The 71,179-nt window shown below is 43.3% G+C and overlaps 5 protein-coding genes and 1 long non-coding RNA gene across 16 annotated transcripts in view; 5 read left to right on the top strand and 1 right to left on the bottom strand.

Annotated features, from left to right (window-relative positions):
* Positions 1–9,847, top strand: part of si:dkeyp-84f3.5 (uncharacterized protein LOC334144 homolog) — a 12,091-nt gene extending 2,244 nt beyond the window's left edge. Inside the window, exon 2 of the mRNA XM_052065475.1 lies at positions 7,389–9,847. Within this exon, the coding sequence (XP_051921435.1) occupies positions 7,537–9,372 (1,836 nt within the window). The 5' untranslated portion in view covers positions 7,389–7,536 and the 3' untranslated portion in view covers positions 9,373–9,847. The remainder of the gene's footprint in view (positions 1–7,388) is intronic.
* Positions 9,848–10,501: 654 nt separating this feature from the next.
* LOC127600778 (uncharacterized) lies at positions 10,502–11,256 on the top strand. Its single transcript, XR_007962420.1, has 2 exons — positions 10,502–11,059; positions 11,113–11,256. It is a non-coding gene; the product is annotated as an uncharacterized LOC127600778 (long non-coding RNA).
* An 8,546-nt stretch (positions 11,257–19,802) lies between these two features.
* znf1035 (zinc finger protein 1035) lies at positions 19,803–56,787 on the top strand. Of its 10 annotated transcripts, XM_052065415.1 has the most exons (7): positions 19,803–21,073; positions 26,096–26,156; positions 26,826–26,884; positions 33,693–33,805; positions 36,442–36,502; positions 36,672–37,634; positions 37,797–45,652. In XM_052065415.1, the coding sequence occupies exons 6-7, from the start codon at positions 36,707–36,709 to the stop codon at positions 45,155–45,157; spliced, it is 8,289 nt and encodes a 2,762-aa protein (XP_051921375.1). In that variant the 5' UTR covers positions 19,803–21,073; positions 26,096–26,156; positions 26,826–26,884; positions 33,693–33,805; positions 36,442–36,502; positions 36,672–36,706; the 3' UTR covers positions 45,158–45,652. The 10 variants fall into 10 exon arrangements, with proteins under 10 accessions (XP_051921375.1, XP_051921377.1, XP_051921378.1 ...); XM_052065417.1 differs by lacking the exon at positions 26,096–26,156; XM_052065418.1 differs by lacking the exon at positions 33,693–33,805.
* Positions 56,788–57,794: 1,007 nt separating this feature from the next.
* LOC127600744 (zinc finger protein 84-like) lies at positions 57,795–60,554 on the top strand. Its single transcript, XM_052065495.1, has 2 exons — positions 57,795–58,100; positions 58,629–60,554. Exon 2 carries the CDS (start codon positions 58,667–58,669, stop codon positions 60,080–60,082), a length of 1,416 nt encoding a protein of 471 aa, XP_051921455.1. The 5' UTR covers positions 57,795–58,100; positions 58,629–58,666; the 3' UTR covers positions 60,083–60,554.
* A 1,661-nt stretch (positions 60,555–62,215) lies between these two features.
* On the top strand, positions 62,216–68,499 carry si:dkeyp-84f3.9 (uncharacterized). 2 transcript variants are annotated; one of them, XM_052065441.1, is made up of 4 exons: positions 62,216–62,508; positions 63,885–64,010; positions 64,831–64,906; positions 65,018–68,499. In XM_052065441.1, exons 1-4 carry the CDS (start codon positions 62,467–62,469, stop codon positions 68,284–68,286), a joined length of 3,513 nt encoding a protein of 1,170 aa, XP_051921401.1. In that variant the 5' UTR covers positions 62,216–62,466; the 3' UTR covers positions 68,287–68,499. The 2 variants fall into 2 exon arrangements, with proteins under 2 accessions (XP_051921401.1, XP_051921400.1); XM_052065440.1 differs by having other exon boundaries at positions 62,217–62,508; positions 64,831–68,499.
* Positions 68,500–69,032: 533 nt separating this feature from the next.
* LOC127600764 (trypsin-3) lies at positions 69,033–70,215 on the bottom strand. Its single transcript, XM_052065555.1, has 5 exons — positions 70,161–70,215; positions 69,905–70,067; positions 69,573–69,826; positions 69,349–69,485; positions 69,033–69,265 (listed from the first exon to the last, which is right to left on the bottom strand). The coding sequence occupies exons 1-5, from the start codon at positions 70,198–70,200 to the stop codon at positions 69,116–69,118; spliced, it is 744 nt and encodes a 247-aa protein (XP_051921515.1). The 5' UTR covers positions 70,201–70,215; the 3' UTR covers positions 69,033–69,115.
* Positions 70,216–71,179: the final 964 nt, after the last annotated feature.

The raw sequence follows: 71,179 nt of genomic DNA, 5'->3' as shown, positions 1-71,179 counted from the left end.
TATGCGCACATGTTCATGGTCGGGCGCCCGCGTGCATGCATGTGTGTATATACTTGCACCTGCGCCATCTGGTCGATCACAGGAGGCTTGTCGCTTCAAAGGTCAATCTTCGGTCAAATATGTAGCAAACTGACCCAAGTAGGAAGTAACAACTGCAGCTCGCATGTAGACCGTGCCTGTTTCGAGTAACAACAATGGAATACTAGCCCGATTTGAAGAGGATTGTTCAAGAGAAGGAATGTCAGAATTCGCTGCACTAAGGCGCAAAGCAACATGCATAGTAAGAGAAAAACGTTCTTATATTTCTGTTTGTGGACTTGGTTGAACTGAGAGTTTGTGTGTGTGAGACACTACACACAATATTGACAATGACTGGCCTGTGGTCTTAGGACTGTAGGAGTCATTATGTTGTTGGTGTGTGACATTTACAATAAAAATACAATACATTCATCCATTCATTCATTCATTCATTCATCTTCCTAACCGCTTGATCCTCACTAGGGTCGCGGGGGGTGCTGGAGCCTATCCCAGCCGTCTCCGGGCAGTAGGCGGGGGACACCCTGAATCGGTTGCCAGCCAATCGCAGGGCACACAGAGACGAACAACCATCCACGCTCACACTCACACCTAGGGACAATTTAGAGCGTCCAATCAGCCTGCCATGCATATTTTTGGAATGTGGGAGGAAACCGGAGCACCCGGAGAAAACCCACGCAGGCCCGGGGAGAACATGCAAACTCCACACAGGGAGGCCGGAGCTGGAATCGAACCCGGTACCTCTGTACTGTGAAGCCGACGTGCTAAGCACTGGACTACTGGGCCGCCCTAATACAATTTACAATTAAAAAAGAGACCCCGACACAGATGTAAAATCACAATTGACATCCCAAATGTTTTTAAATAGCATTGTGACAAGTAGCCCCCGCGTTTGTGCAATCTTTTTTAAAAATTTTATTAGCGCTGAAAACGTGCGTGTGTGTGCGTGCGTGTGTGTGTGCGTGCGTGTGTGCGTGCGTGCGTGTGTGTGTGTGTGTGTGTATGTGAATAAGATAAGATATCCTTTATTAGTCCCACACTGGGGAAATTTACAGCCTCCAGCAGCAAGAATGTTGGTAGAAAGAGGAAAAAAAACAACAAACAACGTTCAATTAAGTGCAATATAAACACAAAATGGATAAATCGCAGTGCTATTTACAATTGTCTTTCACATCATTTAATTATTATTATTATTATTGTTATTTTTATTCAGCAGTCGGTAGGAACGAGCGTCGGTATCTCTCCTTCTTGCAGCGCGGGTGTAACAGTCTCTGGCTGAAGGAGCTACCAAGTGCTGTCAGGGCGGGCAGGAGGGGGTGGGAAGGACTGGCCATCATAGCTTTTAGCTTAGTTAGCATCCTTCTGTTGCCCACCTCCTCCAGAGTGTCAAGGGAGCAGCCCAGGACAGAACTGGCCTTCCTGACCAGTCGCTCCAGTCTCTTTCTGTCCCGGGCTGAGATGGTGCCTGACCAGCAGACAATGCCATAATGGATGGCCGAGGCCACCACCGAGTTATAGAAGGTCTTAAGGAGCGACCCCTGAACCCCAAAAGACCTCAGTTTCCTGAGTAGGAAGAGTCGGCTCTGTCCTTTCCTAATCAGGGTGTCCGTGTTTGTAGACCAGTCCAGTTTGTTGTTCAGAAGAACACCTAGGTACTTGTAGGAGGTCACCCTCTCTATGTCCATACCCTGGATGTTCAGCGGTGCTGGTGAGGACTGTTTCCTGCAGAAATCCACAACCAACTCCTTAGTTTTCCTAGGGTTGGTCTGGAGGAGATTCTGGCACCAGTCCACAGAGTCCTTCGTCAGTCCCCTGTACTCCCGATCATCCCCCTCTGTAATGAGGCCAACAATCGCAGAGTCATCGGAGAACTTCTGAAGGTGGCAGTTTGGAGTGGCGTGTCTGAAGTCCGATGTGTAGAGGATGAACAGGAATGGAGCCAGAACAGTCCCATGCGGCGCTCCAGTGCTGCAGAGAAGCCTGTCCGACTCACAGCTCTGCAACCTCACGTACTGCGGCCAATTTGTGAGGTAGTCTATGATCCATGCTGTGAGATGGTGGTCCACTCCGGCGTTCTGCAGTTTGCCTCGCAGTAAGTTGGGCTGGATGGTGTTGAAGGCACTGGAGAAATCAAAACATGATTCTCACAGTGCTCCCAGCCTTCTCCAAGTGTGACAGCACTGAGTGGAGGAGGTAGATAATGGCGTCTTCCACGCCGATGCCAGGCTGATAGGCAAACTGCAGCGGGTCCAGTGCGGGCTCACCAGCGGTCGAAGGTGGGCGAGGACGAGTCTCTCCAGGGTCTTCATCAGGTGAGACGTCAGCGCCACCGGTCTGTAGCTGTTCAGCTCCTTAGGGTGGGGGGTCTTGGTCACTGGGACCAGGCATGAAGTTTTCCACAGCTGTGGAGCTCTGCCCAGCTTCAGGCTCAGGTTGAACATGTACTGGACAATGTCACACAGCTGGTCAGAGCAGGTCCTGAGGAGCCGGGAACTGATCTTGTCCGGACCTGCTGCCTTCCTCACATTCATCTTCCTCAGTTGGTTCCTCACCTGCTCTGTTGTGATGGACAGGCAGGAACCAGGTGACAGAGGAGGGGGAGGAGAAGAAGTCCTCAGTGACAGTGGTTGCAGTTGGTGGTTGGGGGAAGGGACAGACGACTGGTCGAAACAGTTGAAAAAACGGTTCAGTCCATCTGCCCAGTCCTTGTCCTTCTCAGTCAATGTCTTTTGGGCTGTCATGGCCTGAGATGGTTTTCAGGCCGCTTTCTCCTCCTTGTGCGGCGGTCCTTCCCGACTCGACACCCTCTTGTACTCCTTTTCAACTCGCGTGGGATATCCGGTTTGTCACCGGCCGGTAGCCCGCTGTTAGCCCGCCATGCTAACAGCTGGTCCTTACTGTAAACAATGGAGTTGCGTGTGCTATCGGGATCTCCGTTCACGGGATACGTAAAAAGATTAAAGCAAATAAAGGAGATGAGCAGAAATGAAGCTGCCACTCTCCCCCCGTAGGTTTGGGGTACAAAACCACGCAAAACAAAATGGGAAGAAGAAATAAAGTAAAAGGACTAAAAGAAACTCAAACACAGGCAGCCATTCCGGGGGCGCCATCATCCCCAAAAAAATACTGCTATCCCTCGTTTTATCGTGGGGATATGTTCCAAAAAGAATACCATGAGAAGTGAAGTCGGCATCTTTATATATTTTTAAAACATTTTTTTCGTCCCCAAGCATTAAAAATATCAATGTTTTCTTACAAACAACTCTGTTTTTAGCACAGAATATTTTGTCAACATTGTGGGTTTTACATTTACATGCACATGCACACACGCACACAGTGATCCCTCACTTATCAGGGTTAATGGGGACCCTGTCGCAATAAGTGAAAAACTGCGAAGGAGGGTTTGCTCCCCATAGGAGTTTTTGTGTAATTGTGCGGGTACCGGCATGTTTAAAATATGTGAACGGTAGTTATACATATTTGAGCAGCCTTACCTCTCTGAGCTCATCCGCCCCTACACACCTGCCCGACGCCTCAGGTCTGTGGACCAGTCTTTGTTAGAAGTACCAAGAACTAAACTGAGGCTCAGAGGGGATCGAGCCTTTTCTGTTGCTGGTCCCTCTCTCTGGAATGACCTCCCACTGAACATTCGGCAAGCTTCCTCGCTGCCCATCTTTAAAGCCCTCCTCAAAACTCACTTGTATTCTTTGGCGTTCGACTCGGCATGACTTAGATTTGTTCTTGATTTTACTGCTTGATGCTTTCTACCGCCTTTACTACCGATTCGTCTTACTGTTTATTGTGTATGTTAAATCGCTCCATGTACAGCACTTTGTATGCAGCGATGGCTGTTTGAAAGTGCTCTATAAATACTGTTGACCTGACTTGACTTGTATTCACTGAAATCTTTTAATTATAAAACTTTATACAGTAATTAACTTTCATCAGCACTGCCCCTTGAGAGAGGCGAAGAGACTTGTGTTAATGGCGGAGAAGGCTCTCATTTTATGTTCTCAAGGTGTAGCCGCCATTAGCCTCCAGCTAGCACCTGGCCAGCTATCCCAGCGCAGCCGACATGTTTATGATAAGACAATTAATCGGAATTGATGAGGAGGAGGCAAAGAGAGACATGCTGCTGCTGCTACAAGCCCAATCACATCTGTCTCTCTCTCTCTCTAAAAACAAATGATTAAAAATATCACTTACATTAGCTGCACTTCAATGTACTGTCATCGTTTGTATTACAAGTACATAAGGCAAACAAAAAAGATTTGTGTGTGTTTCCGGTATCATGAAATTTCAGCATAGGGTCGGTAGGTCGGACAAATCTATTTATTTTTTAATCTTTTTTTTCATCAAAAATTTAAACAAAATAACCATAAAACCTAAAACAAGAACACATTGAACCTGCCGCTCCGTGGCTGGCGCCGCCGCCGCCTATGTAGTTTTCCCCCTCGCTGCGGACTCGGGGGGCCGAGGCGCACCGCCGCCTCCGCCCTCAGTGTTTACTCGGCCCGTGGTGTTCATCAAATAGTTTGCTGATTTTTTTCGATACATCAATGGATGCTATTTTCTTAACATGACGTTGCGAGCATGCAACTGTAACACAGAAAACGCGGTTTAATCTGTCGCCGCAGATCGCGGACGCCACCATGTTTCAATGTTGTTGACAGACGACAGGACAAACGACGCACGCGATCAACTTGAATATCGCGAGAGTTTGCACTGATGTAAACCCTCTACACAAAAATGTAGAGGGCTGTTTGAAAAAAAATGCCAATCATAAAGTTTTTTTTTTCGACGTAGAAATCCTCGGTCGGTCGCTTTGCACCGCTTTGCTTCACTGTTAGCATTTAGCTGATTCATCTCGCTCAACTCGGCTGACCCGCATTTATTCACGTTACCTCTGCCAACCACCAAAGCCGACAACAATGCAGAGAGGTCTTGCTGGTCAGCCATTTCACCTGGGATGTTGAAAGTGCAGTGAAGCTCTGTTGTCCTGCTTTTGTTTACGTTGCCTGCATCAGCATGTTTGGTGACTGGGCGTGATGTTGGCCGATATCAGCTCCTGACTGAGTGAGTGTGTGTTCTGATACCGCTTGTGGGAATAAAGCAATTGAAGAGCACCGACAACTGTGTCATCCTTGAAACACAAATGGGGGCATTACATTGGTGTTGGAAGAGGGATTGCAGCTGACGACCACACTGAGAGAGTGAGAGTTTTGCAGCACGCTTCACAAAAGAGACTCACCCCGCCCAGATTCAGGTGGCAATGCAGTTTAATGCCTGGTCTCTTGAAGAGACAGTAGTCCAGGTCGCCCTCGCTCTGGAGGGAAAAGTTCTACTGATCCTTATGGACATCCCCCCACATGAGCATCTTGATTGGCAGGCTGCCGAGGGAGCCCTGCAACAGCCTTTCAGTCTTCCCATGTACACCGATGTTGCCAGGTAGAAGTTGTTTAACCACAGGGAGGAGGTGAGAGTTTAGATGCCTGTACTGCAGACCTCCGGCATCACGCCAGGGCTCAAGAGGAATTCGACTTTTAGAGGGGCTCCAACCAGATCGGCTCAAGGAAAACTATACTCGCACAAATTTGGTCCTGCGACATTTGGGGGAAATGGCACATCCAGCTGCAGCCACGCCACCTGCCCCACCTGCCATTCACCAAACACAAAGCGGCTGAACAAAAGATCCAAACAATCCTGGCAACATGAGTCATTGATCCATCAACAAGATGGGACATGGCAGTTCTATGTGAATTACAGTCGCCTCAGCAATGTCACCCAGAAAGACTCATACCGGTCTTGAATCTATTACATCATAGATTACCTCAACTGGTTCTGCTAGTTTAGCTCACTTGATCTGCAGAGCGACTATTGGCAGGTGGAGTTGACACCAGAAGCATGCCAAGACTACATTCTTCATCGGCCAAGGATCATGTCAGTTCAAGGTGATGCCATTTGGAGTTTGTCATGCCTCAGTCACCTTCAAACGGATGATGGAGACGGTCCTGATCAACATTCCATTAGAATGCTGTATGGTTCTACCTTGATGACTTCCTGGTCCATGCCGCCAGCTACCAAAACACTTTGTAACATTTGAAGGAAGTCTTCACCCGGATATATTTGGTTCTGAGCCATTCCATTATAGATTTTGCTTTATGTTTAGGATCCATGTTTTGTTAGAAGCTAAACCCAGTCTCAGGTCTTTTGCAGACTGCAACATTTTTCCCCCCAAAATTGTCTTGTATTTGGCTCCATCCATGTTCCCATCAACTCTTGCTATCTTCTCAGTCCCTGATGAAGAAAGGCAGCCACAGACCATGCACGATGCTTCCACCAGAATGTTTGACAGTGAGAATGTTCTCAGGGTGATATGCTGTGTTACTTTTGCACCAAACATAACATCATGCGTTTTGCCCAAACCGTTAAATTTTGGTTTCATCCGACCAGAGCACCATCTTTCCACGTTTGGTGTGGCAAGCTTCAAACAGGAGTTTTTATGTTTTTCTTTGAAAAAATGGCTTTCTTTTAGCCACTCTTTCATACAGGCCAGATTTGCACAGTGGACAGATTCTCCCACCTTAGCTGTGCATCCTTGTAGCTCACCTCAAATAAACATGGCAGCATCTCTTAGTAATGCTCTTCTTGCTTGGGCTGAAAGTTTAGAGGAATGTCCGGGTCTTAGTTGGTTCGCAGTGGTTTCACCCTCTTTCTATTTGAAAATGATTTATTCAACAGTGTTCCGCAAGATGTTTAAAGCTTGTCAAATATTTTTATATTCTGATCAAGGGTTAAGTTGACTCGCATCCTGTGGGATTCCCTCGAAAATGTCATGTTCTTGTAAACAGCCTTGTGTTGTATTACTGACATGATGTTGCACTTTTTACATAGCTGATGACATCTGGCTGTAATCTGTTTAGAATGTAATCTTGTTTAGCTCTAGTAAACTCGTGGTCTATTTTCAAACTTATGCAGCATTGATTGAGTTTATATGGGGGTGGGTTGTTTTTGTTTTTTGTTTTTTGGGGGGTAGTATCATGGTCCTGACATTACAAGAACATCCACTCTTCTGCCTGGTCTTTAATCTGCTTCACTCCTTCTATTCTTTCCCATCACTATTGTATGATCAGCAAGTAAAAGGGAAAGCAGAATTGGAGAAAACGTCCACCACTTGATGTACAAAAACTACTTTGAGAATTAAGAATAAATATCAGTGTCAATGGAAAGAGTGGTGCCGGAACGTCAGTTTTATCAGTGGTTGATATACAGTAAATTGTGACATAGCAGTAAAGTAAAGAAGTGTTTCTCACATTGTAATAGTGATTTTAATCTTTTGTTTTCCCTTCCAGGTGCTGTTAAAAGATGGAGAACCTATGAGCATTTGGAGCTTTGAAGGACACATTGTTCAATCGCGTTTATTGAGAGACTGAGGACTTTTGTTTCTAACCCCTCATGGAAATTATTTTTGTGACTTTTTCTCTTCATCTCACCTAAGTGATGCCTTCAGCACATGGACCACATCATTTCATTATGGAAAGGCAGAAAGCATTGAATAGTGTCTCTTCAACACAGTTCGGTGGAGATCCATGTACCTTCATCTGTACAGAGTGTGGTGATGGGTTTTCTCACTACACACAAGTGTTGGCCCACATGGCTATTCATGGACCTTTGGAATCATTTTCTTTTGATGGATCATCCAATGGATTTGAAGTCCCTCGAGAATACGTGCTGCAAGAAAATGGCACATTAGCAGTTGTAAACGGCTTTCCGCTGTCGCATTCCTCTGCAAAACCACCTTCTCCTGAAGTCCTGCCACATTTCACACCCTCTGTCAAACCTTTGTCTCCTAATCCAAGGCCACAGTCCGTTCCTGAACCAAATTTACAGACGTCAATGGACTTGAACAATGCAAAGGAAAAGCCTTCCAAGTTCGATTACCGTTGTGAAATATGCAGTAGATCATTCAACAGCTTGCAAAGTTTACGTACCCACCATCAGTACAGGAACGCAGAGCAAAGTTACAGGTGTACATTGTGCTGCAAGATCTTTGAAGGTGGACAAGCACTAGAGTCACACCTCCAAGAACATGCACGAGAACGGTTCCATTCCTGTAGCCATTGTGGAAAGCGATTCGTGAAACCGTATGCCTTGGTTGCGCATCAAAAAGAGAGTCATATTTCTGTAACTGATGAAAATTCAAAGAACAATGAGGGAAACAAGTTTAACAAAATGTACCCATGTCGGAAATGCAAGTTACAGTTCTTTTGGTTGTCAGATTTTCAGACTCACGCACAGCACCATTGCAAAGGTAAAGCGTCAAATGCTACATTTGCATCAGAAATTGACATGAAGTCCAAAAACAACAATGCTAGACCAGTTAAAAATTGTTACAGTAATGGCAATTTTATTGACCTCAATGATGGTAATGACACGAGCCATCAGAATTCAAGCTACAAATTTCACACTACACCATCTATCACACCGTACAGATGTGGTTTATGTGGGGATTGTTTCCCAAATTTAATCAGACTTAAAGAGCATCAGCTAACACATCGGAATAGGGAACCATACCAGCAGAATCAAGAATTGATCAACCCCAAGCAAAAAATAACACTTAAATTCAGACATAGAAGGGGAAAAAGTAAAAATGGCAAACTATTTTCCTGTAAGGTCTGTCAGCGTGTCTTCAATCATTCAAGTAGTTTGTCAAGGCACATGCGATACCATAAGGGTACTATGCACAAATGTACATTTTGTGGTAGACAGTTCCCTCAGCGCTGTGATCTAATAAGGCATCTAACCCTGAATCACAAAGATGACATAGAAAAGAAACCAGGATTGAAACACTTGTTAGTACGACCAGAGGCCCACAATTCAGACAATAAACAGCCCACATCAGAAGTAGATCTGGACAGGATGAGACAGAAGAAAGCAGGCCGGGTCAACTACAAGTGTCAAGAATGCGGGAAGAGATTTCGGCTGGCATATGTTTACCAGCGTCATTTGCGCTCTCACAAAAGATGTCACAATAAGTGTCCCATATGTCCTGCTAAATTCATGAGTGCTTCCACACTTGAGGCTCACCTTAAGAATCACCCAAGCGGTTGGCATAAACCCATTGTGGAACAATCATCTCAGGCCGCTGGTACGAATGGGAAGCCTGTGAAGAGTCATGTCGATGATATAGAGGACGATGACATGGTGGACCACACCCTAAATGACAAAGGACATTCCAGTGTTGTTTATGAATGCACTGAGTGCACAGAGACATTCTTGCACCTGGAGACTTTTCTTCAACACCAGGCTTCTCATGGCTCAGAGAACAATGGGTAACTATGATGTTTGTCCTCCAAGTCATTGTTTTTTTTTTTTTTTCCATTTTATTTATTTTTTTGTTACAAAGTATGGAGCTCTCAAAGAGCCGAACATTTTCTTACATGTCAATGATTAATGGTGGTAAAACGTTTAGACAATTTTCTGAGGCGTGTGGGCAGATTTTTTTTTCTTTTTTTGAGGACATTTTCAAAAGCCCTGACTAATACTAAATACTTGTGCATTGCTAGTAAACGTACAAAGTTAAATACATTAAATCTAATTGTAAGCATTTTCTCTGTCTCACATTGTAGTTAACCAGAAAATTCCATCCAAGAACTGGAGAAATAATTGTTACTTTCCATGGTATCGTCAACGGTAGCCCACATTTGTCACGGTTTACTTTCATTGTTATAGTTTGTTTATCCAATTTTCAATGCAACACAATGGTTATTCATTTGCATTTTTTAAAAATTAAATTTATGAAGAGAAATTATTGGATGTTGTATACTTTTTCCTCTTCCTTCATGACCATGTTTTTGTTTGCCTGTTTATTTTAATGGAAAATGTTCAAGGAAATCTCAGCAGTTGAGGTCCGTAAAATGATTTGTTCATGATGATACTGAAGCACGGAAACGGCAATAATATGTAGTCAACATTTTTGACTGGCAAATACGTTAGAACACATTTGTCCAATACATCCATCAATTAAATTTTCACTGAATTATTACTTCTCTCAGATTATTTTAATCTAATTTAATATAATTATTATAAGTTATTTCTGTGACCACTGTGGGCTTCTCTGCCATTAACAGAATGTTAACAAGAGGCTGCCGCAATTGAATATTTAGCAACACATTTAAGTACCGTATTTTAATTTAAGATATCCTTTATTTGTCCCACACTGTGGAAATTTTTCACAACCATACGGAGGACTGTATTAAAAGGCGTGATGTTAGTTACAGGCGCTATTCAACACATACACAAAATGCATTGTATTATTGGACGCAGGCATGGTAAAATGTATGCTAGCTTCATTAAATACGGTAAAATACATGCTAGCGTATGTTATTAAAAAGGCCCCAGGAGCAAAACTGAGTTCGGTTGAACTTTATTGAAGTATTTAACAATGTACTCATGTTATTTTTTTGGTCAGTCCTCATCCTCAAATCCATCAAAGTCCTCATCTTCTGTATCCCAAATGAACAGTTGGATGGACGACATCATGATGCAAATCGATGTAATTTCCACATTTTACCTTCTACCGTAAACAAAACGCATTTTCATGTCACTGACCACACTAATAAAGCAGTCGGTTTCCTCCTCCCTCCAAAAGTGTGGGTCTGTGCGATTTCTGAATTTTTCTGTTAGTGGATCTCTGCCTGTGTATTTTCAGTGGTTTACGCAACAGACTCCACACGTACCAGTGCTTTCTGTACTCAAACGATCAAGATTCCTTGCAGATAGAGAATGAGCAGAACACAAACCAATATTCTGTTTATGATGGCCACCCAGTCGCCTATGTGGCCAAAATTTTGGTTAGAAACGGGATAACCCAGGGGTCTTATTTGGGTTTTTGCACGTTGTTGAGTTTATTATTGACTGTATGTAAACTTTATTAAAATACTGTGAATGTGAGCAGAGCAGTGCTCTGACTTTTCATACAGTTTTTAGGTAATGTTAAGCTCCTGGGCTCCTAAACCTGGCTGTGGCAGTGCCATGGGTGCTAGCATTGGGCGTGGTCTCTGTGCAACCCATCAGCAGCTCATTAGTCAATCAGCTATATTCCATCATTTTGATTTACTTAGCAAAGAAACCAATTTAGATGTCAGCATCCAAGTGAGATTTACATAAATGTGGTGACATTTACGAATGTGTCATTCTTTTGGAATAAACAATGAGAATAGATTCCCAGCTGTGAGAGGTTTTTTTTTTTTGTTTTTTAAAAGCTATTTTGGTATGGTATTCGGTAAATATCAGGTATAGTTCACGAAAATAACACTTCTCCAAAGCTTGCATGTAGAATTTATTATTGTATGTCTTTAGAAATTGAATTGTACTATAGCAGATGAAAAAAGTCCAGAAAAAGTCTCAGAAAGCTCTGGAAAATAATTTCAAGAAAAGAGTGGGAGCCCTGTCTGGCCGTGGCGATGTCTGACTCTTCCACTGAAGGCTCTGGTGTTTGACCTCAAGGGCTGTAACTCATAGGTCCATGACTCATAACCAGCAATGACTCTCCCTCGCAAGTCTGGTCTCATGGGTGTCATCATCATCCGTTCTGTCCATTGATTGGCAACCTGATGGAGGGTAGGTTAGAAAATCAGTTTCAGACGTTCAATGGTGACAGAGAGCAGATGTTACAGTTATATACTCGAGAGCATTTATATTGAAGTGCAAGTTCGTGTTTGAACTGGATAGTTTGTGACACGAGTCCTGGAACCTTTCTGCCACACCTAGTACGTCACCTTGGGAAGAATCTCTTGTATCGATCTCCTTTAAAACGTTTATTTTGCTGTTTCACTAAATTAAAGATTAGCCTCTCACACTGGCCATGAAAGGCGACATTTTTTTCTCCACTCGCTGTCCCGTGTATATGGCTACTGATAAGAGATGATGGTGCGACCAGTATGATGATTAAACATGCAAGACCAACTGTCCACGCCCCTTTGTGTGAAAACACTTGTTTCCTGTACGCTGTCACCACACATCCAATTATTTTCCTGGGGCAAGGAAAACCCGCAGTATAAATTTGCACTATGTACGCCGCAATGTTCTGCCTCAGTGAGTTCTGTCTGAAAGGCACAGATGCATTAGTACCACCTCTACACACAAGCCTCCAGAAATGCAATGTGAAAATGGCTAATGTTACAACTGCATTTAACCCAGTAGTGAGGAAGTAACAGTATCTAGAACTGTCCTCTGAGCCTCTGCACTCTGCTCAGTACTGTACAAGTTCATATTTTTCCTGATGGAATCAAAGTGAAGCACTTGTTTAGTACAATTGCCCAGGGGGAAGAAAGTAGTAATAATACAGTGAATATCAACATGTTTGAGATGACTATGAAATGTAGCTGCAGTGCTACCTTAAAATGCGTGTTTAATTTCTTCTGTGACCAAGCTCGTATCTTAATGTACAGTGCTATGAAATAGTATTTGCCCCCTTCCTGATTTCTATGTTCTTTGCCTATTTATCACACACAACGGTTTCAGTTCCTCAAACTAATTTTAAAATCACACAGAGACTACCCAAGGAAAAACAAAATGCAGTTTCTAAATTCCAGTTTAATTTATTAAGGTACAAAAAAATCCAGAACTACCTGTCCATATGTGAAAAAGTAATTGCCCTCCCATGTTGAATCACAAAGTAATTGTGATGAATGACAGTTTGGGGAAAGCTGAGCGCAATTTCACAGGCAACACCCTACCACCACATTTGTTGAATCAAGAAGGCACATAAATAGGCAATGTCAGACAAAGTGAAGTAGGTTTAAGATCTCAAGAAACAATACATCATGCCACAATTTGATGATCTTCATGAAGAAATTAAAATGATTTCTTTTAATCATTCAGTCTGGAAACATTTACAAAGCCATTTTCAAGACTATGCGATGACAGCAAACCACTGTCAGAGCCATTATCCACAAAAGGATAAAACTGGGAACAGTGGCAAACATTCCCAGAAGTGGTCGACCAGCTAAAATTACTCCAAGAGTGCGACCACGACTCATCCATGAGGTTGCAAAAGAACCTAAAACAACATCCAAAGAAATCCAGACCCCGCTGGCCTCAGTTCAGGACTGTGTTCACAACTCTACCATAAGAAAGACATTGGCCAAAAATGGAATCCATGGGAGAGTTCCGAGGCGAAAACCACTATTGTCCAAAAAGAACAGTCTCGTCTCACATTTGCCAAAAGACATCTTGATGATCCTCAAGACTTTTGGAAAAATATTCTGTTGACTGATGAGTCAGAAATTGAACTTTTTGGTAGATGTGCATTCCGTTACAGCTGCCAGAAAAGAAATTATGAAAAGAACATGATGCCATCAGTGAAGCATGATGGTAGTAGCTGTTTGATGGTCTGTGGCTGCTTTGCCATCTCAGGACCAGGACAAGGTGCTGTGATTGATGGGACAATGAATTCTGTTGTACAACAGAAAATCCCAAATGAGAACGTCTGACATTCAGTTTGCACCCTCAAGTTCAAACGTTCTTGGATCACGCAGCATGACAATGATCCGAAACACAGCAGCAAGTCCACCTCTGAATGGATAAAAAATAAAATAAAATTAAGGTTTTGGAGTGACCAGCAAAGTCCAGATTTGAATCTAATTGAGACGCTGTGATGTGGCATTAAAGTAGTTCATGCTCGAACACCCTTCAATATGCCGAAGTTAAAGAGTACGAAGAAGAGTGGGCCAAAATTCCTACATACCGCTGTGAAAGATTCATCACCAATTTTCGCAAATGCTTGATTTCAGTTATTGCTGCCAAGGGTGGCACAACTCATTATTTGTTTCAAGAGGCAATTACTTTTTCACATTGGGATTGGCAGGCTTTGGATTTTTTTTTTGGTAAAAAAATTAATTGGCATTTAGAAACTGCATATTGCAAAAGAACCTAAAACAACATCCAAAGAAATCCATTTCCTTAGGTTGTGTCTATGTGGTGTTAAAATTAGTTTGATGAACTGAAATCTTTGTGTGGGGTAAATATGCAATAACAAAAATGAGAAAGGGAAAAATACTTTTTCATGGTACTGTGGTCATCCACCCATTTTCCGATCCGCTTATCCTCACAAGGGCCATGGGAAGTGATAGAGACTCTCCCAGCCGTCTTCGGGCAGTCAGCAGGAGAGACTCTGAGCCGGTTGCCAGCCAATCGCAAGGCTCACAAAGACGAACAACCATCCGCGCTCACACTCACACCTAGGGACAATTTGGAGTGTTCAATCAGCCTGCTATGCATGTTTTTGGAGTGTGGGAGGAAACCGGAGTACCCGGAGAAAACCCATACAAGCCCGGGGAGAACATGCAATCTCCACACAGGGAGGCCAGAGCTGGAATTGAACCTAGTACCTCTGCACTGTGAGGTCGACGCGCTAACCACTGGCCTACCGGGCCGCCCCACTGTGGTCATATCAAATAATTTTTCCCCATTGAAATTAAGTTAAATGCCATTAATCCGTTATTGTCCCGCAATAAACAATATAATTTTTGTTACATGTTTTCAATGAAGACAGCACTATTTAGTAAATACAAAACATTAAAGAATATAAAGAAGTTACCATTTTCTAGTAACAGGACTATGTCGCTGGGATTGTCCTTTTTTTTATTCAAAAAGTATTTTTTGATCAGGAGGATGACGCTTGCATTTCCAATCTGTATGTTTTGGAGAAATTGATATAGAACCAATCTTGGAACATCTCTTTCATCTGCAATCCCTTTACCTCCCCATATACACTTATATCCCTCTCTCTCTTGTGTGGCTGCATGAGGCCTTGTGTCAGAGATTTTCTCGGACAAAGGTAAAGAAATGACTCTGCACACAGGGAAAATTGTCTTCAATATCGGCTGGAGCGGACCTCTGAAAGCAAACTACGGTTTAGTTGCTCTGATGATCACACACTCGAGTTCCCTTCCCACCAATTCAGACTTTTATTGTAACATACAAGGAAAACATTACATACGATATTTGCATACCGCACCCCCGGTCCGGCCCCTCCGTAGTGATTGGTTACCTGTTTTTAAACTTTGAACCACCAGTACGTTGGCACCTTTTCTGTCCGGTCTACATCGAATTAACATGTTGCAGACTTTGCGGATGGCCAATGTCGCCTGGGCGCGACGGGTGTTCTCAACTCATCTTTTGTTGTTCAACCGCTGTTCCTGAATTATTCATTCCCCTTTTGGTGACCGAGTTTCACCATCTGCCCTGTGATCGCCCACCTGCATTGACGTGCTAATTGTGGACTTCAACAGCCCTCGGGCCAGGTGGCCGCCGCCTTTGTGCAAAGGCATTTGGGGGGTTAGATGTGCCCAAATTAAATGAAACTTTAAACATAATACATTTTTGCTCATAGATTTCTCTAACAGAGTTTGTCCTTCGGGTCAGGTCACTATCCGCTGACCGTCTGCCGGGGTCATTCTCGTTGACCACCAGGCTTGATGCCTGAGCTGGCTGCCTAGGGAGTCAAAAGGTCAAGCGTTGTAAAATGAGGGAAATCTCTGACAAAATGTCATCAAAATTTGATTGTTGTATTGATGATTGTTCACAGTTTTGGACCCTAAGTGACCTAAAGTGTTTTTACGCATGCACAGTTAGTGGTGACAGTCCTCTGTAGGATTCCCGTGGGGCGCAGCATGATTGCGAAGTACAAGTCCTCGTACTGAGACGATGTCCGTGGAAGCAGGGAGAAGGCCGTGCCCGGGGAGCTGCACGGATTTTCAGACAGCACCACAATTTAAGCAGGACAGAAGCCATTCTTGCATAGGGGGCACTGCCTTTCAGCTATACTTGATTGAATTTAGCCAATTCCTTCCAAACGCCGACCAAAATACTTTGTTTTTTTTAGTTAGAATGATTTAAATGTGAAGGGTGACCCCTTCGTTTAGCTTGTTGCTACACCCAGAATATTTGCTTAAATGTTCAAAATTCGTTTGAAACCAATTGGACGTAGATGAAGCGGGCAAACTATAATACATTCCTTCCGTGTCCCTTCACTGACATAGTCAGGCTGATGTGTCAATCAAGCAGTCGCCACCCTCGAATTGAGCATTCCAAGATGTGCTTCCAGCAAAAAAAAACCTGAGTTGCCTAGTGGGGGGATTTTTGTGCTGACATTTTTACATATACAGAAGATCGATTACTAATATCAATGTTTAATAAGTGTAATTACTGTACATAATGCACTTTGTTTTGGATGTGGCTTTGTGTCTGACGTTAGGAGCTGGAGTACGTTGATTCAGTGAATGCAAAAGGGTCTGACTGTTTTTCCATTTCCATAAACTGCCGAAAGTCCATCAGCAATTGTGGACTTTATATCATAGTACCTTAATTTCTCCCGACCCCCAAAACCCCCCCAACTAGTTCACTGAAGCGGGGTACATGGGGTTTAGAGAAGCTTCTCAGAACAGATTTTTTTTTCTGCTTGTCCCACAAATTGATCATTTGACTGTCCTTAAAAAGCTAATTTGGGACACTTGCCTGTCACGGTCCCATTGCATTTGGAATCACAATGTTTTAATACGGTGCAGCTGTTAAGGCATTAAGTGTGTTTCTTGGCTCAACAAGCATTGACTTGCACTTGTTCGAATAAAGACTTGGTTAAGGGATCATGAGATTCGTACTACTACAAAATGTGAGACACTGGTTTTCAAGTTATTGGACATGCTAGTGCATTTAAGGGACAGAATCAAATCGTCGTACCGTACAGTCGTCCACTCAAATACTGGCTACTGTCAGACTTTGTACTTGAGTCTGGTATTCAAACTAACTGATGGTACATGACACCAGCACCAGACTGGCCTACTCATTTTACTGGGTCATGTTCTGTCGATAGTGTTTACACAACTCAATCTGTTAATCTGCAAGAGTTTCACTGGTCTTGAAAATGTCATTGCCCAGTAATTTCATGATTATTAGTAAGCCAGTTTTGTCAGTCATACCTGCAAGGTAAAGAACAATCATTATCTGCAACAGTTCATTGAGTTCTGTTATATCATGCATTTTCTATACCAAGGATAGTGATCTCCAGGCAACTAGTCCGGGTGTGGGATTGGGATAAGGTCACATCCCAAAAACAGAATAAAGGGAAAAATGATGTGTACTTTTTTTTCTACATGACTGAATGAGGACACTCCAGTAATCAGCAATGGTTTATGGTCTTCAAGCTACTGAAAAATAGCCAAAATGCTTTTTTGTCCTCAGGGTACACCAGAGGTAATAATGGTTCAGATGATCAATGATTGAAGAACTCGTCATGGTGAGGTACCAACCTCTTGGGTCGACCACATACAAATGGGAAAACAACAGAATTTTGCTGGTCCACATTGACCCGATATCCCTGGATTAGTGCTTTTCATACAGAACTGCGACCTGTGAGAAAGGCAAAACAAATTACTGTGTAACCCCTCATTTAATGCAACGTCTGTTCAGCTATGTACGGCGTTCACCTGCTTACACTCTATACCAGGGTTTGGGAACTCTAGTTCCTCAAGAGCCATCTCCTGCCTGTTTTAGATCCCACCCCCCTCCAACACACCTGATTTTAAAAAAAGGGGGGGAAAAAACTGCTGAATCAGGTATATTTGATTAGGGAGGGATCTAAACGGGAAGGATATGGCTCTCGAGGAACCAGACTTCCCTACCCCTGCTTTATACCCTGGACAACCCCTATAGGAAAATAAGCTTAAGATCTACCAGGCAACTCGAATGTGTGCCCGGCTAATTGACCCGGAAAGGGAGTAAGCAAAAAATAACCATTAGCGATGACCAATAAGGAAATGACCAATTTATTTAACTAGAGAGTAACCTAAAGGCAATAGCACCCCCCTAGTGGAACCACACAGTATGACATCAAACTCAAGAATGGTCAAACCCCATAGACTAACAAAAAAAACCCCAACAACAATATCCAATCCGCTATCCCCGCTCGGTACCAAGTTTTTTACAGGCCTGTTCAATGGAGTTGTGATGTCACCAGCGGGCCGTGGCTAGAAAAGGCGTACTCCATCAAAACACTCGTGGAGTTGGGTACTCCCCGCCACGGGTTACCGTCTGGTTGCAAAGGCCGCTTCCACCTGGTGGGGGAAGCAGGATTTGGGGAGCCAAAACTACTCGAGAAAAACAAGAAAAATCCCACGCCTCAGTGGATACCGGGTTCTTTCCTCCCACCATGTCCTCAGCGACAGGGGGTTGAGATCTGACAAGTTCAGCTCTGTCCTCAATCGTCAGATTGAATAATCAAGAAATGTTCAAACGGGTTCTATGTGACCAGACGTCACAGTCTAATAAGTGCGGGGAAAAAACAAGTTCAACTACACCAAGTCGTAATGGCGAGAGAGCACTCGTGTGGCTAACAAACATTTCCTCTAATACTAATACGTAATACGCCCACTTGCCCACCTCTTTACCAGTAGCAGCCAATTATCACCACCTGTGCTATTTCCCTTGACGGACCGGCGGAACACGAATTACCTAAGAGGCGCACGTGAAAGAACCCAGGGGTTACATCTGTAAGTGGTTATTGTAATTCATTTTGCAGTGAAACCTGAATTTAATAGACTAATTTGGGGAAGGGGTCATCCGTTAGTACACTACACTCTACAGCAGGGGTCACCAAACTTTTTGAGAGTGAGAGCTACTTCATGTGTCCTGATTGTGTGAAGGGCTACCAAATTGATACGCGTCTGAAATAACATTTGTACAAATTACATTTAATAATATTAGAACATTAGCTAGCTAGATATATACTGTAGCTAGCTAGTTAGATAGCTAAATAGGTAGCTATAGAATCTATAATACGGCCCATGTTTGCATTTTTAAATCATAATTTCTACGAGCAAATCACAATCCTAGCACTGGCGGGCTACTGGTGTGGTCCTCACGGGCTACCTGGTGCTCGCGGGCACCACGTTGGAGACCCCTGCTCTACAGTGTTAAATTATTGTAAATAAATACAGAAAAGTTTGAAACTAAAGTTTTAAACTTGTGTCCCTGTTACTTGGGACTGTTAGTCCTCTTCCTTTTTTTTATTTTTTTACCCACATTACAATTGTATTCTATAAGCGCTTAACGATAATAAGATTCTGCCATAAATAACATGTTTGGGAAACTTGTATACGTACCAAATGACGAGAACTCGCTTCAGCGAATGCTTCATGTTTCTGTTGAGCTGTGTGCCCATGGGAATGTAAAGGGAATGTCCATTCTTTCAGTTTCCTTTGACAGGACCGTCAGCCCTTTAACTTGACTGCCACATATGTCCATGGCTTTGATGGAAAAGTCGCCCATCATGGACATGGCCACCACAGGCACCTGAGCCTGCTCCATTGTATATCTGTGACAATGGTGTAACAACCCAGGAACATGTGGACCAGTCTGTCTGATCATTGGAGCCCTGATGCGTGACAATTTGCAATGCACCGGCCGTTTTGGAATCTACCAACATTTCTGATGGCCATCATGCCCCTGGGTTCTTGACATAAGTATTACGCTTTGGGTAAACAACATAAACCTGTGTATCATTTTGAGACCATATATGAGTAACAGCAGGTACTAATGCAGGCACCCTGCCTAAAATGTTTTGCTTCTCAATTTTATCCATCTAGCTTCTTCACTGTTGAGCCTGACATTTAAGTTTTTGTTTTACAGTCTGTGCATTTTTAAATACACTTATTATAATCATTTTAGCTGATCAATTTAACTTCTACTTTGCTGTATATATTTTGTATCGCATACCACACAGAGAGCAAAATCACACACTTGCAGATCTCCGAGTGAAAGGGGCACGGAAGAGTGCTGCATCTCATGAGCTGGGGGTGGGTGTTGCAGTACCTTGATCAAGGGCACCATGTCAGTAACCAGGAAATAAACTACCATCTCTTTAGCAACTAATAGCATTTTTCTTTTTTTCCAAAGCTAGACTTTAACCACCACCTCCCAGTTCTAAAGCTTGAGTCCTGACATAAGTGATACATTAACAAGTGCCTGCTATCTGGCATGTGGTGTACATGACAACCCTTCTCATTTTATTGAGACGACATAGGATTAAAAGCCAATATCCATGCAGACATTGTGCCCCCCACCCCTTTTGTTGTTTCTGTTCCTCGGTCATTGCTTTATTTTAAACTATTCAAGGACACTGCCATATGCATTTTCTGATTTAGACCATCCTTTACCTAATTATCTGCAAAATCAAATAATAAAGTGGTCCTGGTCATTGTAGGAGATCGCCAATCATTTTCACCACTAGAGGTTGTTTCCCTTGGGGACTTCTCGTTCGCGAGTCAGCCTGCGCCATTTTGTAGCGGATCCAGCTCACAAAATGGTGGTAGGCGACCGATTAACCCTGTGAGGACGAGGGAGGCACCAGGGTGCAGAACAGGAGCAGACGCACCAACGGTGATTCTGTCACTAACACAGCAACATTGAAGTATGGAAAGGCACTAGGGGCTCACTTAAACCCCAATGAGGACTTCACCCCGGGACATAAAGGTTGTTTATTCTACAACGCAGAGCCAGAACACCAGGGAGGGAGGACCGACTGCAGCAGCAAGGAACACCAGTGGAGGACCGGAAACAGTATGTGAGACGATTCGCGCCATAGAGAGAAGAGGGGAGGGCTCTCCCTGACTCCCTTGCCCCTTGCTATTGGTCCTACTGAGAACCACGCACACATTTGCGGCACATTGTGTGAAAAGCCCGCACAGAAAGAGAAAATGGAGGATGGTCGTGTTCGAGTTGAGAAACTACAGCCAAGGGATAGCAAGTAGCCGATTTCGTCTCACAGAGAACGACGTCCAGTTGACTTGACGACGACCTCCAACCCCTTCCTACGTACACCGTACCCTACTGTTCTCCTCGAGCCATTATTGACAACAGCAAGGCTATTTTCAAGGAAGAAGTCCGTCTTTGGAAGGGAAGTTGACGCGAAATAAAATGAGAGACAACTGCTGCTTAAAGTGAGAAGAACTCGAGGACCAGACGGTGCAGTTGAACGGTAAGGACCGAACAACAAATTTATGAAAGTCGTCAGCTGGGCTGTGTCAAAGCTGGCTAAGTAGCACGCTTGCTAGCGTGCTAGTTTGTCTTGCTAGCCGTCACTCAGAACCCGAACACGCGGGGGAGGGTATCAGCACTAGGGAATCACTCGACCCATGTCAGATAGTGCCCCCACCACTCTGACGTAAATATATTCTGAGGCGGACAGTTAGTGGATTTTATTCGTGATCCAGTCGGTGAATTTACCGGTTGACCCAAAATCTCTGTCTCTGTGAATAAACACTCGCACATTTTGCAAGAGAATCTTCTCTTTTTTGGTCACTGTCATATAAAATTTGCTTTATCTCCGTTAGTTGTTATTGAATGCCCCCTTACTATATAGAGAAAAAATAGGTTACCATTAGTCTTCATTCTCTTCAAGAAAACAAAGGGGTTGCCAGGAGACTGCCACCAAAGTGTTAGGGGGAGCACTCTACTCTCTATTATAATATTAATCAATGTCTCAAATTCATCAACATACGTTCCGATTTATTTATGTATTTATTCGGTGGAAGTCGGGTGTAAACTTCTCTTAAGCAAATTCAAAGACATTTGATCTGACTTAAATAATTTCATGCATCAATTTGTTTTCCCTTTCATACCACTCTTCCTCATGAAGAATCTGGGTGAGCTGGAGCTCACAGGTGATTTTCGGTGAAAGGTGTGCTAACACCCTGGACTGGTTGCCGTAGGTCACGAGATGTGGTGGGGGTGAGGGTGGATAAACAAACATATATTGGGGATGTGAATCTCAGCACTGAGGACGATTCGATACACATCACGATCCACTGCCAGCGATGCGATACTTAAACGATACATGGAATTTTCTGGCGATACGATGCGATACGTTTCACCGTCGTCACGATGCGATACGATTCGATACACATTAAGTTCAAATCAATGCGATACGATACAATGCAATTTGTTGCGATATTGTGCAATTAAACATGATGCAAATAAGCAAAGAAAAAAAGCGTTTAAAAAGATGGAATTCAGTATGGTATTACAAAAAGGATACCACTTTATTCCTTATAAAGAGTAGAACTTGTAAAACAACTTATTTAAGCCCTTTCACAATTGGGTTTTGTGCAAAGAAAATGTAAACAATTTGGCACCTGAGAGTCACAGCTGTTGCTATAGTGTAAACACAAACAGACTATTCTCACTGAGTGTCTTATGTGAAATATAATAATAATATATATATGTATATGAATCTCTAGCGCAAGATGTCCACCCATCCACTGTAAGTGCAACTGCTTGGTGCTTTCTACCGCCTTATTACTTATTACTTATTACTGATTCGTCTTACTGTTTATTGTATATGTTAAATCGCTCCATGTACAGCACTTTGTATGCAGCGATGGCTGTTTGAAAGTGCTCTATAAATACTGTTGACTTGACTTGACTTGACTTGACTCTTTGCGCACTGTTCAGCGACACCGTAATCTCACTTCTCACTTTGTTGTACACATCGGGAATATGTTTGTAAGTGAACACAGACCTGTCTGGTATTTTATACCTGGGTTCCAAAACGTGCACGAGCTGTCTGAAACCCTCGTTGTCCACCACGCTAAGGCTGGAGGTCTTTGCATATGAAATAAGCAGTGGCCTTAGTTATAGCCATTGCGCGGTCACAGTGAGTTGCAAGGGGACTCCTAAAATAAGAGGCGATTTTTTTCTGATCCTGACCTGGTTTACCAAGAGTTTCTCGGGTGTCCGACGAGGAACTGGGCGGGGAAGCGGGAGGGAAACTTGTCGGTGATCTGGTGCCATCGGTTTAAGTGGGTCTGCATATTTGTGGTGCTGCCGTTGTATGGCTTCTTAGTGCGACATTCCTTGCAAATTACGGAGGTTTTATCAAGCTTTCCGTCTTTCTTTTCGAAGCCGTAGTATTTCCAAACATAAGATTTGAATGTTGCAGCTGCATTAAATATAGTAGTTTCCTTGCTGCTGCGTGCGCTAACTTCCATAATGTTTCGCTCGTTGTGTACTGGACTGTATGTGACGCACGGCTACCGTCCGTATTCAACACAAAACGCAAAGCAATGATGGTGCATTCATTGCGCCTAGGAAAGGGCAGATATGTGACGTTTAACATGAATAAAACGGCGATTGAATCGGATTTTACCGATACCCATCAATGCATCGTGATGAATCGCGATTTCACCGATACCCATCAATGCATCGTGATGAATCGCGATTTCACCCGTCAATCGCGTCGTACCCAGTGAATGAGCCGATGCACTCGGATCGCGGACGTGCGCATCGATGTATCGATTAATATCGATTATTTTCCACACCCTTAACATATATATGTTCACTCCTATAAACAATTTTGAATAAATCCGACATGCATGTTTTTGACACGTGGGAGGAAACTAGAATATCCAGAGAGATGTACAGGGAGAAGATGCAAACTCCGAACAGGAAGGCCTGAGCTGAGGTTCAAACCGGCAACCAAAAGAATGTCACTTTATGGGGAAATGTATTACTTTGTCAGACACGGGTTGACATGCTGCTGTTCTTCCTGGTTTCTGATAACTGGGAAATGAATTGGTGCCATTTATGGCTTTGTTCAAATGCATGTTTGGTTATTAGCTACAAAACAAGAGTAGAGCTCCACATTTTAATTGGAAAAACTCAAATGTACAGTGGAAGCTTGACCAAGTCATTACTGAAGTTGTTTATCTCTTAAGGAAATGTTTTAATCAACATTTCATGTTGATTTTCAGAAAGAAAGAAAAAAAGTTAATCTTATTGTGTCCTTAAACAATAACATTCGTATTTGCCGTTTGATAACTAATTTAAAATGTGGTGATTAGCCATGGATTAGATTCTGACAGTTATGATAAAGACAACAAAAATATCACAGTCTCACATGATTGCAACTACAGCTCTAAAATGTATTGTTTTGAAATTCAAGACAATGTTATAGTAGCCATGTGCGTAAATTCCACTGGTTGGCAGTCAGAAGTGGTCAGACTCTTAATCACACAATTTGAGTAGCTGAGTCGCAATCAACCAGTTTTTTTCAATGTAATTTGAGTGTCAAATGTTCAAACATAACTTCATAATTAATCGTTTAAAAAAACATCGTATGCTGTCCATCCAGCCATCCATTTTACGAACCGCTTGATCCTCACTAGGGTCGCAGGGGGTGCTGGAGCCTATCCCAGCTGTCTTCGGGCAGTAGGTCGGGGGACACCCTGAATCAGTTGCCAGCCAATCGCAGGGCACACAGAGACAAACAACCATCCACACTCACATTCACACCTAGGGACAATTTTAGAGAGTTCAATCGGCCTGCCACGCATGTTTTTGGAATGTGGGAGGAAACCGGAGTACCCGGAGAAAACCCATGCAGGCCCGGGGAGAACATGCAAACTCCACACAGGGAGGCCGGAGCTGGAATTGAACCCGGTACCTCTGCACTGTGAAGTCGACTTGCTAACCACTGGACTACCGGGCTGCCCCTGTATGCTGTCCATTTCTCTTTATTTATCCTTCCAATGATACCAACCTTTTGAAAATAGGTTAATCATCATCTTCCGAACCGCACCATCCTCACTAGTGTCGCAGGGGTGATGAAGCCTATCCCAGCTGTCTTCGGGCAGTAGGCGGGGGACACCCTGAGTTGGTAGCCAGCCAATCGCAGGGCACACGGAGACAAACAACCATGCACGCTCACACTCACACCTAGGGACAATTTAGAGCAGGGGTTCCAAACCTTTTTTGCCCCACGAACCGGTTTATGTTAGACATTATTTTAAGGGGGGGCGGATAAATACTACAAAATAATATGGTAAGAGCTGCATGAACACTCTGGTGTTTTCGAGAGATAATAATAAACACGAGGAGCATCTAATCTGGCCACAACACTGATCGCTATGGTAATGTTTCATGCCTTCAAAATACGATACAACGCAAATTCAAAGTGAATGAAAATGTCTACTCACCACAATGCTGATTCAGTGCGAGCCCCGAGCTTGATTTTCTGCAACCGGGAGGTCCCATCTCGGGGTAATAGGAGACGATGACACCTGAAGTGTGTGCTTTATGTAGAGTCTACTTTGTAATTTTGTTTTAGTCGCCGTTGCTGCACAAAACCCCCGCCTCACACAGGTAGCATGTAGGAAATGGCAACAGTGCTATTGTGGCGATCTCGGAGTATTCAGCCATAACTTGAATCCAGAACACTGACATAGTTGTTGTCTCGAACGTACTTTTAAGGCCGCCGTCGTTTGCGATCGCCAGCAGTTTATTTTACTCATTTAGCAAGCTCCGTGTTTTGTTTTTATGCGTAATCAGTCATGTGACGGAGAAGCGTAGTTTGACGTGCGTCAAGAGTGACAGACGGATGTAACGCAGAATTGGGTAAATTTTCAAAATAAAATATCTTCCATATTCCAAAATAAATACAAGGGAATTAATGTAACTTCTTATTGTGCGGCCTGGCACGAAATGTCCGAGGACTGGCGGTTGGGGAACCCTGATTTAGAGTGTTTTCTATAAGCCTGCCATGCATGTTTTTGGAATGTGGGAGGAAACCGGAGTACCCGGAGAAAACCCACGCAGGAACGGGGAGTAGTCCACACAGGAAGGCCGGAGCGGGATGGAACCCATGACCTCTGCACTGTGAGGTCGACACCAAGTTTACCTACGGCATTCATCACTTTTGCGCTTTTCCTGCTGCGTGAGCATGTTATGTCTCTTTCTCTCCCTCTGTCAGACTGTCTATCGGTCCTGGAAACTTGGAAAGGGCTTTGTGATTAGTTGGCTAGAGCTCTACATGTAACGCAAGCGTGCAAAATCCACAGAATTGACTCAAATATACCGTTTTAAATTCAGATTACTATCTTTAATGTTCCTATCCACTTACAAGACAATACAGCAATGATTTTGGGCTAACTTGTGCATTAATAATTGGACAGATCTCGTCAATCTGTAACTGACGGACGCCTGTTTTGCTGATGAATGACAGGAAACTTTGGAAAACTGACAGACTGTGGGATTTCGTCCATCACTGGAATCGTCACTAACTGGTCAATGCTAATGAACTTTCTCAAACCGTCACTGACAGATTCGTTTTTCTGACAATTGATGGAAATGTGCCGATTAGAGGAGTGCAACCCTTAAAAGACTTTATAAGGCCGCTGTATGGTGGGTTACAATTATTTTTAGTTAAGATTGATTTTTCTGCTGTCTTGCAAAAATATTAAATTCCTTCTTAACTCAACTTCTTCCAGAGGCCTAGATGTCATCGAGCTCTCACCTTTTTCCTCAACCGCTTATGAAGTGTGCTGTAAGAAAGTAATTCAGATAGGAACAAACATTTAAACAGGATATGAACTAATAAATTTCATCTGTGCTGTATGTTACACATACGTACACCACATTTGACAATAAAATTGTATTCAATTCAATTCAATAAATACGTACTCAAACAAAATATGACATTGCAGCGTGTTAATAAAAAATACAAAACAATATACTTAATCCCAAATACACATACAAGAGAAAAGAGACCGTCATAACGATGACAGTGGTGGACAAACACGACAGTTATGGTTTGGTTTGAAATAATGACAGACAGACAATGACTGATGGGTGGCTTGGCTGTTGGCAAATGACAAAAGATCGACAAGTAAAATTTACTGACACACCCAACTCTGGAAACTATTAGTAATATTGTAATTTTCTTCCAATTACAGGGAGAAATAATTCATTCATCTTCCAGACTGAAAGACCCACAAGCATTTGGAGACATCAGGTATGTTTTTAATATCCAATTAATGGTTTTGTGTATAATGTGATCATACCCTCAATGACCTGCCATCTTAACAAGGAAGAAGGGTCTGCATTTCCCATTGATCCTAGGATCCTGGTTGTCTGGGGATTTATGCCCCTGGCTGGTTCATTCATGGCATGTACCCACTATGACGAAATAAATATGAGGACTTTGATTTCCCTCGCCGAGACGCCTCTGGGGGCAGGGCTCATTGGCGAGTGCCTGGAGATCCACGTACCCATGGGGCTTGACCGGACACTGTCCCAACAGGTCTCCTTTTACAATGGGGTCGCTACAGGTTGGAGGGACCAAGGTGCTGCCAGCCAAAGGTGGGGCAGTACCTTGGCTGTACGATCCTCTGATACAGATGCTGCGTTTAGGCACATGGTGTCACTTCTCTAGCCAAGAAGAAGTCCGAACTGGTGTGTGAGATTGATGATCCAACGCGATATAGTCAAGCTCACTTCAATAAATGGGTTGGGATAGACACTCATTCATTCTGGATTTACCCCAAGGAGAGGTGCTGAGCAAGTGCGTTTGCACTTATTCCCCCCACAGCGCGATGCCTGTGGATTGAGGTTCATCCCAGTGGACGAGAGGGGAGCGCCCCTTCTCCATGGTTTGGGGTTAGTGGGGGGGTGTCTGAAAATTCTTTGTGCTTATCTACTAACCAGCAGTTCAGAGTACCTGCCCTTACTGGAATCCTTTTATGGGATTCTGGAGAGGACTTATCCCATTCTGGTGGGGGGACTTCAGTGCTCACATGGGCACTGACAGTGAGACCTTTGAAAGCGCGTGGTTAGGAGGAACATCCCCCCCCCCCTACCAAACCAATGTTCTTTTATTGGACTTATGTGCTTGTCGTGAATTGTTAATAATGAACACCATTTTAAGAAATAAAGATGTCCACATATGCACTGGGAACCAGGAAATCCTTGGCTGCAGTTCAATGCTCGACTTTGTGGTTGTCATTGGACTTGCAGTCACATGTTTTGGACACTCGGATGAAGAGAGAGGCGCAGCTGTCAGCTGACCACCACCTGTAGGTGTGTTGTATCCGATGGTGCGGGGAAGATGCTGGTCCAACCTGGCAGGCCCAAATGTGTTGTGAGGGTCTGCTGGGAACATCTGGAAGAGTCCCCTGTCAGGAGTTTCAACTCAGATTTTCGCCCATGTCCCGGAGGAGGTTGGGGACGTTAAGTCAGAGTATGCCATGTTCCCTACTTCCATTGTAGAGGTGGCCGTAAAGGTGGCAGAAACCCCCAAACTTGTTGGTGGACACCACATGTGAGGGATGCCATCACGCTGAAGATGGCTGAATTTGGGAACTTCTGAATTGGTTCAGAGTATACTTAGAAGACCTCAATTTCACCGGCATGTCTTCCTATGAGGATGCAGAATCTTGGGTCTCTGAGACGGGATTCCAATCTCAGGGGTTGAGGTCACCTAAGTAGTGTAAATGGCTCCTTGGTTGGCAGGGTTCCAGGAGTGGATCTCCCCAGAGTTACCAAAGGCTCTGGATTTTGCCTTTGCAACATCACATAAATATCTGGTACGGTGCCTCTCAATTAGACTGGGTTGGAGGGACCGAAGGATGTGTTCAAACTTTAGTGGGGTCAAACTACTCAGCCTCCTTGGTAAGTTCTATTCAGGTGTCCTGGAAAGGATGGTCTACCGGGAAGCTGAATCTTAGATACAGGAGGAGCATTGTGGTTATCGTCCTGGCGGTCATATAATGGACCAGCTCTACGGCCTCAGCAGGGTAATCAAGGGTACATCGGAGTTTGCTCAACAAGTCTACATGTGCTTTGTGGACTTTGAAAATGTGTTTGTCCGTGTACCCATGGGGATCTTGTATTCGGTACTCAAGGAGTATGGAGTACAACCCGTGTCAGCTTGCGCGCTGCATTGCTGGCAGTAAGTCGGATGAATCTCCAGTAAGCGTTTGACTCTTCCACGGGTGCTATTTTTTACAAATTCTGTTGATAACCTTTATGGGCAGAAAGATAATGTGGTTCTATTTGCTTCTTCAAGCCGCAATTTCAACTCTCGCTGCAGTGGTTCGCAGTCCAGTGAGAAGCGATTTGCAAAAGAATCAACACTGTCAAATCTGAGACCATGGTACTCGGTCGGAAAAGGGTGTTTCACTCTCCTGAGGTTGGGATGAGACTCTCCCCCAAGTGGAGGAGTTCAAATATCTTAGTCTTGTTCACAAGTGAGGGGAGGATGGAACATGAGATCGACAGCTGGATTGGTGCATTATCTGCAGTGTTGCGGACTCTGTATTGTCTGCCGTAGTATCTATTTATAGATGAATCTACGTTACCTCACCTATGGGCCCACGCTCTGAGTTGAAACTGAAAGAATAACATCCTGGATACAAGAAGCCAAAATGATCTACCTTGCAGGCTGTCTGGGCTCTCTTTTTGAGGTCAGGTGTGAAGCTTGATCAACTCTTTTGTCAGTTGAAACACTTTATGCGACACCTACTCAAGACCAGCTGCTGTCACATTGCAGGATTCAGTGCGACTTGTGCTGCATTACTCGCGTCTATCATCTTATCTACTAATGGGGACCAATAGGACCCCACAAACCAAAGTTTTTACTGAGTCTCCTCTTTTGTCACATGACGAGTTGCAGATCATTCTGTATTCTCTCACGAAAAAATTTTGGTCAGCGAGATATAAAGATGAATTGAGAATGGAAAGCTGGTAATGCAAGCCTGCATTGTTTTCAGGAAGGAAATAAGATTCATGGAGTTCCCTCCATTGATGGATTTACCGTATTTTCACGACTATAAGGCGCTATTAAAAGTCTAAAATTTTCTCCAAAATGGACAGTACGCCTTATAATGCGATGCGTCTTTTCTATGAGCCGAGTTCCAAAATCTGGCTGAGACCCGACATGCTGTTTATATAGAGAAAAGGCGGAAGTGAGGTCGGCCAATCAGTGAAGTGCGGGGAATCGGTCGGCCAATCAGTGAAGTGCGTCCGCGCACTTATATTTACATATCTCTCTCTCCATAATTTACATATATGAAGAGAGGTGGACGTGAGGGAGGACAGGCACGCAGGGGGTGGGTCCGGCAATGAGTGAAGGGTGGGCGTGTAAGGCACGCCTCTAGCAGGTACCAGCACATGTATAAAAGGTGAGTGTGTGCATTATTGCAAAACAACTTCGGTTTTGGTTTTCAAGAACCCCCGAAAATGAGTTCCACAAAGAGACACGCCTACGAAGCGCAATTCAAGCTCCAAGCCATCGGTTATGCAGTGAAACACGGGAATCGAGCAGCCGCCAGAGAATTTGATATCAACGAATCCATGGTTCGCAAATGGAGGAAGCAGGAGAACGAGCTTCGCCAAGTCAAAAAGACCAAGCGCAGTTTCCGTGGAAATAAGGCGAGGTGGCCAGAGTTGGAAGACCAACTGGAGCGGTGGATTCTTGATCAAAGAGCAGCCGGCAGAAGCGTCTCCACGGTCACCATTCGACTAAGGGCGAAAACGTTAGCCGAAGAATTGAAAATTGAACATTTTCAAGGAGGTCCGTCTTGGTGCTTTCGCTTTATGAAACGGCGCCATCTATCTATGAGAGTGAAGACGACCGTGGCTCAGCAACTTCCAGCGGACTACAAAGAAAAGCTGGCCGTTTTCCGCACCTACTGCAGTAAAAAGATTGTCGACAAACGCATCCAGCCTAACCACATTACCAACATGGACGAGGTCCCGCTGACTTTCGACATCCCGGTGAACCACACTGTGGAGAAGAAGGGGACCAGCACGGTTGCGATACGCACAACGGGGCACGAGAAGTCAGCTTTCACTGTCGTTCTTGCTTGTCATGCTAACGGACAGAAACTGCCGAAAGAAAAGTTTCCAGCCGGCGTCATCGTGAAAGCAAACCAAAAGGGCTGGATGGACGAGGAGAAAATGAGAGAGTGGCTAAGTGAGGTGTATGTTAAGAGACCGGATGGCTTTTTCCATGCCTCGCCGTCACTCTTGATTTGCGACTCCATGCGTGCCCATCTCACACCAGCGGTGAAAGACAAAGTCAAGCAAATGAACTCCGAGCTTGCCGTCATTCCCGGAGGCTTGACGAAAGAACTCCAACCGCTGGACATCGGCATCAACCGGGCGTTCAAGGTGAAGTTGCGAGCGGCATGGGAAAAATGGATGATCGATGGCGAACACAGCTTCACGAAGAGTGGGAGGCAGCGCCGGGCTAGTTACGCCAAGATCTGTGAATGGATTGTAGCTGCTTGGACGAACGTTGCTCCTAGTACAGTTGTTCGAGCTTTTGGCAAAGCCGGCATCATTTCCGTGGAGCCACATGACGACGAGAGTGACTCTGACAACGAGGGGGAACCCGGCGGTTTGAATGGATTACCGATACTTGCACAATTGTTTAATTCGGACACAGAAGATGACGACTTTGATGGCTTTCTGAGTGATGCTTGAGCAAAAAACGTGAGTACCTTGTAAATAAAATACACCCGAACTCAGTTCTGCTTTCGTTGCCTTTTTAAAAACGTGTTTTAGCTTCGAGCTTCAGTGTGTGCTTCAAGCTAACGTGTTAGCGAACGTGTTAGCATGCATGCATGCCGTATGTTTAAGCGTATGTTTTACCACTTTAAAACTGCGCCTATTCGTGCGGTGCGTCCTGTATATGTGTAAAATACAGAAATGTCACCCATTAATGAGACTGCGGCCATTGGTACGGTGCGCCGAATAGTCGTGAAAATACGGTACAGTTTTTATCTTGTTTCCCTAAAGAAAGTTTGTGTTTAACCCAAAATATGACGTATTTTGTCTTTCAATATTTCAGTTTTTCTTCACCAATTCGTTGTGGAACTTTGTATCTCTACCCATTAGTTCGTTAAACTGAAGATCGACTCGGGCTTCTCCAAATGTTCTCAAAAGCACTGCAGCCCGCAAGTGGCCTGCCATAGCTTTGTGTCATCCCACGGTTTCTAAAGCCAAGCACGCGTCGATCATTTGCAAAAAACAGGCTTTAACAACAGTTCTGTTTTCGTCAAAGATCACATATTTGTTGACTCCCTATTTTATTTTAATGTTGACAATGACTCTTTTATGAAATCATGACGAGATGGATTGCGAGATTTCATTTGAGACTGGACAAAAATGTTATTGGGTGTATTGTCAGACATCCAAAATGCACACTCACTGCACAGCAATTGTTCAAAACAAAGCTGCAGCAATTGAGAGCTCTCAACCCAGTCAGATTGCCTCAACTCACTATTCCTATCCTATTCCACTGCCGTGCAGTGTACAAAGTATGAATGAGAGGAGGCCTGTTGTGGCCAACCGATATTCAGTCGAAAAATCATAACAAATCTATCCATCCATTATACAAACCGCTTATCCTCACAGCCTATCCCAGCTCTCCTTGGACAGGAAGGGGGGGGGGCACCTTGGTTTAGTTGTAGATTGGTTGTCGGGTTCAATCCCCCGGCCATTGTGACCTTGTCGTAGTGTACTTGAGCAAGATGCTGAACCCCCAGTTGCTCCTGATGCTGTGTCATCAGTCGGTAAATGAGGAAACTGTATAAAGCGCTTTGAGTACCAAAGGTAAAAAAGCCCTACATAACTGGCAGCCCATTCACCATTTAGTAGGTGGGGTCACCCATGTACTGGTTGGCCAATTGCAGTGCACTCGTAGTCATTCATTCATAGTCACACCCAGGGTCCTTGTGTGTTCTAGATACTTGGCAAATAAAGTTAATTCAGATTAATTACTGTATTTTCACGACCATTCGGTGCAACGTATTGTTGGGCCCAGTCTCAGTAACGGGTGCTATTTCTGTATTTGATACATACACAAAACGCACTGTATTATTGGGCGCAGCCAGGCATGGTAAAACAGACGCCATATTAAACATACGGCATGTAGGGGCATGCCTTTAGCGTCCTCTTACACTCTCGCCTTCACTCATTGGCGACTGGTACCTGCTCGGAGCGTGCCTTTAGCGTCCTTTTACACGCTCACCCATCACTCATTGGCTACTGGTACCTGCTAAGGGCGTGCCTTTAGCGTCCTCTTACACGCCCATCCTTCACTCATTGGCGACTGGTACCTGCCAGGGACGTGCCTTGATCGTCCTCTTACACGCCCACCCTTCACTCATTGGCGACTGGTACCTGCTAGGGACGTGCCTTGAGCGTCCTCTTACACGCCCACCCTTCACTCATTGGCGACTGGTACCTGCTAGGGATGTGCCTTGAGCGTCCTCGTACACATCCACCCTTCACTCATTGGCGGACTTCCGCATGCCTGTTGCCTTTTCTCTGTATAAACAGCGTGTTTTGCCAGAAGTGCTCTCAGTCAGGCTTAGGAACTCGGTGCATACACTAGACGCTCCGCATTATAAGGCGTCCTGTCCATTATGGTGAAAATATAAGACTTTTAATGTCGTCTTATAGTCGTGAAAATACGGTAACCTGCCATGCATGTTTTTGGGATGTGGAAGGAAACCGGAGTACCCAGAAAAAAAACATGTATGCACAGGGATAACATGCAAATTCCACATAGTAAGGCCAGAGCCCGGATTTGAAACCTTGACCTTTGCATTGTTGGGCAGATGTACTAACTGCTTATCCACCCAAATCGTCTTAATGTAATGTAGTGGAATCTATGGATTACTGAGGTGTAGATAATGATGACATGAAGTTAGATATGACCAGCACATACACTTGACTCTCTCTCTCTACCAGTTGTAATGACTGCTTGCACTTACCGATTTATGAAATCGGAATATGTTATGTCATATCACCAGGCAGAGGTGGGCATTCCGCCAGAAGAGACTGATTCCCGTTTTGATGACAAATTCAGAGAAAAACTGTCGGACTAAGTGCGGACGGAATAGGGTTTTCATCTGTCAATATCCCGGTGAGTATCAAATAACCTCAGTCCGTCACTGTTGTGCTTCCGTTTAATTAATTACTGACAGAACCATCCACTACATGTCTTGCGTGTTTGTTCGCGGCCGTGACAAGACTTCGAGCAGAGCAGAGGAGAGGGTTTTGGTCTTCCGACAGGAACAGAAAACTTAAGCATCGCTAGTCAATCTGGTGACCTGTGGTTGTGTTGGCTGTTAAATGTCCTTTCCCATTCCCTAAGCCTGCTCCTTGTTTTACATCCAAACATATGGTAAAATCTAGGCGTAAATCCTTCAAAACCAATTCCAATGAAGTTGGGACAGTACTTTTTTTTAAAAATTGTGGACATTATGTCCTCTGGGCCAAAGAGGACAAGAACTATCCGAACTGATGGGACGTAAAGTTCAAAAGCCAGCATTGGTGATGCTTTATCCTCACATAGGTCGCGGGACAATAGGGCTGTGTTAGTGCCAATGGCATGGGTATCATTCACATCTGTGAATGTGCCATTAATGCTAAAAGATAGATACAGGTTTTGGAGAAACATGCTACAATCCAAGCAATGTCTTTTTAATGGACGCCTCTTCATATTTCAGCAAGACAATGCCACACCACATTCTGCATGTTACAACAGTGTGCCTTCAAAAGTGAAAGAGTGAGGGTACTAGAATGGCCTGCCTGCAGTCCTGTCTCCCATTGAAAATATGTGCCACTTTATGTAGTATAAAAGACAAGAACGAAGACTCCGGACTGTTGAACAGATGAAGCTGTACATCAAGCAAGAATGGAAAAGAATTCCACCTACAGAGCTTCATCAATTTTTGTCCCCAGTTCGCAACGCTTATTGAATGTTGTGAAAAGAAAAGGTAATGGACAGTTGGCTCAGGTGCTGGTGAACGACGAATGATGGCCCAACAAAATTTACTGACGCGCCCATCTCTCTAAGCAAATATAATCTTACTTTGCCTATATTTGCACGGGTGATGTTAATGACTGGAGATTGGCAAACTCTACTTTTTAATATATGTATACGGTAAACCCCCTACATCACAGGGGTTTTGTTCCAGACCACCACCCACAAAAGTGATGTCTGCAAAATGAAAACGCCCTTGAGTTCCTACTCATTTTTTTGGTAACAATAATGGCACTTATTTTTTTTAAAAAGCTTTAAACGCACTTTTTAAAATAACACAAATTTGTTTAATAGAAAGCCAAAAGACCCTGTGAAGATGTTGGACCAATCTGATAAGAGTATAATTATCCACACTTAAAAACAGTTCGGTGCTAATGTGGGCTAAAAAGTCACTCTGAGAAGAAGCCAGTACACTTAAAGAAACAAAAGGAAAAGCTAAATTATGGATTGCAAATGCACAAAGGGACAAAGGTTAAATGGAAATTGATATGTTTGGCAATAATGTACATTGTTAGGTTCGGAAAAAAGGGGTAAATTTGCAAGGCTGAGAACACCATCCCAGCTGTGAAAGGCGATGTTGGTAGCATTACACAGTGGGGTGTCTTTCTGTCGGAGGGATCGGTGCACTTGACAGAATAAATGGCATCATTAGGAAAAACGAGGACTGTAAATACTGAAGCAACATCTTAAAGACATCAGCAAGGAAATTCAAACTTGGGTGCAAATGGTTCTTCCAAATGGGCAATGTCCCAGAGCATACCGCAAAACTGGTTTCAAACTGTTTTAAGAACACCCAAGTTGGTGTATTTAGAGTGGCCGTCACAAACCGTGACCTATTGAAAGTTAAGGGCAGACCCGAGGCCGACAAACTTGGCTCCGTTGAACTAGTTCTTTCAGAAGAAATGGGCTAAAAATACTGCCATCGCAAAGGAGGTTGTAGAAGGATATCCAAAATGTTTGACCCGAGTCATACACTTTCAAGGCATGGGGCCAAATATTTATCAACTTTATCTACATTTCTGACTTAGAAGAAAGTAATGAACATTTCTCTCTGGGTGATCTTTCATTTTTTTCTGGCATTTAGCAAATAGAGTGGAACCTTGAGTTACAAGTGTACCTTTTAATGTACAATTCGACTTGCGCATAAAATTTGTGGAGAAAAATTACCTCGTTTTTGGTTCTATTTTTGATATACAAATTGTCTTGGCATGGACGAGTATCTTCTAGCTCTACGTAACCACCATTGGCAATGTGCTTAAGACAGTGCTGTGATCTAAAAACTAGCGATATTCTTCTACGGGTAAGAGTGGAATCAGTCGCATATTTAGACGGAAGTTCCACGCCCCGGTTCTTGATCATCCAATTACAAACTAATGGCTGTTGTGTTTGTGAATAACATCTGAAAGTCTTTTTGTGAAAAACATCCATTTACAGTGTTTATTTAAATGTCTATGTAATGTAAAGAATAAGGAAGTTAATGTCATTGTAATCGTCACATATACAGTATATCCCTGCATTTTGTCGGGAGGCGGGATTCCACATACGAACAGTGCATTCACCCAATCACGGTTGCCTTTGAATGAAGCTAATGTTTTGTTATATTGTGTACATAAACTTCAGGTTTCAACTTCAGTAGATAAGTCCTTTGTCCTATGATGGGAATCAGCCAGTGGTGTAGTAATATATATTTGCACTTTTGGGTTCTCTAAAATGCTGTTTTTCTTTATTTTCAGAATTTCTTTGAGATGAAACGCTTTTTCGGAAAAGCCCTAGTCTTTCTACACTGAAGAAAAGGTTGGCCTTATTAATCATATTCATTGTTGTGTTGTCATTGTATACATAATATATATATATATATATATATATATATATATATATATATATATATATATATATATATATATATATATATATATATATGTATATATATTTTTTTTTATAATTTGGTGCTTTTCAATTTTAGGAAGAGTGCATATATTCCCCGATTCCTAGAAGACAATGGCTCATGAGTGGAATTCTTATTTTCAAACTGTCACACCACTGCCAAAGATGTTGAGGACATCGGAACCAGAAGGAAGTCTTGCCCAACATATCGAGACCTTTGTGGGAGAGGATGTGTTCTCCAACCCCATAACTTCACACACTGCCCCTGGAACAGACTCTACATTTGATCCAAACTATTACTCGACTTCTGGTCTTGGAAATTCCACTTCTGATTGTGCTTACGAAAACTACTTTGGAGAAACACCATGGCAAACGGATGAACAACTCATGCTCAAGGATACTTCATTGAGATCTGAAGACGATGGTCATGATGATATTAAAGACGTGGCCATGAATGGATTGCCTTCATCAGGACCGTTGCCTCTATCTTATTCAGCAGAGTTGCAAGCACTTAAACCAAATTGTGAACTTTTAGCTTCATCGCTTCTTGAAGATTATTCAGATGTCAGTAGTTGCTCGGACACAGATATAAATGAAACAAGGCCTTCTTGTAAATTTATTGCTCGTCCAACTGGACAGCCTGAAACTGATTCATCTTCAAAACGAAGTCCATCAGAATGGCTTTTCACACCCCCTGAAAAGTTAACATTTTCAAGTGAGATTAAAGCAAATTGCCTAGATTCACCAACATTGATGGCTGGAGAAAATACAGCTGAATCTCTACAAGGGACAAACAATAGTTTAGTAAAAGATGATTGTAGCACACTACATAATCAGCCCCCCTCAGGAATTCCAACCAAAGAGGGAGAGTCCATTAAGGACTGCAGTGGCAAAGGGGGAGATCCAAGTCAAGAACAAAATAAAAATGTGGAGCACAATCAAATTGAAGGACACTATTCAGACATCTCTGTAAGTGACAGTGAAAACATGACCAGCACAGAGATTCACCCAGATCATATGAAGGAGCAAAGGACTGTTACACCTGAATGTACAAAAATATCAATTGCAAAGATGAAAGATGACAGTGCAGTCCAGCAAAATCAAATTGAAGGATACTATTCAGACATCTCTGTAAGTGACAGTGAAAACATGACCAGCATAGAGATTCACCCAGATCATATGAAAGAGCAAAGGACTGTTACACCTGAATGTACAAAAACATCAATTGCAAAGATGAAAGATGACTGTGCAGTCCAGCACAATCAAATTGAAGGATACTATTCAGACATCTCTGTAAGTGACAGTGAAAACATGACCAGCATAGAGAATCACCCAGATCATCTGAAAGAGCAAAGCACTGTAACACCGGAACATACAAAAACATCAATTGCAAAGATGAACGATGACAGTGGACTGGAGAAAGGAACAGAGGAAACAAATAAATCATGCCCTCTGGAGAATGAAGTCAATGACAACCCTATTGCCTTAGGACAGCCAAAAGTAAATATGACATTGGATCAAGAGGATTGCAGTGCTTTCCATCAAAGTCAAGAAAACAAATTCGATTATTTGGGTCAGGAAAATATTACTCCACCAAAGAAAACGGATATTGAATTCTCCAGTGTTCATGATGAAAGCATGGATATAGACAACCCGCTATCAAATACAGAGGTCAAATGTCAAGACGGTGAAATTAAGCCTGACACCCCTCAATCCGTCGATTCGCCTGAGTCCAATTCTAATAATGCCACTTGTGAACTGATGGAATGCACAAAAATGCCAGAGACCAAACACCAAGACATTGGTTCCTGTTTGCAGTTTTCGAAAAATCAGCCTCTTCTGGACAATATTGTTCCAGTGAGTGATGCCAGTGGCAAGCAGAGTTCATGCAGTAATCCAGATTCTTCTCTAAATCCAGATTCCCTAAGAACAGACACTGATTTGGTTAGCGACAATTTTTGGAATAGAAATAACAATCCCTGTGTTGATATGATGTCACACTTTCTCCAACAAGCCTGCTCAAGTATCGACACAAATATTTCTGTCAAAGGGGACATTATGTGTTTCCAGGAGGAGAATCAGACATTCTGTAAAGATTCAGATGGTACCGGTGTGGTTCGTGATGCTACCATTTTGGATGAGCATGTTGAGACCAAAAACGGCTTTTCAAATTATATAAAACCCTCTTCACAGCAGAGCAACTTGAGCAATGAGTGCTATTCCAACAAGGATAAGGATTTTGGAGAGAGCATTCCTCAATGTTCGAAAAAGTCACTTCAAAGTCCAGTGCCCCCAGAAGAAGAACATGCCATGGTGTTATTGGAAGGGATGGACACTTGCGAGGACGAAAAATTGATGCTTGGTGACCGATATGGGGAACCTCCTGTGAAAAAACACTGCAGGGACCCTGACCCAATTAACCTTGAAGAAAAGTGTACTGTCCAACCAATCGCCAATGGCTTGGATGAGTCAAAAGAACAAGGTAGTACTCTGATCTCCTCTTTCCAAATGAGGAAACGACTACAGCCTGTTGTAATTATGAATCAAATGGATCCTGCACCAAGTCATTCGTACCAATGTGCAGTTTGCCAACAAATAACCCACAGTGCGGATCATCTAATTGAACACCATCACCATCAACATTCAAACCAAATCTTCCAATTTTGCAAAACATCAAATCAATACCTAATGAGTAATGGACAGGCAGACAAAGACGAGTATGTGAGCAGCAAAACTGAAGAACCTCACCCTGTTTCAGTTTTTTCACATAAAAGAAAACTCCATCATTGTACCATTTGCAATTTGACATTCTTTAAAATAATCAAGTATGTGCAGCACATGCGTTGTCACACTGGTGAAACGCCTTACAAGTGTGATGGATGCGGTTTATATTTTGCACAGAATGGCTCCTTAGCTAGACACAAGAGTATCCCTGGTAGATGCAAGAATTCCAAACCACAAAATCCCATCGCAAAATCAAGTGACCATGAAGCTATCAAGCTAGGTATATGGGAAACCAATATCCAACCATCACCACCACAAAAAGTTGATAATGACGGGACACTGCTCGAAACTCTGCCTCGATGTTACATTAATTTGTTTGACATCTGCACAGCTAATGTATGTATCTATTGTGGCAAGCAATACTCAACGCCGAAGAAAGTCAAGAAGCATATTTATAACATGCACAAAGGAAATTCTCCAGGTGTTTGGCAAAATCCCACTTCCATGAAAATAGGTAAAATAACAAACAAGGGGCCCTGGAAAATGCATTTTGTGAAAAATGAAAATATTGAACATGAGATATCGCCTAAACATAAATGCCCGCTCTGTCCACGACTTTTCAGGCACGCAATTAACAGAGCGAAACATTTACGTGATTGTGTCAGACGGGCTGTTTATGGTAGCAAGGGAAAGGTTGGTGACAAATTCAAATGTCCATTGTGTCATTCTACATTTACTCAGCAGAAAAATAGATACAGACACATTTACAATAGCTGCTTCAGTAAAACTCTTAATCAATTAAAAGAATCAGTACAATCAGAGCAAAGCGTTGCTAACAAGATAGAGTTGACAATGGCACAGGAACACGTGACCATAGAAAACAACCAGATGCAATCCAATTTGACAGTCCCTAAAACTAAACAGTCTCACAAATGTGGTGTCTGTTCAGCAGTTTTCCAGCAAGTGTCAGGACTCTGCAAACATGTGAAGAGACATGAGTTTAAAATTACAGGCAGAATGATCAAGTATAAGATCAAGTCCAGCAACTCAAAGATGGCACCTTTAGGAGAAACAAAGACTGAGGAGACGGAGAACGATGTTGAGAAATCAGATGAGATCAATGTCTCCCTGAGCTGTCAGTATTGTGAAAAAAACTGTGACACGGAACAATCATTGAAGAAACACGAGCGGTGTCACAAAGGTGAAAGGCCATACCGCTGTCTCAAATGTGGAAGAGGGTTCAAGAAGAGAGTCTACCTTATGAGTCACGAGGTTGTCCATCAGAATGTCCAGTGCACTCTTTGCTGGAAGATTCTTCCAAATGCCAGAAAACTTGTCCACCATGTGAAATTACATCATAAAGGGAAACCTTTTCCATGCCCCAACTGTCAAAAGCAGTTTTTGAATCCTACAGAGATCCTTTATCATCTAAAATCACATCAAAGGGAAGGGAAGGCATCGCCTTTGGACGGGGAACTATTGAAGTCCATTAAATCCGAACCAGAGCCAGTTCAACAAAAGGCACTACAGTGTTCCCTTTGTAAAGAAGTCTTTCATGATGCCGACTCACTAAAGAAACACAGTCTTACACACATATCTTCATGTCAATGTCCATATTGCAATCAGAAGTTCAAAGCCCGTCGTTATTTGCTACTTCACATCTCCAAACATAAAGGAGTGAAACCGTATTCCTGTACTTGGTGTGGAAAAAGTTTCTATCAAAAAACAAACCTGGAAAATCACATGGAATGGTGTGTGCCGACTCAAAACCAGGAGCATTCCGGACCCAAAGTCCATAAGTGTTCATATTGTCCCCGAACATTTTTAAAAAGAATGCGCCTGCTGGCTCACAACAACGGCCACAAGTTCAATACTCTGCGAGTCTGTACCAATTGTGGGATGTACTTTGGTCCGAATCAACTTGGTCATCATAAGAGCATATGTGGAGGGACCCCACAACCCAACAATGACGTATCTTCTCATGACGATGCCTGTCAAAACATTCTGCAGAAAAGCCAGACTATTAGTAAAAGCCCTCCTACTTCCAGTGCACCAAGGATGCTTCCATTTAAGTGTCCACACTGTACAGAGAGGTTCAGGTTCAGGTCATTACTTTTAAAGCACACCGTTTCACACACTGCTGTACATTGTAATGAACGCTTTGCATCCAGTGCATTGCAGTTGCAGCATGAAGGACGCTGTAAGGTTTCCAAGGAAGAGGAATCAAACATGAACAGTGAGGTTTCGCGAGAAACGACAAACATCCCGGCTTGTATGGAGGAAACGCAGATATTCCTCGAAAAAGCTGGCAATGAATACAAATGCAAATTCTGCACCAAGACATTTGTGAAGCCACGAAGTCTGCGACGTCATATTTTGACTCATAATGAAGTGAATCCCTACCGCTGCAAAACCTGTGGAAGCTCCTTTTCAAGGTATGACTATCTAAAGGTACACCATTCTCATTGCAAAGGAAAACGATTGCAGTTGAAAATCTGCATTCCCAAAATCAGCTTGGATGATGTTGGCAAGGGCTGGCGAAACAGGTTTGCCAATGAACCAGTCAAACGGCAGGAGGGATTTGACTGCAATGTTTGTTCCAGGAGCTTCCCAACTCGGTCTGGACTGTCCCGCCATATCACAATATTGCATACTGTCAAATTGTTCAGGTGCCCACGTTGTTATTCAGGGTTTACGCATGAAAAATCTCTGATGCACCACAGAAAATATAAAAAATGCCCAAAAGTATCCAGAAATCAAGATTCTACTCCACGACCGGATTGTCTGCCATCAGAAAATGTTCGCCACGCACTCGGTGAGGAAACACCTCCGCCCAAGCTCAAGCGTCGTTCAAGCAAAAAGTACAAGTTTCCCTGCAGTTACTGCCCTCTTGCCTTTGAAAGGAGTGCACAGTTAGAGACACACACCCGTTTACACACAGGCGAGAAACCATTTGCGTGCGATTGTGGCCTGCGATTCATCCGGAAGGACTACTTAAAACGTCATCGCCTAAAGTGCACCGTCAAACTTTGTAAAACATGCGGTGTCGCGTTCCCAGAAAAAGAACTGAAAGATCATCAGACAACTTGTACTTCAAAATCATGCCAATCAACAAAGTGGGAAGAACCTTCTCAAAGCCTTACTAAAGGATTTTCGTGTGCATACTGTTCTTTACGTTTTTCTTTATTTTCACAGCTTCAGGAACATTTTTTAAATGCACACAAACTGGAAACGAGTGATTCACCAGGGTCTGCCGCTCCTCTTCAACATCATCTTTCAAAATTACGAACCGCGAAAGATGATCGGCATGACAAACACCCCAGCGAAGGTACAAATTTGACATGTAAACTAGATACTGCACTCGTTGGTGATGTTTCTGAATCACTAGTGTGCCCAGTCTGCAATATGTCCTTTGAAAACAAGGCTGGACTAAAGGGTCATTCTCGTGTGCACGCAAAAGAGAGCCCTTACAAATGCAAAACATGCAAGAAAGGCTTTTGGAATAAAAATCTACTGCGCAACCACAACAGGAAATGCAGGTTTGGCTATTTCGCTCCAAGAGATACAGATCAGAAGCCGGAATCCCCCCTGAAAGCAGACCGTAATCTGACACTGCCCAATTCCGTTCTCGTGTTCAAAGATGAGGCACAGACAGACACTGGAGTTTTGCAGAGAAGGTTCTCATGCAAAGGTAATTCAAAGGAGTATCCGCAAAATCCAGATGAAGATCCGAAGCAACGCAATCCAAAAAAAGATAAAGTGGTTCAGTACCAATGTTCAGAGTGTGACTTGAGCTTCACCGATGGCTTGATGTTGATCAGTCACCTTGAAGAACACGGGAGAGAGGAGCAAGCGAATAAATGCATTTCCTGTTCAAAGTGCCGTCGTACTTTTTCAAGTGCCACAGATCTTGAAAAACACATGAAAAGTCATGGTGTCACCAAGAATTTATCTTGTACATTGTGTCCCAAGTCATTTTACACGTCATCAGATTTGGAAATCCACAAATCGTACCATGACTCAAACAGACCATTTGCTTGTCAACTGTGTAATCACAGGTTTTGGTCAAGGCAATCTCTCTGCTATCATTACAATGAAGAGCATCTTGACCAGTCATTTGCTTGTCGTTTCTGTAAAAAGACCTATGCCACCAAAAAGTCTCTCCAAAGACACTGCAGAAAATGGCACCTGAAAGAGCAAAAGAACTCTGAAAGCAGTCTTGAGCAGGAACCTGTTGTGACTCATGAAAGCGACGGGGATGGAAGTAGTAGTGAGGACAGTGCCTCAGAATCTGCGCCTTACTTCCCTTGCCATGTGTGTGGAAAGACATTCCCAACTTCAGAAAAACTGGAGGATCATCAAAAATGTCATCTCGGTGAAAAGCCACATGAATGTGCGGAATGTGGCAAATGTTTTTTCCAGGCCTCCCAGTTGGAGCAGCACAAACGCATGCATAAGTCTGAGTTACAGTGTCAGGTGTGCGGAAGAGGGTTTGTGTCCCTCTTTGCCCTGCGAAAACACAAACATAGCCATGGCAAGAGTCGTCCACACCGTTGTTCCAGATGTCCACTGAGCTTCTCAGGAGCCTCCCAGTTAGCAGAACACATGTCTACACACAGAGAAGAAAACTTTCCCTGTGACATATGCAATCAAGTGTTCCCTTCCAAGACAAGTAGAGCTGATCACAGAAAAGAACACGGAGTTTCAATTGCACACCCCTCACCTTTCCCTGAGAAGTCATCTTCTGTCTCTCATAGTTGCCCAGCGGAAACCCTGAAATACCATTGTGGTAATAATGAGCGCTTCAATGTCCGAGAGGACCTCTCGGATCATGGTTCCAAGATCCCCGAGGACCGGCCATATTCCTGTTCTGATTGCGATAAACATTTTCTTCACTCATCTGATCTGAAACGGCACAGGGTCATCCATCGAGAGTCAACGTCTGATAGGGAATATTCGTGTACTCGCTGTAATACAACTAGTTCCTCCCTTGAGCACTTCCTCAGCCATCTGAAGACCCATGAAAATGAGCTTCCTGCACCTGGAAATAACACTGATGGTTACACATGTCCCATTTGCAGCCAATCATTTCTTAAGGCCAGAGACTTGATTTCCCATGTTCCTGTTCATTCTCCGGATGCGCCGACATGCACAATGTGCAAAATGACCTTTTCTTCCAAAAATGAGTTTGAGGAACACGAGCAGAGACATCATCATTCTGTTTCAAAATTTGAATGCAAGCGGTGTGACAAGAGATTTGCGGGAAGTGATGCCTTCCATCAGCACTCCTGTTCCCATAAACAGGAACAAATGGTGGTGACTGCAGGCAAGTCGGGGCCAGAAAATAAACATCAACGGGCTGGGGAGGATGAAGAAATTGATGTCACTGGAGAGGAATTGTACAACTGCAGCACTTGCTCAATGCAGTTCTCTTCAAAAAGTTTTCTCTTGGAGCATCAAAACAAAATACACATAAAAGAAAAGCTTTTCAAATGCAAACATTGTACAAGATCCTTTGCCCTCTGCCATTCCCTTCGACGACATGAGATTGAGGTCCACATGAAAGGGGCTCAACCAGCACCACAAACCAAGCTGAAATGTCCCCAGTGCTCTTCTAAATTTGACACGGCCCAAGATCTTTCATTGCACTTGAGATTGCATGCTGAACAAGAAGTTGGACAGCACCGCTGCGATATGTGCTACAAGTCATTTTCACACTCTTCTCAGCTTCTGCGGCATCAAGAAAGCCATGTTGGCCAAATAGTTTATGAATGCACCGAATGTGACAAGGCCTTTGCTTTCCCTCACCTGCTAGAGGAGCATCGACACACGCATGCTTAGCTTTCAAAAGAATGGACAATATATAACATGTCCTCAATACTCCTTCAAAAACTTAATCATACAGTGTCTGATTGGGCCTCCAACAATATTTGTGTCAATCCCTCTTGAACTTGTAAATAAGTGTACTTATATTTACAAGTGAAAATATAAATTATATTGTAAATATAAATTCCATTGTTGCACTTTGCAATGATTACATTGTTCAAATGTTCTTGATGCTATTTGTTCTTATACTGTTCATGGAGTCTCTCATTTTGAACTATAAAACTGTATATTGTAAAAATAATACTGGTAAAAGGATTCAATATTTTGAAGTTTTAAAAGCTTCATTTTCAAGGCATTGGAAGTTGTTTTTCGTACGTTCTCTTGACTGTGATCTCATTGTATGCCTCGTCTTGTTTTGGTCAATACTTTTGTCATTTTAGTTCATATTTGTTTGCAATTGAGGAAACGTGTACACTCATTCCACATGTGAATTAAAGTATCTGGCCTGAACACAGTTTAATAGCTTTTGTTTACCAAATCTTCCAAAAATAAATGTGGGTTTGTTCTAAGAATTGTCACTTCATTTAACCAAATAGTTCACTCTTAAAAATGAGGGTTGTCACTCTGCACGGTTGACATTAGATTCTGACAGTATTACAGTATTTTTGCTCACAGTTATCACAGTATTAGAATTATAGCACTCAAATGACCTTTGTTGAAATAATTTGGGAAATAAAACCTGCATCCCCCCCCAACCCACTCAACACGGTTTGTTTTCAAGCAAAATACAGAATATCTGTTACAGAAGGTCTACTATGTTTAGCTCAATTAAATGTTAACACTCTTATGTGTTAATTCTTAAGTCACAGTGTTCCTATCACTTGTGAGCTATTTTTCAAACTAACGTCTGGGCTTGCTTCTCATGTCTCCCTCCAAAACCTTGACTTTTTAAAACCACGGTGAACATGGGCCATTTGGTCTCTGTTCAACCAATGTCAGAGGTTATTCGGTATTGTTAGATTCGTTTCCAGTGGGAGGTTGGCTTCACTTTGTCCTAGAGTATTTCCTTAAGCAACAGAATTTCTAGGTCCAGCCAAGGCAGGGTATCGATAGGATGAAAACCAGCACCTCCAAATAAGAACATGGTTCTGAGTCATAAAAGCGTAGTGTCCTCTACAGGTCAAGAACGAGATCCTGCCCCAAGTGGAGGAGTTCAGTTATCTTGGGTTCTTGTTTATGAATCGCGATGATGGAGCAGAAGATCTACAGGCAGACGCTGTGTCAGTCTGTTGTGGTAAAGGAGCTAGGCGAAAAAGCGAAACTCAAAATTTTCCCATCAATTTATATTGCAAACCTCTGGTCACGAGCTGTGGATTGTGAATGAAAAGGACAAGATACAAATAGCCAAAACCACTTGTTCTGGAAAGTGTCCGGGCTCTTCCTTGGAGAGAGGGTAAGAAGTTCTGTAATTCGTCAGGAGCTCAGAGTAGAGCGACGACTCCTCCACATCAACAGGAGCCAGATAGGGTGGCTCCTGGATGCCTCCCCAATGTGGTGTCTTCCACCCTGAGGAGGCCCCGAGGAACGGCCCATGCCTTGGGATACCCAAAACAGCTGGATGAAATTGAAAAAAATGTGGCAATGCCAGTTGTTGCATTTCATTTGGGAAGACATTTCAATCCTGCTTCCTCCTAATACAGTAGAGTAGGAGGATGGCATTAAAAAAAATAAAGTATATTCTAAAAGATAGTAACCACATGACCGGGACGCTTCAAGTAAACGCGTTGCTCGATGTCATTAAACTGTGATCGGTCTTCAGAATTGAAGTGATCATCTCTACTTTGGTGGACTTCAACCACCCACTTCAAATATAGCCCCAATAATTTGAATTCTATGAGCATAGCCACTCACTAAGGTTTATTGACAAAAACGTTTACCGTCCTTACAATCCATAATATTGTGGCAATCCTCAGAATTTCAGAGGTTTACTAATACTAAAGTGGCACGGTGGATGACTGGTTTGCACATCCGGCTCACTGTACACATTTCCGGCTCTTGCCTTCCTGTGTGGAGTTTGCATGTTTTCTCTGGGTACTCCGGTTTCCTCCTACATTCCATAAACATGGATGGTATGTTGATTGAACACTCTAAATTACCGCTAGGTGTAATTGCAAGCACGTTGTTTGACTCCATGTGCCCTGGGATTGGGATTGGCTGAAAACCGGTTGAGGGTGTAACCGCCGACTGCCCGAAGACAGCAGTTACAGGCTCCAGCACGCCTACGACCTTCGTGAGGATAAGTGGTTCAGATTATGGACGATTGAACATTTGGCAAGCCCCCTCGCTGTCCATCTTTAAAACTCATCTCAAAACTAATTTCTATTCTTTGTCTTTTGACTCTGCATGACTCAGACTTTAGTTTTACAGTTTTTGTGCTTTCTACTGTCTTTGTTACTCATCTGTTTATTGTTGTATATATGATATTTGCTTTGTGTACAGTGTTGATTGACTTTAAAAAAAAGTGCTCTATAAATACAGTTGAGTTGAGATGAGAGATCTCCAAAGGAAGAACAACTGTTGTGGTCTTCCTGCTCTGGCATGGTAGGTAGCACATGGTCTTTTGTTGAATGACCTGCAATTTGGTCATTTACTTGATGATCACTTATAACGTGATCATCAATTATTTTAGTCAATTTAGCATTCTCATTACTGAGATCTAATTAAAACTGGTTAAATTATTGGTGGCATTTGGATCAGTTAGGTTTCGAATGGAATGGAAGTGATGACACGGATAGTGGTAGTCTGATTCTTCTGACTTTTGTGCAGGCAGCGTATGTTCAATTTGTCACTATGTGCCCTGTGATTGACTCGTGAGCAGTCCAGTGTGGAGTCTGCCTTTTTCCTTACATCACCTGCAATTGTCTCCAGATCCCCGCGGCTCTAAACAGGGTAGGTTGTTACAGAAAATGGATCTGGATGGTTGGAATGGCAGTGCTACAAAATTTACCTCGCCAAATTGAGCCAACCTACTGCTTGTCAGAAACATGGCTTTAGGCACCCTGATGTTTGTTTCTTTGTCTTGAAACTGTAAACATCCATTCGTTCATTATCCGAGCTGCTTATCCACACGGGGTATTTTTATTTATTTATTTATTACATCCCTTGCCCTCATTAGGGTCTCAACATTCCAAGCCGACACAGCCGTTGGACAGGGTAATTCATGGGCCGGAGCCTATTACTCTGGCAAGCCAATCCCACTTTCTGTCTCTGAATCAAATGGGTCTTGGCAGTTGCACCTCAACTGCGGCTCTGCCCTAGTTCAAAACGAACCATGCAATCAAATTTGTTTATTTCCTGTGACATTCTTTGTGAGAAACATCTCTTCAGCGACGGAGGTCCATCCTCATAGCATTCAAAGTTTTGCGCAGGAGCGACAATAGTTTGTTTCATTCATGATTAAACTCTGTTTTAAATGACCATAAACCCAAGAGTCATTAAAACCCCAGCAGCTGATGCCATGGGAAACATTTATTTCAAAAGACGACATGTTCACTTTGCTTCCCACATTCCTACAAGTCGCTTTTCTGACGCCACATCTGCTCTTCGTTGATCGTTGCATTCCACTGTCGATTTGCTCATGTTTGCGGCGCATCAGAAATGCCCTTGATGCAGATACAGACCAGACTCCATTGTTGGTACGGCATTGAGTCTAGATTTCCAGGGTATGAGCCTATTTCACTTTTTCCGCATTTTGTTGTTTCAGCCTCATCCTAAAATTGAATACATTCATTATTTCCTCAGAATTCTACATCTACCACCCCATCATTACATGTTTTGTTTTTCATAAAAGTAAAAAATAATGTGTGAAGTATTCACAACCTTTGCACATACACAGAGTTGTCCTGAAGACAATCTTTCATTGTCTTGGCTGTGTGCTTGGAGTCGTCGTCCTGTTGGAAGGTAAACATTTGCACCAGTCTTAGGTCCTGAGTACTCCGGGGCACATTTTCAGATAGGATGTATCTGTACACTGCTGCATTCATTTTTCCTGACTAGTCTCTGAGTTTCTACTGCTGAAAATTATCCCCACAGCATGATGCTGCCACCAACATACTTGACCGGGTCATGAGGGGTGTTGGGTTTCTGCCAGACATGACGTCTGACATAAAAAGACTTCAATCTTTGCTCTGTCAGACCAGAGAATTTTCCTGCTCATGGTCTGAGAGCACTTCAGGTGCCATTTGGCAATTTCCGGTGGGCCATGTGCCATTTATTAAGAAATGGCTTGAACTTTCTGGAAAATTTTACTTTCACCTCAGAGGACTGTTGGAGCTCTGACACAGTGACCATTGGGTTCTTGGTCACCTCCCTGACTAAGGCCCTTTCTTCCCAGTGAGAGCAGTGCTACTGTGGCCGTTATTTCCATCCAGAGACCTGGATGGGTGGAAACAGTTTTTTTGGAAGGTTTGGAATAGAAAAGAATAGACCTGACTTATGCTCTGGTGGTGAATGTTTGTCCATCTCTGTGGCCTGCGACCGACCAGTCCAGGAAGTAGTCTGCCTTTAGTCCAAAGTCAGATTGAATAGACTCCAGCTCCCCATGTCCCTGAATAGTTTAAGCGTTATAGAAAATCAATGGATAGTTAGTGGATTGTCACTGTACACCGCAGGCCAGGCACAGAACACATTTTGACAAACAACCTTTTTGTCAAGTCAAGTACAACTTAAATGTCAAATGTGCCCTATGTTGCTGCTGTATGTGCAACATACAGCACAGATTAAATTTCTTCCCTCTAAAGACAACAAAAGAAGAGGAGCCGCTGCGGGTGCCCGTACCGACATCAAAAGAAAAGTTAACATAAAATGACAAAATAATACAGGACAACACATTAGACACAGACATTCGTGCAATCTTAACCACTTTCCTGTGTAACCAGGAGTTAAGTTTGTTGTCTGAGAGACGAGCAAATCAAAGTGTCCTTTTCACCAGTGGATCAAAGAGGTCCTGCTGCAATGTGCGCACGTCTGCTACAAGCTAAGCTGGAAAGCAACAAGAAGTTGTAGCATCCATAAACGAAAAAGAGATTGGCTCTTGTCTCCTGTCCCATGTAAATCCGCTTCAATTCTGAGCCGCAACTCCCAGTTCCACATATGCATCGGCGCTCTGCGCTGACGCTTCTTTCTTCTCATCGTCGGCTCTTCAAGCCATGCATTCATCCAGCCGCAGATTGTCCATTAGCACCGACCTTTTCGCTGAACAAAGCGGGGCTGTGAGAATGCTGCCTATTTCAGGCGCAAGACAGTCGCCCCGGGGCTGTCCAGCAATGACATCCAGCACCGACATTCCTCCCAATCAAAATCCGTGCTGGTACACGTGTGCAGCCGAGAAGGCACAACCACCAAGTAGATTCTTCTTTGACAAATGTTTTGGCCAAAAATGCTGAAAACAGTCCATATCAGGTCCACGCGACGTAGCAACAACACCTTGTGACAAAAGACAAAAACAACAAAAAACCCAAGGCTCTTGAAGAGCACTTGCCAATGGCTGCCTACTTGGGTGCGATCTTGGAAGAAGAATGCACTTTCACACCAACAATTTAGAGTCTTTGATAAACACAACATGCATCTTATGGAGGGAGCCAGAGTACCTGGGGGGAAAAAACTACACTAGCACAGGCGGGGTAAATGAAGACAGCGACGTGATTTACAACCAAAACCTCAGAACTATGGGGTTAATGTACCCACATACCCTAAGTGCTGCCCCCAACTGTTTCTAATGAAATGGTTGCTTTTGGCACACCATTGCAGTCTAGTGACTGCCTTCATGGGTTCTTCACGGTGCAGTGTTTGGCGGGCTGGAGGCGGCCTCGGGAACCACGTGACCAAGAGTTCCAGGGGCAGAGGCGTTTCACTGCAGGCTTGTCTGCTGCGCATGCGCCGGCATCGCTCGATCCCGCAGCTGGACGTCACGCTTCCTCTTGGTTTTCCCCCTCCTCTTCCTCCTCCTCTTCCTCTTGGCAAATCTTCACATTTGTTGGAGGCTGAAGTGGCTTTCCGAGAGCTAGCGCATCTGCGCCGACAGATGCCTCCGGATCCGCGCAGGGGTTAGTCGCTGTCTTTTTGTGCCCACTTCCAATGCATCAGACACCGCGCTTCTGTGACAGGGTGAGTGTTTAAACGGTGCAACAACAAAAAAAGCTCCGGAGAGAAGACCACATTAGATTGCTTGCAAATATCCGTTGTTTGTGTGGCCTCTCCCGGGAACGTGGCCAGCCACCTCCCCTCGCTTAGCTCTCACGGGTGCACCTACCCAGCAAGTGTACGAGCCTTGCTTGAAATTAGTGTTTTATTAAGATCGCTAAACCATGTGTTGCTTTTAGCATTCTTGTTAGCATGGCTATCTCACTTAGCTAAGTGACCGGAATGGATCATACTAATGTGGTTTTAGCTTTAGCTTAGCATGCATTTTCATTCGGATTTGCTTTCAAATGTGTGAACCCTGACCTCCATATACATTGGTACCCCTTGATGTTTTGTGCTTTACAATGTTGCGTATTTCGGGAGGCTCCAAAGCATAACATACTTATAAAGTCAACGCGAGCTCAGGTTGAAAGAAACTAGTCAAATGAGAGATGTATGTGTTTCAAAAGTCCTCTTGGTACACAAAAGACTTCAAAACGGTTTCTCAATGCAAGCGCTGCTGTGAACGGAATTTGGTGAACAAGGTATGATTATCGAGGGAATTGGACGATAGGACCAGTGACTGAAAGCAGCACATCTCATGCCTTTCCAATAAATTAGACGCTGTGAAAAACTACTTTTTTTGCATATTTTCACTACTGATGTTTATGATCATCAAAACTGAACGTCAGACAAAGAGAACACAAGTAAACATAAATACCCAATTAAAATTGTATTTATTAAACGAAACAACCATTCAAAGCTACCTAGCCATGTGTAAAAAAAGTACTTGCATCATAAATGATCTGTAGCCAACCACATTTTTTGGGAGAGTGGGGATCATTTTCAATAAGAATACCAAAGCTTGTACATACAAACCTGTTAAATCAACATATAACTTAAATAGACCCCATTTGACAAAAAATAAAGTAATTGACATCAGTCTAGAAAAGATTACAAAGCCATTCTTAAAGATTTAGGACTCCTACAAACCATTATCCTCAAATGAAGAAAACGTGGAAGAGCGGTGAGCAACCAGCCTAGTTCACCACACAAAAAATTGAAACATTTCTGACTTTGTTTGAATTTTGATTATTACGGCAGAAATACAAACACACGCACAGAAAATCAGGTATTTCACAAAATTAGAAAATTTCATGTGACTAATAAAATGATCTCATATTAAAGCAATATGCCCTCATTACTTTGTTGGACCTCCTTTTGCATTTCAAACAGCATTAAGGTGGCATGGCATGGAGGTGATTGGCATTTGGCATAGTTTAGGGGTTATTGTAGCCCAAGTTGCTTTGGGATTGGAGGGCGTCAATAATATTTTTCTACACAGCTGTCAACAGTCTTCCCCATGGTTCCAAAGCCTACTAAGCCAGACTGAGGCTAAAGGCTAAGAAAAAAAACCCTTTGGACGTCTTCTGCCTTAATTACCTGACAATATTGGAACACAGGGAGCCTACAATGTTGAACTTAGTCTTTATATTCCAATTTTGTGAAAGACTGGATTTTTTAATGGCTTGGAATATTTAACTTTGTATGTGGAGAACTGGCAGTTCTCCACACACACAGTTTCATTTTTAAATTTTTTATTATTGAAATAAATAGACTTGCTTCAATATTCAAATTTTTTCGCACCCTCCTCCAGGACTCACGATCGCAACTTAAGGGGATTCAAGATGTATAAACCCCCTTATGCCCATGGATGTGAAGATATATTTAAATATATACAGGTTGAACATGATTTTTTTAACACAACATCCCAACTTAATTGGAATTTGGTTTGTACAGCTTTAGAGACTCCCCTAGCCCCAACAATTTTTTTTCCAAATGTACATCCTTGAGGTTCTTTTAAAGTTGGAATCGAAAATGTTTTAAATTTGACACCACGTAGCAGTGTGTAAACAGCCCTGCCACATTTGAATGATTACAAAAAATTGAAGTATCAAGAAAAAAAAGCCTTCAAAGATAATGAAAAATCAAGCCTTTGTTTGTCTCACCATCAAATGCTGTGGGATTGTCCACTGAATGCGCTGAAACCATGCCTTGCTCAATTGTCACCTGTCAATCAAATACCACGTCTCTGTCAACTATGTTCAAACAGGTGTCATGTATTTAGAAACAAATCTCTGAATTCACTTCACAGGGTTTTTAAGATGATCCAGTGTACTTTAAAGGAGATGCCAAACATTGGCTTCACAATACGTAATGCCTATTTTTCTTTAAGTCTTGACACAATTGCAGCTTGCTAAACACCGCATTAAAATGTTTGATTAAAAATGCGAAAGTTGTGTGCAGTATCCAATGACATGTCGTTGTGTGTTATTTGCAGGAAACAAGAGTCCATAATGCTTGGGCTCCAGGGCAGTGGGCCTCCATCCTCCAAAATCTATCGTTGCGTGGCATGTTCCGCAACCTTCAGCGGACTGGCCGCTTTGCTCGTACACCAGGCGACGCATGCCAACATGCTCCCCAAGGTCATTGCACCTCCTTCGACCCAGCCTGACATGAGCCTGCAGGGCGCCTTGGCAGCAACCCTGAAGTCATCCAATCCACCAGCATTGTCTGACGGCGCCTCGCCTTCGTTTTACATCTGTGATTGTGGAGAGGAATTTCAAGACTTTTGTCTCATGCTTGACCATAAGAAATCGCATAATTCTCCTTTAAAGTCACCCCCAACGACAAATAGTAATGCCGTCTCAAGTGAAACGGGGCCTGGTGCGGGTTCTCCTAATCTGACGGCAGAGTCAACTGTCGCAGTGACAGATTCGGTCCAGAGTTGCCCCACTCCTTCAGGATCTCCCCCTGTTAAAATGGAGCCCAAATCCTGTGAAAAACTGGAAGAGAGCAAAGTGGTTCCATCACCTCATCTTGAGCAATGTCAACCCGAACAAGAAATTAAAGATGGGCAACTTGATCAGACATCTTTAACTACTGAGCCAATATCACAGACTGTGAGGGATTCACCGCCTGCTCACAGCAGTGATGATGAAGAACCAGTGGCTAAAAATAACAAATTAATGAAAATCATTGCAACGGCCTACATGAAGCACGCTTCGCTGTCGCCACCACCAAACGACAGTCATGATTTGATCACCCCCAAACAAGAGGCCATCCCAGTTGATGTAACGCCAGAATCTGAAGAGCTACCGATCAATGATCTCTCTGTAGCAAAGTACAGACGACTACTCGCAAAGAGCAGCGTAAAGACAAAAGCTCCCACCATTAGCCGAATTATTGACTCCAGCACGAAGAAGATAGTTTCTCTGACTAAAATGCTCTCGCCCGTCGTGGTTCTTGAAACGCGTCAGAAACTCAGAGATTCTAGCAGTAATGCCCTTTTTGGGAAATATCAATGCGGCCGCTGTCGTCGGACCTTTGCGAACGCCGACAGACTCACTGAGCACCACTTCTTGCACAAAAAGGAGCGAATTAAGTGTTGCCGTCGCTGCAAACAACTCATCATTGGCAAGCTGCCTTTCACTGACAACCATGTCTGTGTTTCATCCGTGAAAAGGCCTGCACAGGAGCCCAGTACATCGCCGCTAGTCCCCAAAATTGTGCCGTTCCATAATATGAAAAAATCTTTCTTTTGTCCTGTGTGCAAGCACAACTACGCCCGCAGGTACAACCTAAAGAAGCACAAGTGTCACGGCCCAAGGGCAGCACTGTACCATACGCATCCCTCCGCTGACAGACTGCAAGCATTAAGATCAAGTAATAAAGCCTCAGCATTCGGGGATGAGCGTGGAACTAGCAGTGTTTCCGTTTGCACGGAAGCCCCTCGGGTCAAAGTCGAGGTGACCTCGACTACTTCGGAGCAGTCTGAGATTTCAGATTGGTCTGGTTTTACCAAAGGCTTCCCGCCATTTTTGTCTCCTCTGATGGACCAGCATAAGGATGCCTCTGCAAGTGTGATGGAAAACAGTAGCTCGGACGCCGTGCCTAAGCATAACGAGAGCAGCAATGAAGGCCAGTGGACAATGCCCTTGGATGATGAAATGGAGCTGCTTGCTGCTTCTCAGAATGCTCCTAATGAAGATGAGATGGAGCTGGAGTCGGAGATTGCTAACCTGAGATATTTTGTTAGAGATGGTGTGAAACGTTACCCCTGTCCCAGGTGCCAGAAAACATACAGTCGTCCCTCTACCCTGGCCCGCCACTTACGGCTGTGTGGGTTAAGGCCTCGGGGGCCCGCGCCCGTACCGCATACTGCAAATTATGGCGGCGGAGTTCAAAATAGCATCACAAAACAAATGTTTCCTTGCTCTGTCTGCGGCAGAAACTTCAACCGCAAAGATAACATGATGGTTCATAAGAGAAGATGCCAGTTGCAGCGGGCGGCAACTCGAGAGCCTTTGCAGCAGCATTTGCCGGGCGCTGCAAAAGGCAGTCCGGATAATGACGCAAACACCTGGGGCATCATGTCACTTCCCTCCGTGCTTCCCAGGCGGGTGACGTGCGAGTGCGGCTTTGGATTTACATCTCCAAGACTCCTCCTGGAGCATCTACAAAAGCACGCGCAGGAATCTTACACGTGTCCGACGTGCGGAGAAACTGTTAATTCCTGGGCTGACTACGAGGTTCACCTACAGATTCACATGCATCCTCATCACCAGCTGCGGAAGGGACTCCAAGCACAGCGATCGCAACCGCTGGTGCTTCGGATCCAACAGCAGCCGCCTCAACAACCGCAGCAGCCCCAGCAGCCGCCGCCTCTGCCTGTACGTCAGCCTTCGCCAAAGGAACTGGTCCCTGAGCGCTCGAATGTCAACAAAAAGCAGCGGGTGATATGCACACGATGCGGAAACACGTTTGCCACCCGCTGTTCCCTTCGAAGGCACTTGTCTTGGGATCGTTGCAAAGGCGGGCGCCCTCAAAATACACCCAAATCTTATCGCTGCTCCCGCTGCAGCTCCGAATTCCCCAACATGGTCAGTCTTCTGTTTCACCAGAGGAGCGGGGCCTGCAAACCTCCCATCAAGCCCGTGCGCTGCCCAGTTTGTCTGCGTTGGTTTGGCACTGTGGACGGTTTGCAAAAGCACCTCTTGACTCACAAGCAGTCTGAATCTCATCGCTGTGACATTTGTCAGTGTTCTTACCCAAGTCTGAAATCTCTCAAAACCCATCGCAAGAGGGTGCATAATGTCATGTGTGCAGAACTCATGGCATAGTAACATTTTCTTATTTTTTTTTCTCATTTTATCAGCGACACAGATGTGGGATTACAAAATGCCACTTTTGATTTTCTACCTGCTTTTAATGATGTAAAAGAAGTCTGACGTAACACAAGAGGAAAAAATACGATAGTTTTGTAGCAGTTTGCTGCCGTGGAATCAAGTGTAGTTTTGTCAAGTCCTGTTATTTCAGTTTTAAGGTTGTAAATAGTTGCACTTACAGTTTTATCCAATAATTGTTCTGGAGCTTGTTCTGGTGTTATTAAATATTCCAATTCATTTCCGTGTTTTTGTATTAGTTTCAGTTCTATTTGGATTCATCCAAACAATCGACTCTGTCGTGTAAAGCGCACCTTTGGAATTGCCTTGCAAGCATCCCGCAAGCAGATAACGAACAAATGGAAATCCATTGGGAGTGGATTTCTTCAGTTTGATTTCAGATGAATGAGTTTTTATTTTATTTTTTTACGTATTCACCAGTCACAGAACAAAGCAGAGAAAAAAATGTGCCGGTACTCTAGTTTCTGGGTTTTGACAGAGATTAACTGTATTACCTCGCGGCTGCATTACACTTTGTTTTGTGTATGAATAACAACATACAAATACATTTATCATGCTCATGCATTATAGCGCATTCGATCGTTCTGTACAACTATGTTGTATGGGAGAGGGTAAAAAGAATTACTTGCTTTTTAAAAGTTCTCCATGAAAAAATGGCCAGTGTTGAGCCAAGTAGTCACATTCTAATGAATGAAAATTACATATTTTGTAAAACTATTGTATACACTGTTGTTTAGGTCATATTTATAACTTGAAATTTGTACCTGGTTCAAATGTGACTGTATTCTTACCACTTTTTTCTCTCCATTATATTAACGTCTGTGTCGTTATATAGCACTGTCAATTACAGTTGTTGAACTAACTTATCTACACTGCCAATACTGTGCTCAAAAATATGAAAAAAAAACCCCAGATATATTAAATACAAGGTAAATTACTTAATGTTAACTGCCATTAAAAGGAAATTTGACTTGGGAATATTTTTTAAGACCGATGTCTTGAAACTGGTGTATTCATATACTCTACACCAATAGAATTAAGGGTATTTCTGATTTTAAGCTCAACTTAACTCATGTCCAGTTTTTTTTCTTGGGGAAAAAAACTTTTGGAAAGTGAAATGTTCAAGTACAAAAAAAAACTGTCTTTGCAGACAAAGAACAGGCATATTTTGCCTTAAAAGGGGATGTTTACTAGAGGTTAGGGTTTTTTTTGTATTTTCACTATCAGTCAAAATATTTGACGTCACAAACAGCAGTGATGACGGTAAAAGTAGTACCGCTATTCTGTCAATAGGAGTCAGTATAAACCTGTCAACATCAGATGTACGCTTAGCAAAGGGCGCCATTCGCAGAGGAAGACGCAGTATCTTTCCTTTTTTTCTCCCCTCAGTGGTGTGGTCGGATGCCTACCTACTTTATGCCTGAACGCCGACACTCCAGCTTTCTTCCCCGTAAACGACATCGGATCTGCACTGACCCCTTTGTGTCGAGCATTAAAATAGAATTTTCTTACTCTACTTTTGACTGGCCAAGGTAAGCTAACGTTGTCATCAGTTAGCCGGCTAAGGCAGTGCTTAGCACGTTAGCATTAGCAGGCTCATGTTCCAGCAAAATAACGTCCGCCACTGACAAAATGTCACAACTTGGCTCGTTTGTTCAAGAAATCCGAATGCCTGTATCTGTTTAGAATCCGCTGTTGCGCCTATGTAGTTTTGTTACACCTTTACAACTGTTTGTCTTTGAATAGCGATTTAATAGTCAATATTGGTTATCATGAACATTAAACATCAAATGTGGCCATCGTGCTCCTCTATCGAAAGGCTCAAAGACATCCTTCACTTGTTCTGTTCAATATTTTTATTGAGGTGTTTATCAGAAGCAGAACAGCCTTACATATACAGAGGCTTACAATTCCCATTGCTGAAAGTCTTGTAGATTAGAAACTGTTTTTAAAACTTGATTTTTATAAACAAATAATTGCGCGCACACACATATATATAGTAACGGTCATCATACAATCAGCGTTGTCCTATTAAATGTAGTTTTCATGCTTTTAAACAGGTATCAAGTTGAAAGTAAATACTTCCATCCCCAGCCCAATGATGGAGCGACTTCTGAAACCCCAGGAAAGAAGCTCAGTTGGAGATTTGAACACTGGTGGGATTTGCTTCAGCTGTGAACAGATCTTTTCTACCCAGCAATTTTTGGAGGAACATGTGTGTCCTCTTACAAGTCACATCTGCTCTTGCGGAACCGAGTTTGCTGTGTACGAAGACATGTTCAGCCACAACCTCACGCACGAACCGGGACAACAGGTGTTGCATCACGAAACGATAAAGAAGCGCCGATTTGAAAAACACATCGAAGAAGAGGAACAGCTGAAACGCTTCAAGTTGGGTGAAGTTGTCTGGAACCTTGATGGTGGTTCTGGGTCTGCAAAGCAGTCTCCGTCGGCATCAGCTTTTTCGACTAAAATCACGAAACCCATCTCTTACGTGCCTAAAACATATCCGTCCATGGCGTCATCTTTTAATGGTGACCAAACTGGATTAAACATGAAGAGTATGTTTTCAACTGTGGGAGCCCCAACAGTCGATCTTTGGACAATTTACCAGCCCGTGGTGTTGGTGCAAACAATCCGTAAGTGGAACCAGTGGAAGCCGTACACTTGCGGTAAATGTGGTGAGGGTTTTGTCACCAAGCGCCTGCTAATTTTGCACACTAGTAGTCACATTGCAGACAAAATCTGTGGCTGCATTGGATGCGGGCTGCTGCTTTCCAGCAGGAAGTTAATGCCTCGCTTCCACACGTGTAACTCTTCCCGCACCACGACCAAACTCAGACTCATAACAGCCAGACCGCTGAATTACAAGAGTCCAATCCAGGAAGTCGACCTGACTCGGAACCCGAACAAGTATTTTAATGCGGGAAACGAAAACAATCAGATGCTTCAAGTCACCTCTGCTCTGCAGTTGAAAAATGTAAATGTACGAACCTACAGCAGACTCTCTCAGGGAGGTTGCACCATGACTTCCCAGCAGTTCAAGCATCAGAATTCTACGCTGAACGTCCCCCAGAAAAGCGGTTGGAAGCGTCCGCCCTCACCTGCAACAAAGAGCGGCAACCTGAGCAAACCTACGGAGACGTCCCCCGGGGCAGCTGACTTCACGTGTCGGGTGTGCCATGTCTCGTTTGAGAGCACTCAGATGCTACAGAGGCACAAGTGTGCCAAAGCGGGTGAATTCTTGGCCAAGCACGGCCGTATCGGCAAGATGATCCAGCCCAGACGGGATGTGGTGATATCCAAGGCCACTGCGACCCGGGTAAATGGTGAAAGGAGCCGCACATTCCCGTCTGATGCCAAGAACCAACAAGTTACTTATGACAAAGGACAACATGCTGACAATGTGGATACGGAAGATAAGGAAGATGATTGTTACATTGTGGAAACCGGACAAGAAAAAACATCTGAAATGATCTACCAGGTCACCTCATCTGTCCCCATTAAAACTTGACCAATTTGCATGTTGCCGATCATCTGCTTATCTTCACTCCAAATGAGTAAAATGTTTCCTGACGTCTTCTGTCCTTTTAAAATACATACAGTATATGTGTGCGTCAGTTTAGATTTGATCAAACTAAATATTCATATGAATCTGGATTTTATGTGTGTGTGTGTGTATGTATGTATATATATCTATATATATATATAGATATATATATACAAATATATACACACTGTGTGTATGTATATATGTATGTATATTGTCAGGACAGAACATTTGAATGCTCCATGTGTTTGGACATTGGCGTTAAATTACAAAGTCAACCAATGTATGTTAAGATGAGAGGTGAGCCAGTAAGGCACTGTATTATAGTTTTCTTGTCCTTTTTCTAAATATGCTTCAGTGTTCAGGATAAGCGTTTACTTCCATGACCATTTTAAGTGAACTTTATGTATTATTAAACTATATTTTCTAATTCTCATTGAGATTTCAATTTTTTTCATGACTGTGCCGTTCATAAATTTTGTGTCCAAGTCATCCACATGACTGACCTGTAATCTGTCAGCCAATCTTTTGCCAATACTTATGGTTTAAAGATTTGGAACTTAGTGGGTTTTGAACAACATTTACAAATGTTGAAGTTTGGCCTGTGTGTGTGTGCATGTGCGTGAAATATATTTGATATCCTTTTTCAGCTTGAGGTCCATGTACTTAACTCACTTAAGTCAGACAATTTTGCACACTAGTAGAGCAAAGCCCACCCGCCCCCACACACACTACTTAAACACACATCAGTGGGTAATTTTGGCATACTGTATTAGCATTATTTAATGCTGAGACAAGACTGCACGAGTTGACATCTGTGTGTTCTGTTTACGAGTTGTTCAGATTTTAACTCGTACAGTCAATTGCGTGTCATTCGTACCACCTGCACACATTCAACTCGTAAACAGTTTTGCATCACAAGTAATTTGACCACAACCTTACTTTGTTACTAAGTGATAACAAAGCATAGTGGAAAGCCGTTTTTTGATGCAGATATACAGTATAAAGGGAGTTGCGCAAGTGGAACAAACCGAACACACGTGGCAAAAACATGTCACTAGAAAGAAAATCGTTCTCCTAATGTACTAAATAGAGTGCGGACAGTTCTGGAGCTGAAGATGGAGATCAAGTTCATCAAACCAAAATAAATGCTCAAACGGCTTTCCATGCTATTTCTTGAATTGTTTACGTCCCTTCCAGTCATTTTAGGTGTCTCGTTTATCCAGCAGAGGTCGTCGTTTGGCAACAACGCTAACCCGGGGTCATTAAGAATACCTGTACAGTACTTTGAATCATAGTACTGTATTCCCCGAGCAGAAATTCATTTTGCGCTGAGCTGAATATTTTGTGTTGCACACCACACTACTTTGAGAAACGGATCGCACACATGCCAGGCGTACAAGGGGGTTGGAGAATAAGAGTTCAAGTCAAGTCAAGTCAACAGTATTTATAGAGCACTTTCAAACAGCCATCGCTGCATACAAAGTGCTGTACATGGAGCGATTTAACATATACAATAAACAGTAAGACGAATCAGTAATAAGTAATAAGGCGGTAGAAAGCACCAAGCAGTAAAACCAATAGCAAATCTAAGTCATGCTGAGTCAAACGCCAAAGAATACAAGTGAGTTTTGAGGAGGGCTTTAAAGATGGGCAGCGAGGAGGCTTGCCGAATGTTCAGTGGGAGGTCATTCCAGAGAGATGGACCAGCAACAGAAAAGGCTCGATCGAGTTGAAGAACATTGCAGATTTTCACGAACTTTTTCAGTTTAAGACATCGCGATTTGCAATGGACACAATCCAAATACCGGTAACCAAGACAGGCAAGCTATTTTATGCCTGGGTGAGGTTTGGGAAACCTATACCTAAAACTAATAACTGACGACTCTCGTTTGTATTTGATTGTCATTCAAATGACTGCTTCAAGTGGTCTTAGGTTAGCCAAAAGCAACTTGGAACCTCCAATCGCGCTGTTTTACGAGAAGAAATAGGGCTGCGGATACAACTGAACTGTTTTAAAGCAGCGTATTCTGTGTATGTCGGTTGCATGGTAATCTATTTTCTGTTCCGCTTTGACTTCCACTTCAGGTAATTTCGAAAATTCCAACGGCACCTGAAGTGCACACTTCGTGCATCAGACCCGACTGATAGCTTTGTGCAATTTCCACACCGACCCAGTCAAGTCATGGCTGCTCTAAGGTGCTGAAAGATGCAAAAGTCGGGGCAAGCTTGCATTGTCCAACAGTCAGATTCATGGATGTGGTGGAAGGTTTATAAAACAGCCACCGAGCCACGACGCTGCTTATAGCTTCGTGCTAGCCATCGCTACCTACCCGAGCAAGTCGTCAATGCATGGCCACCAGGGGACCAGTGTTGACTCACCCACCCAGGCAAGCACTTTAACTATTTTTGAAATAAAAATTACCCTCACCACACAATATTGGCAACCAAATATTGAAGAGTATCATTGGCTTCGACAACGTGCTGTTGTTCACGCGTCTGTGAGTGTTATTAGTAATGAGCTAGCAACCTGGCCTACGATATGCAAACGCCATGTCTGTGCAGACTAATTTCAGATTTTAAAATAGCAGAAATTAAGATTTTGGGACAAGGCCGCTGTCCTGATATCACAGGCTAAATATGGTGCTGTAAGATAAGATGGGCTCACTGAGGGGAACAGACAAGAGTGTTGCTAATCTACTACTTTTGTCATCTTTTAATAATACAGTTAAGTGTTTGTTAAGAATTTATTTGCTTTTGCTGAACTATGAAAATACTGTTAACAGTACAGGAAAATGGTAAGACTCCACGTAAAAAATATTCTTACCTTTCGTGGAAAAAAAAGCCCCACAACGTTCAACAAATTATTATTACGTTTTAGGTGTATTTGTGGGATTAATGTTTTTGTCCTTTTCATAACAATTCCTCTGAAGTTCTGTCAAGAGATTGACAGGTAATTGCCTATTTGAAGTGATATTTATTTGCAGTTAAGGAAAAAATATTGGCATGAAAATTGCAAGCGCCAACACTTGAGTTTTTAAAAAATGGATGTAGGCATGTTTATCAAACAGCTTTTCAGATGTGCAACATTTAAAATAAAAAGTGCGTGTGCGTACAGCACCAACAGTGTGTGGTGTAGTACCAAGCTTGTTCTGTGAGATGCAGCATTCCCCTCAGGGCATTCAGACTGCCAGAAAATACAAGGGGTAAGGAAGTAGGAGTTGAAGAAGAAACATAAAAAAACTAGGCTTACTGTTAACTTGTCTGGAAACAACATTGATGAGGGAAAATGTTGTCCCTGTAATTTTTTTCTTGGTGAATGACTGGAGACACGTGAAATGAACAATAACACAACCCGTTGCTCCTCAATTTGTGTCAGGCAATAGCAAAAACCTCATGTCGCCTCCCCACTGGCTATCGTTCTGTTTCATAATCATGAAATCTGTGGCTCCACGGACTTTGATGTTAAACACACACAGACAAAGATTCGCCAAAAAAAAGAAACGTTGGAAGTTATTTAACATTTACACTTTTCATCCCCTATCGTTTGTCGAGCAGATTGGGAAAGAAAAATCACTCGTAACATACCCCCACGCTGCAGGGTAACCTTTCAGAGACATCTGACAAACAACCTTTTTGAAGGTGACTGGAACAATGTTGTAATTCGGCCCAATTTTTGTTGTGTGTACCTCGCTTTAAAAGTAGAGCGTCAACGTCCATGTATATTTTTTGAGTTGTAAAGTTGTAATCCCTGTTCATTCCACAGACTCCTGACATGGGGAGTAAAATTTCCTTCAGCAGAAGGAGGACCGACCAGTATACAGTCTCTGAATTATCTGCTGTGACATCGCATCCTTGTAGTTCCTTTCATCCACCGACAGACTGCAAAGAGGTAGCTAGTTAGAAGCACAAATACTCATGTACCCCTTTATTCATCCATCACTCTATTTTGTATTCCGCTTACCCTGTTAAGGATTAAGGCCACCTTTCCCCGTTTATAGATCCTCAACTGGTGGGTAATCAATTACAAGGGAACTGAGATGAACTAATTGAGTGCGAATTGATCGCGCAACTATGAGAGCCCCAACTAATGGCCTCTAATTTCATAAGTAATGTTCATGATGATTATGCGCGTTCTGTTTTCTTTGAATTTGAACAAAGCTATTTCTATTGATACATGTCTTAACACTAGTCTTGTTTAGAAATATTTGATATAATTTGAATTGAAGAGAGACTATATAAATAACATACATTTCTGTTTTCAACCTTAACATTCACGTAAATGGGAGGATACCTTCAGAGGTCAAACCACTGTTTAGGCTTAAGATATATTCTGCTTGGAAAAACTGGAATCGTCTTGCATCTCTGGATGTAATTGTATAACGAACAATTTTTAAAAAAGATACTGTGCACATAATGTACCGGTAGATACAAATGAAAAAAAAAAGAAGACAAGCAAACAAAAAAGTCAGCACCTTGTCAGTGTTTAATAATTGGATTTCATTTTCAATTGAAGACTCAATAAAATACGTGTATGAGGTTCCTCTTTTCCACAAAGATGTATGGTGCTTTTTAGCTTACCGGTATTTACTTATATTCGAAAAAATCTTAATACATGGGCCGCATTTGCATGCTTTTTTTTTTTTTTTTTGGCCAGGGTCTGATGAAACACTTTTATGACTGTGATGGACCTGTGTTATCATCTTCTGCAGGGGACCAGAGCTGCAGAATGCATTGAGGAGAAACAGGATTCTGAATGGGGGGAGGAAATGAAATTGGCAAATCGATGTAAACCTTTACCTGCATCTCCCTCATCAGAGACCCTGAAATCAGACGAGACTCTGAAATCCAAAGGACCTGTTAATAGCAACCGCCAACCTAATGCTGTCTCACACTTAGGGATGGATGCAAAGGCTCAAATGGCACCTGCAAGTGTGTGCCACTTGAAAACAGACAATCATGGATTACCCGTGGCGGGGAGAAGGACAAGAGGTCATCCTAGAAAAATGAAATCCTCAAAGCTCAAGGACAAAATGTCCACTTCTTCGGACAAATTTGTGTCGGATCAACACGAAGAGCTTGGCACTGCAACACGAGTGCCAACTTTCGCTAAAAGCCGCAATGCTGAAGCTCTTTTCTCATCTTACAAAGAGACCTCTCGAACTTGCACAGCCCCTGATCACAAACCAGAGGATGGGGTCTCTTTGGGGTCTAAAAGAAAAAGAGTAAGACCAACCGAAAGGCAAATGGCAGTTTCTGAAACTTCTGAGGATGACCTTGCCCGTCCGACACAAAAACCGAGAAGTCTTGAAGAACGACATCTCCCAACACCGGATGAAAACAACTGCTCTGATGTCATAGTGGGCCCAAAAGAAATAGAGGTCTCTCCTCCTCCTAAAAGTGCAAAACTTCAAGCGAATGAAAAATCTAACTTGCAAATTGATCACCAAACCGCTGCTCAAGTTTGCAAACCGGATGTTTCGCTATCGCTGGTAAGCGGTGGCACAGGCTCTATGGATGGAGCAGAGATGGGAAAACTGCAGGGTTTGGATGGAACGCCCCTGCAAACTCTTCCTGACAAGCAAGTGGAAAGGGATGGTCAACATCACGTGGTGAACCTTTGCGGAAACAGAGGAGACGTGTCCCCTCGGTCTGTAGTCCGAGAGACAATTGAACAAAAGGACGGTGACCACCAGCAGGCTCTTTCATGTGACGACAAAGTTTGCCCGTCACCACACTCTGTAGACCGACCAGAAGGAGTCGAAGGTGTCATGCCCCACGTGTCCAAGCAAGTAGCTCAACACACCGACTGTAATAATTCGCCCAAAATGCAACCAGGCGACGGTAAAAGTCTCAAGGAGTCAGAGTGTCAGAGCAATTGCGACAATTCAAAGAATGCTTTCCCTCCTCCGATGACACGGCCAAGTGACAATGATACTGCAGCGTCCTCTGACCAGCCCCCGAAATCTGTTGAGATCCCCTCCATTGTCAAAGTTGAAAACACAGAGGCAGCGCTGGATCATTTAGATCCCTCTATCAAGTCAAACACTCATAGCACGTATCAGCAGAGTGCCAAATTGGCCGGCTGTTCTGCGGGTCAGCACTTCCAACATACCACTTTAAGACGCAAAAGAGGCCGCAAGAGAAGACGGCGAGTACCCGTTTTGTTACGTCATGACGGTAGAGGTGAAATTCAGTACAAAACAGACTGCCCTGATACAAACACTGTGGCTGACCAAAACATTATCTACATCCGAAAAGGGTCAAAAACCCTGCTGAAATGTGCCGTCTGCAGCCGTACATATAAATTTATGTCTCAGTACGTTATCCATCAACGCGTTCACACGGGAGAGCGGCCCTTTGAATGCCCCGAATGCAAAAGAGGTTTCAGCAAGAAATCCAACTTGAATCTCCATCTTAAGACACACGTAAAGAATACCTCAAGTCAAGAAAGTCCAGATTGCAAAATGTTCTCCGATAAGACGTATTTTAGCCACACGGCGATCCACGCTAAAGGCCCAGACCGAGAAGATTGCAAGTTAAGCGCGGACGATACCTCTGGAGAAGAAACTCGAGAGAGAGCTTTGGCCCCTGGAAAGAGCGAAAGCAAAGTGTGCCAGTATTGCGGGAAGTCGTTCAAATTTCAATCGGCCCTCATAAGACACGAGCGTGTCCACACGGGGGAGAAGCCTTACAAATGTGGTATTTGCGGCAAAGCCTTTGGCCAGTCATATTTCCTCCGCGTGCACGAGCTGACGCATTGGTCGGTGAAGCGTTACAATTGTACGGGCTGTAAAAAGTCTTTCAGTCATTATAGCAACGCAAGAAATCATACGTGCAGACCTCCGGAAAGCATCGAGCCCAGCCGACAGTTAGCAAAACCTTCCCTGACGTACACGTGTCACATTTGCAAGAATGTCTTGGACAACCTGCAGAAGTTCAACAAGCACATGAGAGCTCACATTGGTACAAAGCTGTATCGCTGTTTGTATTGTGACAAGCTGTTTGGCGGGCTATCCGAGTTTCACGCCCATTGCGGTTTGTGCCAAGGAGAACAAAAAGCCTCCTGCGTTGGGGTCAAGGAGGAAGAGAGAATGTCGGTCGTCGAGTACACTGTGTCTGCGCATAGGATTTCGTCGGAACAGAAATTAAACCCCTCGCCCACAAACGGCAAAAGTGAAAACCACAAAAGACCACCGTCGCAGATGACCTGCAATAACGGCGACCCGATCAAACGGACAGCGACACGGGCTCGTCTTCTTTCGCATTTTGTGTCAAAATTGAACAAACTAGACAACCGATCGGACCCCAGGAGTTATTTATGCCCCAGTTGCGGTCGCCTGTTCAGGCACATAGGAAGACTCCGGGCCCACATGCTGACTCACGCTCCGCATCAGAGTTACACCTGCTCCTGTTGCGGGAAGACTCTTCCAAACTGGACCAAACTGTGGCGTCATCAAAGAGTCCACCGGCAACGTCGCGGTCGCTTCACGTGCGCGTTATGTGGCAAAGGATTCCGTTTTGTCGAGTCCTACAAAAATCATATGAGCGAGCACCCGGGCTTCCGTTGGATTCACTCAAAGCCGAAGACCGTGTTCCTGCCTTACAATTGTGATCAGTGCACAAGTCGTTTTAAGACTCTTGATTTGTTGTTCAGTCACCAACTTTGTCATTTCTCGACACAGGTCATACGCCTCGGCCCCGTTTTGGATCAGTCCTTGTATGATCATTCTGTACAGTCGACGAGCATGTTAAATCCGGTGACAAACCGCCAAGCGGTAACGCTCTCGTTTGAATCGGGAAACAACACCCTTGCGTCATCAGTCCCAAAAGGCAGTGCTCTTTTGGCTTCCCAAAATCAAGACTTGCCCCCAAAGGACTCCCCCTTTCTGACTTGGACTTCGTCTGACCAAAAGCAGGATTTTGGCTTGGATAAAAATGTCCAAAGTGCAAGAACCACGAACATGCGCGAGAAACCACCCAGGCGCCCCAGAAACGATCGGGATGTGCTAAAAAAGCAAAAAGAACCTCCGAGAACTGCAAACAAATATTCATCTCCCCAAAAGGGGTCTTCACAAGGACTTATTTGTGCCATGTGTGGTCATGAATATGCTGTCCTCTCAGATCTTTATCATCATTATTTGCAACATGCGCGAGGGCAAGTGTAATAACCTAATATTGTCATATAATAGCCACCACGAGCATATCCACTTAGCATTACATTCTATTACCAGAAAACATTTTTGCATTACAGTACTGTACACCAAATGTATATATATTTGATTAATGATGTTCAAAGATAATGCACTATGGAGCGTAACCGTTTTTGCTCATAATTGTCAGTTACCCATTAAAAAGTCACTAGCCTTTGTCACCTTGTACTGGATGGTGTTTTTGTTTTGTCGTTTTTAACATGCATCTTTGAATTAATTTTCAAGCTCTGAATATAAAGGATTTAGTATTAAAAAAAAACATCTGAATTTGATTAATGACGAGCATCTGTGGTGTCACAAAAGAATTGATTCCCCATTTTCCAATGAACAACCTGCACTATAAAATATTTCATTTGATCAATTGTTGACTTGAGGAACTGCTGCCCTGAAGCAAATTTCAGACTGAATTTTGACTTGATTGACTCTTGGAAGAACATTTTTCACATTTACACAAATTGTTGCATGGACAGTGCTGTAGTTTGTCCTCAATAAATGTCCTTTTTTTTAACGTGCTGTCGTCATTGGGCTATTTTTGGTAGATTTGCCTAGAAGACTTGGAACATACTGTACCTCTCCTCAAAAGTGTGAGCTGTGGCTACAGTGTTCCTTGGAATGATGGTGAAATATATATGTTCCTAAAGAGCTTGAGTTTCGGCACAGAAAGTTGCAAGTGAAGAGAACACCACAATAATAACATCAGCTTGAGGTTTACAATTTATTTTCTTGACACAGGTTGCTAGACTTGTACTGGTTTCTGGAATGAATGTTCCAACAAGCAACGTCTTTAGTTGGATGACATGGTGCTGCGAATCCAGGAGTTGTAGTTGCAGACCTTAGCGTAAACACCAGGCTTGTTCCTCTGGGCGCAACCGTAACCCCAGGACACGACACCCTGAAGCTGGCCGTTACACACCACGGGGCCACCCGAGTCTCCCTGCACAGGTACCAAATACCATATGTAAGGACCACAGGCTTGAGAAGTTCACTTCAAAGAATCGGTGATCTTGGTGCTCGTACCTGGCAAGAGTCTTTGCCTCCCTCGAGGAATCCGGCGCAGAACATGTTGGAGGTGATCTGTCCAGGGTAGGAGCTCCTGCAGCTGCTGTCGCTCAAGATGGGGGCGTCCAGGCACCTCAGACGGTCAGGGTAGTTGTCTGAGGAGGACGAACGGACACGCGTGAGTGCTTATACATGAACAAGTGGATCGATCCCCTTTTAGGGTTTTTCTTTTTTCGACTGACTTCCAGAGCCGCTCATGTTGCCCCATCCAGAGATCAGACAGCGGGTGCCTGAGCCGGCACAGCTGGAGGGCAGGGACACGGTGCGAACGTAGCTGTTCAGGGTGGCGGGCTTGCTCAGCTTGATGAGCATGATGTCGTTGTCCAGGTTGCGGCTGCTGTATCTGGGATGTCTGATGACCCGAACGGAGTTGATGAACTGCTCCGTGCCCTCGTTGACGGCGATGTTGTGCTCACCGAGACGCACCTGGATGCGGCTGCACGGAAACGCACACGGCGGTGATGCCGAGTTCAAAGTCCCACGCAAGTTTCATGTCGGCTGCGTTACGACTTACGACTTGTAGCAGTGAGCAGCAGACACCACCCAGGTGCTGGAGATCAGGGAACCTCCGCAGAAGTGGTAGCCAGAGTTCAGAGACACCTGGTAGGGCACAGAGTTCTTTCTGCACTCGTATCCACCAACAATCTTGTCGTCCTCATCATCAATGGGAGCAGCAACTGATTGAATTCCAGAAAGATCCAATGATTATGTCTCATAGGGGTGACTGTTTTACAAGTCAGTCACTAACTAATACGTCCATCCATACTCACAAGCCACTGCGAACAGCGCCAGAAGAATGAAAGCCTTCATCGCGATCCTTGTCTGAGCCTCAGTGTCAGCTCGGCTCTGATCCTGAACCTTTTAAAGCCTGCTCCTCGGCTTCAATCTACCACCGCTTTAATTTTTTTTTTCTCCATCATACCCTTATCTTCTCAACGTGTGCGTGTGTGTCTGTGTGTGTGAACGCACACCTGGAACGCAGCAGCCAAAATGTTGATAATGAGAGCATCGGTTACACTCTAATTCCAACATACATTAGGTAACATGAGCAAGCAAAACGCTGCACTTCATTATGTCTACCAAAAGTGAACACTTTATGTAAGCAACAAATGATCCATCAATTCAAATATTCATTGTCTTTTGGACATTTTTAATATAACATTTAACGGTGCCTTGGTATGGATGAAAGTATGCTTAATTAGTCCAAAACAACACAGCAATTTGGCTGCATATTAAGATGCATTTAGGGATTTTCAGTTGTACCAACAACATTTTCATATTCGAATAAATTTGAATCTATGGTAAAACCGAGCAACCCAAGCTGGTTTAGGATATTTGAACGGGGATTTCCTCATGTCTAAGACAAACGTCCTCAGATATTTCATACGACGGTATGGCAAGAATATGCCAGGTCAAAATGATTCTGTACAATACTTAATCTGAAATGTGTATTATTTGGAAAAGCTTTGCCCTGCACTTTGTTTTTCACTCAACTATTTTACTGCTGTTTAAAACAAGGTGGTAGTTTTGGAGGCATATTCATTAATTAGAGTTTTTTTCTGATTCAATTATTTTACATTTCTCTTTTCACAACCGTAAGCCTGCAATTTGCTCATTTCATCGAACAGCTTTGCTTTAAAGTTGACTCTGTTGTTTTCTTGCTGATTGACTGAGGCCTACTACCCTTCAACGCCAGATGCCGTTCTCACAGGTTTTTGGGGTTTTTTTTGTTTATTTGTTTTTTTTTTATTTTTAGAATGACTAAGTGTTTTCTCTTCATTTCATGATT

Source organism: Hippocampus zosterae, chromosome 5, assembly GCF_025434085.1.
Source record: "Hippocampus zosterae strain Florida chromosome 5, ASM2543408v3, whole genome shotgun sequence".
Classification (NCBI taxonomy): domain Eukaryota; kingdom Metazoa; phylum Chordata; class Actinopteri; order Syngnathiformes; family Syngnathidae; genus Hippocampus; species Hippocampus zosterae.
This window is presented reverse-complemented; position numbering and strand designations above follow the sequence as displayed.

Excerpts from the sequence above, each read along its gene's own strand:
- znf1035 (XM_052065419.1), top strand. The coding sequence starts at position 36,707 with ATGGCTCATGAGTGGAATTCTTATTTTCAAACTGTCACACCACTGCCA. Across the intron at positions 37,635-37,796 it reads GGAGCAAAGGACTGTTACAC|CTGAATGTACAAAAACATCA; the intron begins CTGAATGTACAA and ends GGACTGTTACAC.
- LOC127600744 (XM_052065495.1), top strand. The coding sequence starts at position 58,667 with ATGATGGAGCGACTTCTGAAACCCCAGGAAAGAAGCTCAGTTGGAGAT.
- si:dkeyp-84f3.9 (XM_052065440.1), top strand. The coding sequence starts at position 62,467 with ATGCATGGCCACCAGGGGACCAGTGTTGACTCACCCACCCAG. Across the intron at positions 62,509-63,884 it reads GTGTTGACTCACCCACCCAG|ACTCCTGACATGGGGAGTAA; the intron begins GCAAGCACTTTA and ends TTCATTCCACAG. Across the intron at positions 64,011-64,830 it reads CACCGACAGACTGCAAAGAG|GGGACCAGAGCTGCAGAATG; the intron begins GTAGCTAGTTAG and ends CATCTTCTGCAG.
- LOC127600764 (XM_052065555.1), bottom strand. The coding sequence starts at position 70,200 with ATGAAGGCTTTCATTCTTCTGGCGCTGTTCGCAGTGGCTT. Across the intron at positions 70,068-70,160 it reads GGCGCTGTTCGCAGTGGCTT|TTGCTGCTCCCATTGATGAT; the intron begins GTGAGTATGGAT and ends GAATTCAATCAG. Across the intron at positions 69,486-69,572 it reads CAACATGAGCGGCTCTGGAA|ACAACTACCCTGACCGTCTG; the intron begins GTCAGTCGAAAA and ends CGTCCTCCTCAG.